This window comes from Pleurodeles waltl, chromosome 7 (assembly GCF_031143425.1).
Source record: "Pleurodeles waltl isolate 20211129_DDA chromosome 7, aPleWal1.hap1.20221129, whole genome shotgun sequence".
Lineage (NCBI taxonomy): Eukaryota > Metazoa > Chordata > Amphibia > Caudata > Salamandridae > Pleurodeles > Pleurodeles waltl.
This window is the reverse complement of record NC_090446.1, coordinates 1,514,885,545-1,514,957,633: the sequence shown is the minus strand read 5'-3', so window position 1 is coordinate 1,514,957,633 and position 72,089 is coordinate 1,514,885,545. Positions and strand designations below refer to the sequence as shown.

The window sequence follows — 72,089 nt, the reverse complement described above, 5'->3', positions numbered from 1 at the left end:
CACAGGCCTTTGCTCGGGTATGAGGGTTGATGTCCTCCCGGGGAAACCAGAAAGGCAGGCTTAGAGCTTCACATGCTGTGCTCGAAATATAACATAGAGAGAACATAATTTAGTTACAATATGATAGCCTTATTTTTATGTTTCACTATCCTCATTACTATTTCCATCTTACTGTGTTGTATGGTTCTGGTTATTGCGGCTCACGCCTTGTTATCTAAAATGCAGTTGTTTTATTAAACTAATCTTTAAAACTCAAACTGCCTTTGTCATTTATATATGAGACCTCACTTTGTATGAGAGAACTGGTTGTGACCTGAGTGACCACGACTTCCCTGGGAAGTACTAAGATGTCATGCGCTCGGCTGCCCAATTGTCTCTTCCCTTACGGAGACATGAGGCACTGCTAGTTAGCTGGAGCATAACCCGGATTTAGAGTGACCAGGGTCCTTCACTGTGGGTCAGACTTAGTCCCCCACACTGTGAACGATCTTGTTGCCCAAAAAATCCAGTAGTTTCATTAGGATAATGAGAGCCTGCGCGACAGTGCCTCTTCGAACAGTTGCCTACAGTGTGTCTTGCTGTTACGCCAGTGCCTCCTGTGGACAAAGCACTGCTGATGTCCCCCATGAGGGTTCATTCACGGTCATGCCCCTTCAGACTAAGGTTGATTCTCGAGGCCACCTATGAGCTGCCCCTGGTGAACGATCTGGCTCTTTTTGGCACTGTGGAGAGTGCCACTCCTGAAGGTGGACCTGCACAGGAGACTGCTATGCACTAGTGGTCCGTGGATCCGTCTGCCTAGCCTGTCATCGATCTAACAAATAACGATGTGGCCTCTTTCCTGAGGTCCTTTCCATTCAATGGCTTCGAAGATGCTCTTCAAGATCATGACTATTGTTAGAAAGATTTGATGATTGGCTTATTATACCAAATTCAACGTTTGCATTTATTGCCCTTACTTCGGCCTGCTGTGGTTGTCATGGTTGACATTATATCTCTTTGTATTTTTTTAGCTATTGATTTTTAACACATTTTTAAATGTGATTTTTTATCTAGTTTTTATGCTTTTAGCTTTTAGTCCAGAGAACTTTTTAGCTTGGATTCATTCACCTTTGGTGGTGTCACCTTATGGCATCATACTTGTTACGGCAATGGGGAGGATGTAGTGAATCCTATCTTGTTTTAATGGGAAACAGGAGTTAGCTTAGCCTTTGGCTTGCCGACTCATGCCCCCGTCCCCTAGTGACTTTTACCCTACTTAGCTTGCTCTGTTTTAGCGCATTTATTTAATTATATCTTTTAAGATGGCTGCCTTGTTTCTAGTTAGGCTAATGTTTTAGTTTCACGTTATCGGTGCCACCGTGCTAAGGTGCGAATATCAAGCGACAAAGATAAACAAACTGTAGGTGTTCACATTAGGTACTTTCCCTCTTCACGCCTTCGAGGGAATAGTTTAAATAAATTGCTATCCCAAGCATGTCTTGTTGTCTGTTGTTTGGGAACATACCTACGTCAGGGGTCCGAGCAGATCTGTATAAATGCAACTCACTTAGACAGATAGTCAGAGGGATTTCGACCAGATGCCATCGCTGCTATCGATGCTGCACGTTGCCTTGATGCTGACCCAGTCTTCGTGCCCCTACGAAGTCCGAGCTAGAGACCTCATTCCAAGGTAACAAGGGTTGGGGGGCTCTTCTCATGGACATGGCATTGGCAGGTTAGGTTTAACACACCTAGATCTCTTTTAGGTTAGAGATTAGGTTCATTGTGCTAGGGCATTAGGACATATTTTATATCTCATGTTATTTCATGTTATTACAAGATGGTGGGGGTCTTTGTATTAATGACTCGTGTCTTTACCATTCTGTTTCTTGCATTATTCATTATCCCAACCATTGCAGCCCATGCACCTTATCATAGATTGCAGTTTTGTTAAATAAAACCTATTGAAAACCTTACTGCATCTTCTTCATTGCCTGTGTTTGATTGAGACATGTTGTTGATGTGAGAAAGGGGTACTCTCCGTTTAACCATGACACCGCCTGAGAAGCCACACTCTTGAGTCCATGCGTAAAGGCTGCCACAAATCACCTTTTACTATCTGGGTTTTTGGTGAGGTGCTGCTTGTGAGCCGGGAGGGTTGAGACGAGGGTTGAGACGACAGTTGTGACTTGTTGTAGGACTGGCATAGTCGCCTATAGACATAAGTACTGTCATCAAACTATAACACGGCAACTTCAGAGACGACTCTGCTTTGCAACATTGTTTCTCCGCCTCCTTCCAGAAAATGCAATATTTCCCCGGCTGTGCATCCTCTGAGGTCAGCAAGACTTCAGCCTGTACCAAGAAGTAAGAACGAATCTCCCTTGGAGTGAAGGAGTCGCTCCCCTGCATCTGCAGGCACCAACTGCAATGACGACCGGCTGCGTGGATCTGCTCTCCTCCAAAACTGCGTGCATCCTGCCTCACAAGTGGTAGTCTGGAGTAGTCTCTTTAGTCCTCTCCGCCCACTGTCCAACTTGGGAGACGGTGAACTCTTGCCTTTGCTTGCAGGACAGTACCCCTGTGCACTGCGACGCTTGCAGCTACCAAGGCTTGTTTAATCCAGCTTCAAAGGATCTTCAGACTTTGTGTATCCCCATCCCCCAGCACTTCTTCCTGGCAAGCACAGTATCCTCTCTGCTGCTCCATCGACATGGGACTCCTCTTCAAGTGGGCTGACTGGGCCGCACTGTGACTTACTGTGCCTGCTGCCAGTGGGTTGTCTGTGGGGGCAGCAACCTGAACTCATGTCCTTGGGTCGAGTCCCCTGGGCCTTGCTGGTCCTCTTCAGCCCTGCAATTCTTTATTTGCACCCTTTGCATTTGTGAAGGCTTGTTGATGGTCCTCTTGCACCACTGACCATCTGCGACCTGACAACCGATGTGGGACACCATCTGCACCACTCCAAGGACTCCTCTTCAGCTCTTGGGCTCCACAGCTGGTCGTCTTCTTCCCCCTCGACCTGGTCCTGCATCCACAGAAGGGTGGGTAGTGGCTTCTGCCATGACCAGACACTCCATCACAAACTGGACTTGGTCCTCTTCCTTTGCATGTCCTCCTCTACCGGAATCCACCTTTGGGTTTTTCCTGTCTGGTCCTGATCTCGTATTGTCCTTTTTCTAAGTCCTCCTTTTAGCTCTTGGAACAACCATGTACTTATCTCTGCTCTCCTGGCCGCTGGGGGTCACTCTGGTACTCACATCTTGGGGTTCCTAGTTCCTCCAGCTCCCCTCTAATGACTCCACATCCTGGGGTGGGGGACTGCATCTTGCAGTCCACTTTCTTAGTATATGGTTAGATTCAACAAGCTATGCAGGGTCACGCAAGGCCTTGCATTACTTGATACATTTCACTTAGGTTTTGTGCTGTCATTGCACCCCCTTGTGTGGCACAAGTGTGATGCAAAAACCATGATAAATTTGCCCCATTGTTACTGTGCTAGATTATAAAATACCACTGAAATCTAGAAGAATATCCTGATCTTAAAATTCCACACTTGGTTTACCACCACACTAAAAGAGCAGATTGTTGCGCGCTAACACAGTGGCACCTCAACTATTCTGAATTAGAGGCATTGGCTATGGGCATGGGCAAGGCTGAGGTCCTGTCTCCTGCCATCAATGCTACTCAAGGTGTAAGCTACTGTTTCCTGTGGTAACACGCTTTCTTCATCCAACTGGCAGTGCTAACATTACTGCCTTACAGGACTTTGCAAGGAATTAGGAGCTTTCGTCTTCATGTAAACTCAAAAGATGGACCATAACAACTAACTAGCCCAAAAACCTGATGATAGAGGTTGCAACAGAAAGTATTACCATGTCCTGTGACAGGGCTGATCTTGATTCTGCTTTGCTAGGAGGAAGCAGTACCTGATTAATGTCAATCTGGCTCAACAGGCAATCTTTGCTGTGTGGAGTGTTCCAGCTTCTAACTTCAACACTACATCCAGTTGTTAGAGATTTGATAAACTACCCCCTGAGCACAGGTGAATACCTGCAGCGTTGAAGCATGATGTGGTGGAACCCTTATTGAACAACGAACTCCTGTTTTCTCAGTCAAAGATAATGTAAGAAAAGAACTCTTTATGCATGGTCACCCCCAAATGTTTGGATGGGTGCTGCTGGTTTTTTGACTCTGAAGTGCACTGGGCCTTTCTGACTTTACATGTGTGCTGCACTGTACAGCACACATCCAAAGTGGGAAAAGTTTGAAAGGTTGTTGAGTCACAGTAATTTGTACTTGACGACTACCCGTCCAATACAAAACCTATGCTAGACAAGACACAGACACGTTTCCACCATAGTGCGTGTGGCGCTCGGCAGCCTGATTGTGCACCAGTGCAATGGAGCGAGCAGGACAGGCCCATATCTTAATACATATGGTGGCTTCCTGCTCTCCTCCTCTCTCACAACGCAGCGCAGGACACCAGCTTTGTTTGCTGTGCTGTGTTGCATGATGGTACAGAATCTCTTGTGAAGGAGTAATCCATGCCGTGTCTGTATCGGTGTGTTGGAAGTGTAAAGACCCCACTCTGCTCTGATAGCTGTGCTGTCTCTTCTTCTTTTTTAATTTTCCCTATCTTCTCTGTTGGGTTTCCATCTGAGGATGTGCCACATTTTCTGAGGTTCCACCAGCACAGCAGAGGGCTTGCTAGCCAGGGGTACACTGGAGTACAAGCACGCCTGTATGTCACCTAGCTGAGGACCATTGCCCCATCACAAGCTCCCTGGAGGGTGATGGTTGACGACTGCTGACTTTCGGGTCAGGGACACTGGCCTTTGTACATGTAAAACTGGACGTCAATTCACCAAACACCAAAATGCCTGGGGCAGCGGAAGTGAAATCACACACCCTTTGACCTCCACTTTCATTAGCATTTTTAGGTTGAGCATAGCAGCGCACAAACGCTGCTTTTCCCAACGTGTAGTTATCTATTTGGTCTTTCAACCACACTCACCTCACGCCCATCAATTTCACTCGTTCATTGGCTTGCCCTTCAAAAATCCTTTGTTATCATTGGCAAATGCTTTACTTTTGTCCCTGCTTGGGGCGGTTTGGTTAAGCCTGTTACATGGCTAATTGCACATTTGCTGATACATTTGACTGCAAGCAAACTTCTTTTTCCTTTTGTGTATCTCCTTTACGCTCATGGTGGCCGTCGACTGTTTTACTTTTCATTTTCAATTTACGTGGCAAGAAAGTGTGGGGCACAGAAGCTCTTGTATTTTGTATAACACTTACTTACGTACATGGGTGGCATGCTATACTGCGTGTGTGGCTGGGAGGATGTTGATTCCATTAACTGCAATGGGCAGGTAACGCTGTTTCAATATCTCGTAGATGCACTGAACTATGGCTAAATAAGCCTTTTCGCAGCACTGGTTGAGTCTCGGGCCCGGCAGTGTACAGGGTTGGGCTGCATCTCTGTCCCTGAAGGCTGCTCTTGGGTGCTCACTAGGCTGCTGCCTGCAGGGTAGCGTGACCAGACATCCCGGATTTCCCCGGACAGTCACGGTTTTTAGAGGACTGTCCCGGTGTCCTGACGCTTCTCTTAATTTTAAACTAATGTCCCGGTTTTTCGGACTAAGGTCAGATCATTACATAAATGTCCCGGTTTTTGGGACAAAGGTCAGATTATCTAGGGAACCATAAGTGAAAGATATGCTCTCCTTTAACAGAGGCCTACAAAGTATGCAATAATTAAAGTAATGTATCTGTTACTATCAGGCAACACAGGCCCTTGTCTGCTCCCAGAAGAAAGATAGAGTGGGGAGCAGAGAGAGGTGGGTGGGGGTGGGTTGGGGATGTAGGGTAGGAGGTCAAGCAATAGCTAATTTTATATGTGAATTCTTGTAAATGTGTGTGTGTGTATATATATGTATATATATATATATATTTATATATATATATATATATAGATGTGTAAACACACATATGTATAGGCACAAATTCACAAAGCTACACTAAAAAACAGGACATGCCAGATATAAAAGTGAGAGTAAAGTCGTTAGTCCTTGTTTTATGTCTGACCTGTCCTGGTTTTTGCTCCTCAAAATCTGGTCACCCTACTGCAGGGGGCGCTGCTCTTGACCCTCTCCCCATACCCCTTAATGGAGGAGCGCCTGCAGTTACTGCTGGCACATGTAATGTATTGTATTGTAATAGTATTTATATAGCGCTTAGTACTTCTGACGAGGCGTCAAAGCGCTTTTTGGCGAGTAGCACGCTACTCTGGAACTCAACAAGAATTAGTGATGGATTAGTATCGGGAAATATGAGTACAGTTTTAGTATTATTATGAGTTGATTTGAGCCGCGGATATGAGAGTTTGTTAGGTAGATTGACTGGCGTAATGGAGGGGTGGAGTGAGGCCCATGGCATGCTTGCACGTAGTGTCCTTGAGTGTTCAGACCGGATTGTACCTGTACCCTTGGGGGGGCCGTGGCACCACACTGCACGCTGTTCTTACAGCACAACCCCCAGAGCCTGTGCGCAGCTCTGTACCCCCGATGAAAGGCGCCCCTAACCCGGGCCAGGCGGTGCATCGGCACCCATTACACAACGGACGAGCAGGACAAACGCGGTCACCGCCGTTTCTCAGGACTTGAAAAGGAGAAGCGCACCCCAGAGGAGTCCCTTAAGAGTATCACACACCTGATGAGAAGCACTGCCACGCGCCTCTTCAGCTGGAGACGTCTAGGCACTCGGTGCCCGCCATCGAAGCACTACATTTCTGTATGCTTTGCATACGAGTCGAAATCAAATATCTACTCTTGCTTTCGTTGTGGGGTTAGCATGGCATGAAGCAGTTTAAAAATGGCTTTCTTTTTTTTTTAACCTGAATACTAGTTATGCGTTATTTTCTTGATTCTTGGGTGGTTGTAGTTGACAGCTCTTCTCATGTTAGCTTTTGGCTTTCCTGTGATTTGAGTGACATGACTTTGGTTGTCTGTGCTAGGCCTGGAACATTCCCTGACCCTGAGTGTTGAGCTGTGTAAGTGTAATGGAGTTATTTGGCCGTGGTACTGAGCAGGTTTAATTACACACAATAAACCCCTGACAATTAAACTGCACAGCTCATTCCTCCAGTGAAATGTGCGTGGGATGCTTATGGCCAGCCTCTCTGAGGCACTCAGGCAGTCTGTGACTGTACGTTGAGAGGTCCAATAAAATGAAGAATTGTGATTGTTCTTTATGGGGCTGCTCTTTGATATTAGAGGGGTGCGAAATTCGACTGCTTGGTGCCTTAAAAAGAACTGCTTACCTCATCAGTGTGAGCCCCTGGTGCAGGCCTGTGCCACTGCTGTACGGCACGGATTCGGACATCTCGCCCGCTGAACAGCAACGCTTTCAAAGGTGGAGTGCCGTGAAATGCTCATTTTCATGGGCGAGCGCAAAGTGCTCCGTCCCCTGTTGTATTCTCCCTTTGGGCTTCCAACCAGGCCCATGCCACGACAGTCACTTTCATTGGCTCGTGCACTTGCCTTTTAAAATCCGCTTCCTTTCATTTGTGAAAGTCATGCATACGTCATGCCTTTTCCGGTGTTTAGCCCACCTACACAGCACCGGTAAACTACTGAAAACATATCAGGCTCGATGTTTTCAGGTTGGGGTCTGGACTACTTTATCTGTTTATTTTCCACTCAGCGCGATCTCACCGCATTTCACATAGCGCGATCGCGCTGCGTGTTTTTTTTTTTTGCTTTACAATGCTAATAGCTGTAACTCGAACAAATGCGAGACCCATTGCATTGAAAATGCTTGTTCTTGGTTGCTGCTAGGACTTCCAGTGTAGTTCAACTCGCCAAAAACAAACAACTCTAGGACGTTTTATGAACTCTTGAGGGTTGCGGGATATTTCCTTTGACACCTAATTTTCGTTTTAGCATTGACTGGTAGGTTGGGCATATTAATAAAACTTTCCCAAGACGGTGCTGACAATTTTCGTAACCTTCGATGGTTCCAAACCTTTTTGTCCCGAATTTGTAACGAGTGCTTTGCTCCCTCATGAAAAGTAGGTGTATTGGATCTGCTTGACGGTAGTTTCATTGTTCTGCCACACTCCGGGCCCCAGATCCTCAGTTAAAGTACTTTTTGATCCGTGTTTTACGTTAAGCACGTGAGCCGGGCACAAACCCTACCACCATTTGAGCTATAGGCGAGGCCTCTTTGAAGGAAGGCCCAGCGCTCTCCAGTCCTGGCCTTGCTGCTGTGCACGCCTACCTGCTGGGATGGGACCACTCTCTGGAAAGTCAGGGATTTGACCCGACGTGGCCGGAAACGACCCCTTCCAGTGTCCGCACGTCACATTATCAGCAACAGGCCAGCATTTTCATGCAAATGGAGACCACCAAGGTGCGTGATATGCATCTCGGCCGAAAGCTCTTCCTAACTTTTTAGATGCATTCTTTCAACACTTTTACATGCATTCTCCATATATCAAAGGACAATTTATTCTGGGTAGTTTTTCACGACTGGTTGTGCAGTTTAATTGTTCGGCATCACTGCTTTCATGCGGCGTGGGTTAGAAGAGGTCAGGCTGTGGGCAGTGCTGTTGGGCACGTGGTGCCTTACATGTCATTACGCTGCATTATCGTGTGTTCAGCTAAGAAAACTCTATTCCTGAAATCAGATACACTTTGATAAATTGTCAAAATCTCCCTAAATGGCTAAAATATAATGCAGAATATACAACTACTGTTGTTCATTTATATTGTTCAAACATAACAGAAAGATAACAGAACTTTGTACGAGGTAAAAAGCTACGACGTCCCCACTTGCTTCGAGGCGTGGCTAGGTCCTGTGAGGGGATGTCTGGGTGGATGTGCCTCACATTAAAGGTTTATCTTAAGCTGTTCCCTAAAATGGAGCAGGGATGCAACTATCCCGATGAATGGGGGCGACATAACCATGGAAGTAACCCTCTGTGTAGTAATTCACTACCTTACATGAAATATATAGGTTCCAGTGTCTTGCCGAAAGCAATATTTATCAAAGCTCCTTTATGTGGGTTTATTTGAACTTTACAAGAAAGCAAGCATTGGATAAGAAATGCCTTTTGTTAATTTGCTTCTGGGACCCCCTTAGCGCGCAATTAAATAGCACTGGTGAACTCCGCACTACAGCTACAGAAAAAGTGCTTTGTGATGTACAACTTGGAGGGGGGCTCGTTTTTCATTGCCAGTTCTTGTTCATTTTCACACTCAACCAGCAAACTTTTTGCACCAGATTTTCATTTAACCTTCACTGTTGTTTTTTTGGTAAAATTGTCCACTCATGATCCTAATTCCTGAGTGTAAATACTTCTTTGTGTGAGGCACATTCGTTTTCACCCTTAAAGATGGATCACGATTGTAGTTCAGGTATGACCAGCAGAGCAGCCTCGAGTGATCCGTTTCTAAAACTCTGCAGGTCAAACTTTGAAAATTCAGTCTAATAACTTGGGTGCAAGTGGATTGATTTCCACACAAAGTGCTACTTTAGGTCTGGGTCTTGGCAGAGCAATTGTCAAACAGACATCTTGGTACAAATACACATGGAATGAGCTTGGAGTCTGACCCCTTCAAGCAGTATCTTTCTTCGACCAGCTTCTTGCAGCCATTGGCTTGAAACGTCGTTCATGTCTTAGCTCGGCTCATTTCAGTGGAGTTATGCTCTCTCGCTATTGGCTCATTTCAGTGGAGTTATGCTCTCTCGCCTAACGCCATTGGCTGTTAACAGTGAGCATACTGCCTATGGTAAAGGAGTTTTATTTCTGTACCATGGGCTGGTGGCCCCCCATCATGTCGGGTGAGATGTCTTCATTGCGGTGAACGGGGCATTGCGACTAATGTTTTCCTGAGAGGTCACTAATCGAGACAAAGGCTCTTTAGTAGGAAATGTTTAGATACTCCTTTTTAGGTTGAGGATAGCAGTGCACAAGCGCTGCTTTTTCCGCCGTTTAGTTATCTATTTGGGCTTTTAACTACGCCCACCTTACTCCCATCACTTTCACTCACTCGTGCGCTTGCCCTTTAAAAATCCTTTATTATCCTTGGAAAATGCCTTACGTTTGCCCCTCCGTGGGTTAGTTTTGTTACCGCCTTGCAGACTGCCCCTGTTACATGGATAATTACACGATTGCCTATAAGTTTGACTGCAAGTGAACTTCTTTTTCCTTTTGTGTCTTCTTCGCGCTCATGGCGGCCATGGCGCTTTGAATCGGCTTGCTTATGTCAACTGTTTCACTTTTTATTTTCAACTTATGTGGCAAGAAAAGTCCAGTTAGGAGTTTACAACAATAATAGCTCTAAACTCAAGCAAATGTGAGACCCATTGCATTGCAAATGCTTGTTAATTATCCCAGCAGCCATGGAAGGGCAGATTCCAGCTAACTGTACTCCATTTTTATTAAACTAATAGTGAGTAATATGTTAAATATTCATTATTAGTGTACAAAAAAATTGACAGAAAACAAAGAGAGTGGAGCCCCAACAGACATACGAGCTACCACTGTGTTCCTGGCACTAAATTCGACACTTCTGAGGCCAGGGGTTGCAAAGGCAGTGCCACCGGTCGCATACGCGACCCCTGGCAACCCCTAAATGATGTCCATACATGCACATTTTAGAGAGGAGTCTGTTCATCTTCTGTTGCATCCTCGGGGTCCTTTGTTATCACTGCTTGTATATAGTGGACTGTGCGTGGTGATACTTGCTTATATGTTCGGGACACATGCAGCATGCATGCGGACCTTGTGCACTATGACTTGTGCTCTCTACTAGAACATTTTGCATGCAGCTCCTAATGGACTCCATCTTGCACCAAGTAAGGCCACTCTGGTTTTTCTGTCACTAACAGAACAACTGTTCTCTTCTGTCTGTTAAACAACTATTGGTGTTCTGCCTCAGAGATCTCTTTGCATGTTCAAGAAATCTGGCATCAGCCCAGGGCACTGCTTGACAACACAAGATAATGAGCAAAATCGGTTCTAGTGCTTGGCAGGTCGAAATGACAGGGGTAGCGGAAATTACATAAAACACGCCCTTTGACCTTTATAAGATGGCAGGAAGTGACATCATATTATATTTGACCCTGAATCTTCCTAGGAAACGATGTCACATGACTCTAACCCTGACGGCATCACAATAATTGACATCTTTAAAATTCCATATTAATTGTATGATTACTCTAGCTACACAACACAGACAACATCTATTTTATAAGCCGCCTATATAAGGGCACTGACACTAGCTTTGACAGTGGTGTGGAGCAACATTTTCTAACAAATGAATCAAGCAAAGCGAGTGACACAGACCTCTTCTCGGGAAGTCCAGGGAGGCTGTCACCCAGCTCCTGAGAATTTTTTGAAAATAATTGAGTCAAATATAGCACTTGAAATCACAATTTTCACATAAGTTTGCTAAAAAGATATAGGCTTACAAACGGCACTTGTTAAATATACAAGTCCTTTCATGGTGTGCAAAGCCAATGAACCCTGGGGTTGACCTCATTTTTTTTTCAAAATATTCTATGGGTGCCGAATATGTCAAAAACTACTTCCATTGTGCCAAGGCCATATTTTATCATGGGTGCCCCCGTACGCCATGGCTGCCTCCTTTATGTTGAACTTTGCATACAATATAGCAATGCCAGAAGGCTGCCATTAATGGCCTCCAAATACAATGGTCAATCTTTATGTCAAAATGTAACCATAGCACCAACATTTTTCTGTTAGTGATTCATTGCGAAGAATGTCCTTAAGTGTGCCAGCAACAGCATCTTTTTTTATCTCCAGGACCTCATTTGCCAAGAGTTTCCTCTAGTATTCCAGTACCAGTATTTTACCAAGGGAGCTCATTATGCTAAAAATAGCCTCCATAATGCAAGTGACACTATTTTGACGTAGGTGCTTGACATGCTAAGAATTGCCTCCAGTGTGACAGCACCAGTATTTTGCCATGGGTGTGTCTGTAAGGCAAGAATTACTTTTGTTGAGTCAGGGCAAACTACAGCCTCACAAGCAACATCACATTCTCACTTACATTAACTCACACTCACGCTCATTCATTCATTCTCACTCACTTACTAGTACACATTTAATGAATCAATCAGGATTTATAAAGTGCAGCTTATCATCCGATAGGGTATCCACGCGCTTGCAGGCCCCGGAGGCTTACTCGAACAGTCAGGTCTTGAGGGCCACTCAGAATTCCAGAAGTGAGGTGATGGTCTGGAGGTGTGTGGGGAGGCTGCTCCAGGTTTCTGCTGTGGTGTGAGAGGAGTGGCCTCCATTTCTGTTTCTGTAGATGCAGGAGTATGGGCAAGTGAAGTGAGGCAGAGCAGAGTCTACTCAATGTTTGGTAGAAATTCAGGTGGTGGTAATGTACACGGGTCCTTGGTTGTTTAGAGCCTTGTGTGCATGGATCAGCAGCTTGAATTGTCATCTCTTCTGTACGGGGAACCAGTGGAGTTGCCTGAGGTGGGGTATGAAGTGGGTTCATCGGGGAAGGCCGAGGATGTCTGGCTGCAGCGTTCTGTGTGGTCTGAAGTCTCTGTAGGAGGTGTGTGGAGATTCCTACGTAGAGAGCGTTGCCAATCCTGTTGGCTGGTGATGAGGACCTGTGTCACAGTGCATCTCGTGTGTAGGAGTAGCAACTTGAAGAACTTACGTAGGATGCACAAAGTGAGGAAGAAGGCGGAGGAGACGGTGTTGATCAGTGATTTCATGGTGAGTTTGTTGTCAATGATGATTCTGAGGTTTCTGGTGTGGTCGGAGGGAGTGGATGCATGGGCACATTCATTCTCACTTACACTCACCTGCACTCATTCTTACTCTCACTCCCTCATTCTCAATCACTCCTATTTATTCCATCTCTGATTCATTCATTCATTCACACTTAGTCTCATTTGAATTCACCCTTACCCACGCACTTTCACTCACTCTCACACACATGCTTGCAGACAGAAGCATATTTTCTACATACAGATGCACACTTTCACACACTTCCTAATCCGTAATCACACACACAAACTTAAAACCTTTTTTAGTTACCTCAACTGAAAGTAAATATCCCATTGCAGCTCCCTCCAGGTGCTAACTCCATTTCTATTACTCTAATAGTGAATAATAGACCAGCATTCACTATCAACAACACTACTACTAGTCATAAGAAATGGGTTGAAAACAAGTATGGCAGAGCACCAGCGCCTATAAGGATGATCCGCCCCTGTGTTCTTGGCACTTATTTTGCCACCTCTGAAGCCACGGGTCGCAAGGAAAAGCCTAGGGTTGCAACTCTGACCTCGACAACCCCTGAATGATGTCCCTGATAGCCCATCACTCTCCAGCCCTCCTCATTTTCCCAGCTCCTTCACCACAATAGGGTAGCAGTGGCCTCAGATAACATACACAGACACCGCACTCTGGGTGAGTCCATTTCAGCCTTTGGCCTGTGTGTCAATCACATCATGGATCAACCCAGAGGAGTATTTATTTCTCAGTGCAATGGTATTGCTTAATAGCTCTGTTAAAATCCCTCCTAAGAAGAGCTTCCATTGCAATGCATGAAGTGTATGGTTTCAACATCTGGCAAGGACTATTTGCTGAGTGCAGAAGTCATCTCAAACAAGCACTGGCAAAGCCAGTAGGTCTTGTGTAAGTGAGAGCTGCTGGCATTAGCAAAGTACTTATAGGTCGAGCGACCAAGTGCGTTGGCCTGTTGAAAGTATTGTGGGTTCTTAACCATGCCCACCTCATGCCCATCACTTTTACTCATTCATGGGCTTGCTTTTACAAATCACTTGATGTAATTGATAAATGCTTTACTTTTGTCCTGCCTTGGGCAGTTTGGTTACCGCTTGGACACCAACCTTGTTACATGTATAATTGCATGATTGCAAATATGTTTGACTGTGAGCTAACTTATTTTCCCTTTTGTGTCTCTCCTTCACACTCACGCTCATGGTGGCCATAGCGCTTTGAGTCGGCTCGCTTATGCCAACTGATACTTTTCATTTTCTGGTTGAGAAAGCCATGTGGGTGTTATTTCCATCATATGCCTCCCCAGTGCGGTACCTGGCGGAAAGCACGCTTGCTATGTCTTTTACTGATTTTTACTGAAAACAAATCCCATGCTGCTATGCTTAAGTGTGTTGCTTATTGGTAACATTCCCTCCTCTCTTAGATGTTTTTCATCTAGCTAGACACTAGTGTCAAATTTATGTGGCAAGAAAAGTCCAGTTAGGGATTTACAACACCATTAACTCTAACTCAAGCAAATGTGAGATCCAATGCATTGCAAATTCCTGTTCAGCCATGTTGTACAGTTGCACGACTGCTGTGCAGTACAGCTGAAAGGTTTAAAAAAGTTCTATGACACAGTAGCGCTGACCGCGTCATAGTGGTTTTTCTTTTCTAACTTCCTGCCATGCTGCACAACAACCGTGCTGCAGAACAACATGGTTAAAAAAAAAAAAAACACTGAAAAAGCCAATAGCCCTAGTGTAGGTGAGACCTACTAGCTTTGCCAATATACTTGTTTTATATAGCACTGGTTTACTTTGGTTAATCCAATTGAACTAGTACAGGTAAAGATAATGATGCGTAAGAAAAATCCAGGACTAGAACAATGTGTTATTTTGGGTGGAGTTGTCTGGTCACCCTCAATCAATCAGTCGAATTGTGGGGCGAGACTTCTCACCTGTGAAGGTATCCAGATGCTGGCAGAGTCCAGGGTCTCAGTTGAAGAGCCAGGTTTTCAGCGTCCTACGGAACTAATGTAGAGTAGGGGGGGTCCTGAGGTGCAGGGGGAGGCCGTTCCAGGCCCTGACTGCGAGGTAGGAGAAGGAGCGTCCTCCTGCTCTGCTGCGTTGTACGCGGGGGATGCACCAGAGCAAGGAAGCTGGGGCAGAGTTGCCTGGAGGGTTTGTGGAATCTCAGGCAGTGGTTGATGTAGGTGGGTCCGGAATCATGCAGGGCCTTGTTGTAGGAAAATGAATTAAACTCTTTTACTGAAGCAAAAGGAGGTCCTTTGGATAATAATTCTTCCTGTCAATTTAACTGAAAAAAAAAACTAATAGCCAGTTTCTTATTTTTTTAAGTAATGTGACCCTGTAAATTCATATTAATTTGCCAAAACTCAGTTTCTGTAATCAATGTCTCAACGTTCATACCAACTAGGTACACAATAAAAAACTTTAATGCTCCAAATGCAAAAAAAAAGTTTCAAGTACATTTTTAAGAGAAAAAACTTTTTATTAATCTTTTAGGAAACTATCAATCATGAATGCTGGAGGAAAAAATAAAAGTAGTAGGAAATGTCACACTGTTCCAGCCCGGAAATACCCTAACAAGAGGATTCTTTGCAAAAACAAAACCCAAAACAGGAAGATGATCATAAGGGTGGAATAAACAACGCTCAAATATCCAAGCAGACCAATTCATTCTGGAAAAAAACTAGAAGCGGATATTTGGTGTCAGGACACATGCAGAAAGTTTGCTCAGCTCTGCACTTTGAGTGATGCATCAATGGGTGAGTTATTTAGAGCATCAAATCGATTCCCGACATTCAAAATATGCATCACGTACACAGTTTCATATAGTGCTAACATGGCTGAAAAGCATAAACACGCTTTACAATAAAAATACATAATTGTCAGAAAGAAGGGTATCTGCAGAACAGCACAAATCCGAAAAACCTGTCTATGAATGCAAACAAGGGGGGGGTGGGAGACAAGAAACACACAACAGGATGGGAAGAAGAATAAAAAAAAAAACCAGTACCTCAATCACAGCCCAGCAGCAGCAGGACCCTAACCAACCAATGATACAATCTGTGCTTGGTCCATGCTCCCAAGGAAAGAAGAGGAAGTGAAGCCAGCATGTGCTACTCAATTAGGAGGCAGAAAACAGGAGTGACAAAGAAGCCAAGAAATAGTAAGCATTGGGCGGGCTCCAAGCCCCTTATTGTATACACTATCGTTTGCAAGCTTGAGCGCATGCAATGCATGTGCTGTCGCAGGCAAGACCTAAAAATGGCTTACAAGAAGCACATTTTGTTTGATAAACAAACACTTAACGTTTCATCTAAATAAGCATGTAAATGTACTATTTTACGTGTTAAGTTCTTGTTTTCCAAGAAAGCAAAAAAGACTATATTAAAAATACAAACCTCCTGAACGAGACCTGACATTTACATACTATTCTTGATGATAGTTAAACATTTGTTTGTTATTTTACTGGTGTTGCTTTTAATGTTGGAAGCCGCTTTTGTGAGAAGTCTCATGTCACCAGAGCATGCTTGCACTTGAAATATGCACGTGTATGAAGAAAAGTCCCCACCACTCCACTTCATCTCTAACTTTTGCTGCAGAGACAAGAACAGGGAAAGTATTATCCTTAAAAAGCGTCGGCCATCTTTTTTTTTGTCCTCATAAATGTCACCATTGAACTCTGTTTAGGTGCCGCTAACCTCAAGAGCACAGGAAGCCAATGACCATCTAGGTCCCAGGATGAGACAAACTTCCAACCTAGCCTGGTCACGGCGAATAACCATTGGACACTGAACATTAAGCACCTCAGATCTTTAAAAGATCCCATTTCTGATCTCCAAGCCTCCTCGATTCTCTTTTATCTACTTCTTTAAAGAAAAGAACAGACCTTCTCCATTCCATCCAATTAGGGGGGGGGGTTGAGCCAAACTTTTACACACTTCCCTTCTTGTAAGTAATGTTAGATAAAACAGAAACCCTCTTTGATATAGGTTAAGGCTAAAGGAGAGGGAGTGGAGGGAAGGGGGGGTCAGTGTCGACAGTTAACACCTCAAATATAATTAACGGAGGGGTCATTTCGACCACAAGATCCAGGGAGTCAGAGACTGTCTTGCCCACCGCCGACCAATATCCCTGTAGTTTCAGACACGAAGCAAACATATGGACATCATCTGCCTCTGAGCTACCACACCGCATACACTCTGAAGTTGCACTACTCCTCTTCATCTTTGCCGCCTCTCGGGAGTCCAACACGCCCTATGAAGGGTAAAAAGATGGTTTCTCCGTAATGCAGCTGATTTAACCACAGAGTACAGTGTGGAAAAATATACTTGCCATAACATTTCCAACTCCTCCTCCGGCACATATCTGCTTCATTTCCTATATAGTGGTTGGGATAAAGTCTGAACTATTGATAGAAGATGTTGGTACCATCGAGAGACTTCTTTCTTTGTGTCGTCAATTGCCAGTAAATCCTGCTCCACTTGAGTTGGTTCCAGGCCAAGACCTCCCTGACTTTTGAGCCACCCATTAACCTGGAAGATCTTGAATCAGGACAAAGGGCCAGATGTAGCAAAGACATTGCACCTCGCAAATAGCGAAAATCGCCATTTGCGAGGCGCAAATGCCTCTTTGCTATGCAGAAATGCATTTTGCGAGTCGGATCCGACTTGCAAAATGCATTTCCGACTCGCAAATAGGAACGGGTGTTCCCTTCCTATTTGCGACTCGCAATGCAATTCAATTTCGCGGTCGCAAATGGAATCGCAGTTACCATCCACTTGAAGTGGATGGTAACCCAGTCGCAAACGGGAAGGGGTCCCCATGGGACCACTTCCCCTTTGTGATTGGATAAAAAAATATTTTTTCAGAGCAGGCAGTGGTCCAAGGGACCACTACCTGCCCTGAAAAAATCCGAAACTAAAGGTTTCGGTTTTTTTTTCAAAGTGCAGCTCGTTTTCCTTTAAGGAAAACGGGCTGCACTTAGAAAAAGAAAACTGCTTTATGAAAAAGCAGTCACGGACATGGTGGTCTGCTGTCTCCAGCAGGCCACCATCCCTGTGAGTGCCCCTACTCGCAATGGGGTCGCAAACTGCGACCCACCTCATTAATATTAATGAGGTGGGTCTTAGCGACCCCATTGCGAGTTGCAGAAGGTGTCTGAGACATCTTTCTGCATTCCAAATTGCGACTTGCAATTTGCGAGTCGCAGGGACTCGCAAATTGCAAGTCGCAATTTGGAGTTTTGGTACATCTGGCTCAAAGTCCCTTGCGTCTTGTGATTCCAAAACTCCCAACTCAAAGCTATCCCATCTCCAATTAGCTGCCCCCATCTGGTAACCCCACTGCTTTTTAAGGGCAAAGCCAGAATGTAAGCATCGGCCATCTTGCAATGGTTCTGCTTTCCGAATTTGAAAGCATGCTGCTGCATGAAATAGAGATATCACTTTGATCAATATACTTCATTTATTTGCTTAGGTAGGAAAACACAATGTTCACCAACATTTTCATTTTGTATCTGCTTACACTTGACATAGAAAACCTGCTTGGTCTCATACGCACAATCATTTGTAAAATAGTTGCATTCCCACAATTGTTTACAGAATATATACATAGCCACAGTCCTCAGCATAGAAACAAATTCTACTTTTAGTCTGCATGAAGTGCAATGGATTTAATCTTTGAAGCACTAGTTAGTTTGCAAAAATGTATATTCCTTATTTGTATTGCATTTTGGTTGCCTTCCATAGAGTGACCTTTTATTTCTTGGAAGTAGTCTTGTACAACTACGCACGGCCGATTTAACACTTTCGTTTGATAGTCTTGGAAGCAGTTGGAAAGGGACACTTGGTGGTCTTGGTTTCCATTTTGGAAGTGGTTGGAAAGGGCCACTTGGTGGTCTCGGTTTCCGAATAGGAAGTGTTGGAAAGGGCCACTCAGTGGTCTTGGTTTCCATCTTGGAAGTGGCTGGAAGGGGCCACTTGGTGGTCTTGGTTTCCAAATAGGAAGTGGTTGGAAAGGGCCAGTCTGGGTCTCCGAGTGATAATCTAGGATGTGGCTGGAAAGGGCCACTTGGTGGTCTTGGTTTCCATCTTGGAAGTGGTTGGAAGGGGCCACTTGGTGGTCTTGGTTTCCAAATAGGAAGTGGTTGGAAAGGGCCAGTCAGGGTCTCCGATTGATTCTCTTCGAAGAGGTTGGAAAGGGCCACTTGGTGGTCGCCATTTCCGAACAGGAAGTGCTGGAAAGGGCCAACCGGTGGTCTCAGTGTCAGCCTGCGGTGCAGAGCCCAGCTGCTTCTCTGCTCTCCCTTTTCCATGGAGCCCCCTCTGCCACCAGCGCCAACCACTGCCTGCCCACCACTCCTGGAGATATCCTTGCTGCTGGGAGCCGCCTCCTGCCATCCGTGCCTGTGGCTGCCTTAAACTGAAGCTTTCCCTTACTGGTACAGTACAGTGCAGGACGATACTACTCAATGCAACAAAACATTATCACACAACGCATCACTATACAGCAATACTGTGCAATACTATAGTATACAACACAAAATACTATACAGTTCAGTTCTATACAGCGCTATACAGCTTTACAGTGCAATACTGTACATTACAAATCACTGTGGAATGCAACAATATTATGCAATGCATATGCATCAATACTAGACAATGCAACAGAACTATGCAATACTAAGTAATACATTGCAGTACAATTCAGTGCAGTACAATGTAATGCAGTATGAGGCAGACTACCTAGGTCTAAATCTTGCTTTGGCATAAGATGGATAATGATTGTAATTTTTATAAAATCAGTACTGCTGAACTAAGGATCTGTGCTATTTGTACACTTTTGTATACACTCATCCATTCATCTAGTCATCCACCAATAAACTCACTTATTCATCTGTTTCCTTACTCATCAATTCATTAGCCTTGCCATCTCTCATTCATCCTGTCCCTCATTAAACAACTGACACGTTTTCACATATGCCCACTCACCTGCCTAGTCCACACCCACACAAAAAGTTTCAAATCAGCTAAGAAAGGTTTGACTTATAAATTAGCCAGATCTATTGGCTTTGACATTTCGTCTTTCCAATAATGATTCAAGAGTATATCTTAATTCACTGTCAATTGAATGGCGTAGCCCTAGTTGGAATTATCTTCACCATGCTAACAAGTTCCTCCAATATACCTCACTTGGTTCACTCTCTAAAAAACCAAGATGGCCCTATGAAGTAAAGGTTTGTCTTTCAGGACTTCAACCTCTGAGGAGGGACTTCATCTTTGGAGGAGACTCAATAGTTAAAGACGTTCCAGATATCAGGTTGCCATGGCCCAATTCTCTCTTCCTATTTGAATGCCCTTTTCAAAGATGTTGTGGGTAATCAGGTGGGGTATAGGCCAATTATTCCCCTAATCAGAAGTCTTTAAAGCTTCAAACCTTTAATAGCCTTTTCACTTTTTGAATCTTTATCATCTATATCTTGCAGCCTTGAAAAAGCCCCAGGTAGACCCTCCATAGGGGGTGAAACATGTGTCGGCTCTCAGTCTGTCTTAAAAACACCTACGAACTTTGTTTGCAATGAACATTAATAAATAATTTCGGACCTTCACATTTTTGGATCATATGTTCAAAGAACTATATCTGAACTGAAACAACTTGAATACATTCAGTGGGTTTTCAATACTTCATAGCTCAATAGTTAAAGACAATGGCGGACTGACACCTCTCCCAGCTGACAAAATACCCTGTGACAAACATCCTGAGAATAGCTGTCACGCAGCAAGTTGGGCCAGGAGTGCCAAATGCTGCTCGACTGTCATGAGATACTCTATCATATTTTGCATCTGTGTATGCATTGTTTCTTGGCTGTGTGGATGAACCCTGCAGATCAGCCACACGAAACTTGGGGGCACAGTTGTGACAAAGTGGTGTCGTGCAGCAATTCCCCTTGCTGTGCTGCAGTGCTTCTGTTGGAAAGGGCAGGAACGCGCCCTATTTAATGCAATACATCTCATTCCTGCCTTCCCCTGCGCTGTCGCACAATGGGCTGCACAGCGCCAACGCAGGCACCCTTGCACCATGAATCCAAGGCCCTTCAGGGCCAAAATGCCTCTCAGGATGGTTTTTTGACCAAAGTTGCACCATGTGTGCTTCGCATGCAGGATTATTTTTGTGCAGGAAGGGGCACCTTCCTCATTATGTCTCTCCTGGGAAGGTGCATCTTTTTGGTACATTCCCAGGTTTACCTGTTCTTTTCAATGAGGGTATGCATAAAAAACCATGAATGTTGTGTGGAAACACCCATGCAACACCCACGAGAATGCCGCCCTGTCTCAAAGTAATGCAACATAGCGATTTACGCTGCTTTACGTTACTCTAGATTTATGAAGCCATGCAGAGCCACGCAAGGTGGCCTTGCGTGGCTTCATAAATCTCGCTTTTAATTTGCTCCTGCACCATGTTGAGTGGTGCAAGAGCAACACAAAGGGGCTCATAAATGTGCCCCTAGATTTATTAAATGTTACAGCTCCACGCAATGACTGTGTGCGTGAGCACTGTGTGCTTGGGAGCTTTCACCAGTGCAGGACTTTAAACCCCCACATCTGGGGCTCCATGAATGCTGCTACTGGTGTAAGAACCTGGTGCTCCATGATATGTATGGAAATCAGGGTTCTTCTACAGGACCTGGTGCTCCTTGGTATGTATGGCAATCAGAGTTCTTCTACAGGACCCGGTGCTCCATGGTATGTATGGATCTGTTGCTCCATGAAATGTATGGAAATCAGTGTTCTTCTACAGGACAGCTGAGGGGCAGCATTGACATGATTTTGATTTGAGGACACTCCTTTTATTTCCTCCAAAATAGGTAAACCTTGATGCTCCCGTTGCACTTCAATCCTCCACTGAGGTCTTGCCTCCTGCCCAGAGGCGAGCACCTTCATGCCAGACTACCTAGTGATCTGTGCTTTGTGTCACAAAACAACCACAAAAACCTATAGATTTTGATGCAAAAATCAATCTGCTCAATGTTCACACCTTTCACTTATCATTCTAGGGAAAAACAACTTAATTAAAATGATGAGCATGCATAAATTCACTTTTATTTTTAACGCTTTGCCCCTATATTGAAAGGCTGAGTGGCTCCAAAAACTCCAGGGGAAAATTTCTAGTTTTATTTGGGCACACACAAATCCAAGAATTGCTTGGAAAAAAATTACGTAAAATGAAATTAGACAGGGGAATAGCACTTCCAGACTTCCACTTGGATTGCTGGGCCTTCCAACTAAAAAATATTAGATTGTTACTATCCAAAACCTACACATCCTCCCGCCTGCAGGCAATAACAGAAGACTTGCGGGAGAAGGGCACCTACTTCCTTTTTAAATTTAGCCATCCAAAGTACTACAAAAAGTTAGGTTGAAAGTTCTAAATGCGGCCTGTGGGGTATGGTTTCAGGTGAGGTGAAAGTTAGGAATCCCGTACTACAGTGAGATGGCCCCGATCTGGAGCTCTCCTGGTACTCCGGAATGCCTTCAGGACGCACTGGCTATTCCATTAAAAGATGTGGGTGCCACACGATGAGGACAATTGGTCAGGGGAAGTTCCTTGATTTCATGGGACTCCTTAGCCAGATGGGCCAATGACAGATGATCCAGATTAAAATATCTACAAATAAAAAGCTGGCTACAAGGAGAATTGAAGGTAGGGCTCAGTACGGAATGGGAAAAAGATATAATAGGTAAATATGAGATAAAGAAGGAGGGATCAAGATGGTACTGGTCCCTGATAACTAGACCTTCCGAATAGTGTCTCCTTGAACCATTTTTCCAACATGCATCGCAACTCACGCCTCAAATTAATGGGATTTCACTTGTTGCCACCATTCTTCAGAGGTGTATTAGGCTGGTACCCGTGCAGGCTTCACAACCCCTTTGTGTGCCACAAACACCTTCACCCCTGCATACCTATCCTTAACTATGTTTGTTTTGCACCCACGTGTTTGAAAATATTTCCAACACATCTTTTGTAAGGACAGTATGCGAGGAACTCAAATCCACTGCGACTTCCACATTTTGCACTAACATCCTCAGAGCACACACTGACCAGACCATGTTACTTCTCCAGTCCACCTTCAAGACAACTCACATTCACCTGAGCAACTTACCTCTGATATTTTATGTTACACATGGACAACATGTCCCATCTGACCACACATCTTGCCATCTTTCTGCACAGCAGCACAGCTCCTGAAGGAAGCCTATGAAACAGGCTGCCACAAGAATAAGACATTTCTAAGACGTTCAGGTTTGCCCACTTATCCCCCACAGTACACACATGAACCTACTCCTCTCACTCTTAGCGTCACTCACGGCCTGGTCCACTGTTTTGGCAGCGCGGAGACCCCCATCCAACATCAGGTCCCTCAGATCCCACAACTTCTCTTGAATTGCATCCCAGTTGGTTTGCACTATTCGCTGGTCCTGTTGCATTTCATTTACACGGTTATAAACATTCATTAAGCGTTTCTGACTTTCCTCGTGTTCTTGTGAAAAGCTGCACCTGTCTTAGAACACACCAATGTGGGGTTTAAAGTACTGCTACAAACTGACTGTCACTTCATCAAACTCATTCCAATCTGAGCTCCTTCGGTTGAGCAACTTATGGCCAAGTTCCTCCTTCAGACAATGCAACAACATACCCTCCTGGTTTCCACCATCATTGTGTCAGCACATTTGGCTACCAGACATGTTAGAAATCCATCCTTCCTTCTTCTCATGGTAGAAAAGGTTCTCCTTTTGCCCTGTATGAATTTTGGAGGAGGATCTCATGGTTGGATGTTAAATACAGATATCCTCAAGACCAGGAAACCACATGTCAAAAAGTAAACTCAACTATGAAACAGCCAGCTGATCACTCCATAGTTGTATGTGCCTTCCACAACCTAACACTGTGTGCACATGCATTCAATGGACCCCTCAAAGTGACCATGTGACTAACACAGATCTCTAGCAGGTTCTAGTACAGAGGATTCTGTCAACAGAAGGCCATAGCACAGCACCTGTCAGACACCGTCCGGTACTGGCCACATGCTCCATGGCAAGCAGCAGGGTCAGACTGGCCTAAAGGGCTGGTCCGAGGTCAGTGGGTGGTCTGGATTTTTGGCAGTTTGTGGGCCTGTTTTATGGTCAGGTGGGCCCCATTACTGTTGATTTCCCTGATATTACCACAAACACTGCCTGCACCAAGCACATACGTATTCACCATGCATAGCTCATATAGAGCTTGTTTTTACAAGTTCAGAACTCGCCCGGTTTTCAAATGTGGGTCACTTTTTAAAGTATCTGTTTCGCTAATGTGGGCTACTTTCATTTTGGGGCCTGAGTCTATTTTCTGTCCCAGTCCGGCCCTGGCAAGATGTAACTTACATCAGCGCGAGCTGTGTTCTCTGCTACACAACATGCATGAACAAGAAGCGCTGTAAATAGTGAACACAGGAGTCGAGGCACTCTACAATAATTATCCACTCAGCTGGGAGAGTCATGGATCATCACTTAAAAAATAGTTCCTCTTTTGTGTTCAACAACAGCTGAATAGATGAGTTAAAGCATGAACCTTGGCCACAATCGGATTTTCAGGCCTTTCTTTCATGGGTGTCATTTAGGGGTCGCAGCTGAGACCCCTGGCTTGCCCCTTGTGACCCCCTGGCTCTGCCTTTGCGACCCCTGACCTCAGAGGTGGCAAAATCAGTGCCAGGTACACAGTGGCAGCTGAATCGATTGGAGCTCCACTATCTTTGTTTTCTCTCTTTTTATTACACTAATAGTGAATAATATCTCATTATTCACTATTAGTGTAATAAAAATTTGGAGTACAATTAGGTTGAATATGACCTTCTCTGGCAGCTGAGGTAAGTAAAAAATGCTCGTAAATGTATGTTGTGTGTGTGCTTGTGGTGTGTGTGTTTACATGAGAGAGTGTGTGTGTAACAGTAAATGTGTGTGTAAGTGTGTGCGTGTGTGAGTAAAACTGAAATTCAAAGGCTGTGTGATGTCACTTGAGCTACCCCAGGAAGTTTGGTGAATTGACGTTCATGTGGTTCTTTGTATGTCACTTTGTGCCACACACCCTTCCAGAATCAACAAGTGTCCTGATCATTGGGCATCAGACATCCACACTTGGAACACTTTGCCAAGGTCCACCCTTTGTCACCTGGATATGGACATTCGTAACCTTGGCCTCACCACCAGAGGCAACATTTAATGGGAGAGACATCCAGCTCAGATGCAGCAGACAATGTGGTGCTGCAATTGCAGTCGAGTGGGCCCCAAAGAACCACAGGTGGAGGACAGTAGGTGACAAAAGAGCACATGATCCAGACCTCCAAGGGGCTCCTGAGCCTCTGACCAGTAGTTGTTGAATCCCACATTCCCAGCCTCCTATTCTACATTCAATACCATGGCAACACATATATGGCAGCAAACATGAGCCACATAGGTCAAGAAGACCAGGGTGAGGACCACCACACCACCACCTATTGGCATAATCACAAACAATGTCGTTTTTATTGTTGATGGGTATCCTGGTGCCTTCAAACAGCCTCTTTGGGATCAGGTGCTGTATCTGAATAGAGGTTTTCCAAGGATTTTAGCAGTACACAAATACTGGTGATGGTGCTGCTATCTAGCACTTCAGAGGTGTGCAAGTGTTGTACCAATTGGGCGTAGAATTTCTGATGCCGAAGGGTGGTCTTTTGCCTTCACGCTACCATCTTTGTTCACATTGAATTTGTTCATTATTCACTGTTTTATTTTACTTATGTCTCAGACATTGTTTCACCTCTGTGGCCAAAGACTGGTACCTTATTTACAGAGCAGGGCCATGAGGCTGTACAAAGGTATGACCTCCCAAAACGCCACTGTCCATGCTGCCATTCCCCATCCTGCTTATCAGGAGCTTCAGCTTCCTGTCACTGTCCAGTCTTCCAGGTGGTTGTTGGTGGAGGTTTCAGCCTTGCGTCGGTTGCTCAAGCCCGACAGGGCCAGGTCATCCCACATGGACCGCTTGAATATTGCCAGGAGGGACTGGTTCAGCTTCTTCTTGAAGTTCAGGCCCATGAAGAAGTAGAGGACTGGGTTGAGACAGCTGTTGAGATAGGCCAAGGAGGAGGCGAGCGGGACCCCGATGGTCATTGCCAAACCTTTGACACCCGTGAGCTTGAGAAGAAGGAACACATGGTAGGGCATCCAGCAGATGAAGAAGGTGATGACAATGGCCAAGATGACCCGGAAGGGCTTTCTAGATCTGGCACGGATCCTCAGGTTCAGCTTCAGTGCTATGATGAGGTAGCAGGTGAGTATAATAAGGAAAGGGATCAGGAAGCCCAAAATGAAGCGGTGAAGGTAGATCGCTTGCTTGTTGGTGTCCTTGTCTTTGTAACGGTCGATGGTTAGAGTGACAGAACACTTTGTTTTGTTTTTCGAGTCAAGTACAAGCCCCCGAAAAATGTAGAACGGTAAGCTGGCCACCACAGCGGAAATCCAGGAGATCCCACTCACTATCCATGCCAACCGGGGCTGGCGGTTATTCTTGCACCACACCGGGAGGACCACAAAAGCGCAGCGGTCTAGGCTGATGGATGCCAGGAGAAACACACTGCTGAACATGTTTAGGTACTTCAAAAAGCTGTTGGCCCGGCACAGGAACTCACCAAAGGGCCAGTAGTCAAAAAATGCATTCTTCACCAGGGGCACACAGCGAGTGACTGCAAACAAGAAGTCTGCCACAGCCAGATTGAGGAACCAGATGGAGTTGACAGTTTTTGACATCTTAAAGCCAGTGATCCAGATAACTAGGCCATTGCCTAAAACACCAAGAACAAACACCACACTGTAGAAGAAAACCTGGATGGAGTCCATGATGTTCTCAACATTGACCACGGCTCGCTCTTTTGACAGTAAGGTATCATTTTTTACTCCAGCCAGCTGCATGTTGACATCCATGGAGTCTAAGGGTAGGAATAGAAAGTGGAAAAAAATCAGAATGACATTGGCCAAGAAACTACAAATAAAGACCTATAAGAATTTGAGGCAATGTGCTTCTCAACAAACAACACTATTTTCAGATGCCGAGTTTAGGTCTGTGATTCTTATATTGCCAACATGTTAGAACAGGGATGACAATTTCAGTGTGTCCTTTCAGGTTTCCATCACTTGTGATGGGTCTAGACTTCAAGTCCTTATAAAGTCACATAAAACCTGCAAAAGCTATATCATGACTTTGTTTAGCATTTGGGGTTTTGAGTCTACAAAATGCCAGCCCGCATAATTTAAAACCTAGGGCCTCAGTCAGAGTTTGGACTAAACTGAAAATTCTCCAGTTTCTTGAGGAAACTAAACACAGAGAAGAATTTCCTTCATAATTATTTATATCCCAATGGTAGAGGGAATTTAGCTAGTAGATTCTACTCCTTATTTAGAGTTTCCCCTAGAAACTGGAGAATTTTCAATTCCCTCCAAACTCTTAGTGAGGCCCAGGTACAGTGTCACTAGAGAAGATTGTGTTGTGTTGTGTGAGTGGTCAGATGAAAATGTATCCTGTGTCAGCCCAGAAGTCATTCTACTTTTACAAGTTGTGCAAAAACTGTTCTCAAATTATCTTCTTCAGTATTTGGGTATGTGTAGTCCTGTTTTTCAGATTGATGTTTCAGACCTGCAGATTCCAGAATGCAAAGAAAACCCTTGATTTGGAAAGACACTCATCTATGGAGTTAGCCAACTTGAAAGCTGTGAACTTGAGTGTGCATAAGGTATTGGGGAGACAGTGACCTGATTATATTTCACACACACTTCCCGAAAAAAAGTAAAGTTAACAGATGAGTGCCTGTCTTTGGGGAGACTAAGTTTCTGTTTTGGGCTTTCATCGATTTCCACAATGCATTCTGGGAGCTGCAGTTCTGCTCCACTCAAACAAACTGAAGTTCTAGGTCGCACTGACTTCTAAAACTAATACCTGCGCTGGAATAGGAAGCCCGAGATGAGATGGATTAATCTGCCAACCTTTCATGACCTCATAAAGGTTGATGGCAATGCCAGAAGTTCCACAACCCAGACCGTAAATATATGCAGGGAGGAAGCCAACACAGCCAAGACCTTAAGCATGTATGGAGAAGGCAATAAAGACCACCCCACACCCAAGAAACCAGTTATGTAAGGTAGGACCAGCACCAGGTATCCAAGACTCTAAACAGGTTCAGGGGAAGCTAGTACCAGGTGAAGGCCAACACTAGATGCTCCATGGTCAGGACCATAGGCACGTACAAGTTGTAGCCAGAATCAGGTGCCCGACAATCAAAACCCTAAAAATGTACTGTGAAAAGACAATGCCAGGTGCACCACCACCAAGTCCTTAAACATGTCAGGAGTCAGACCCTAAATATCTACATGGGAAGCCAGTGCCAGGTGCCCCACAGCGAAGACCCTAAAAATGAGCAGAAGTGAAAATACCAAAGCCAAGACATTAAACATGGATGTGGGAAGAAAGTAGCAAGTGCCACACATCACGGACCCTAGCATGTATGGGGGAGCCCTGGTCAATTGCATCACAGCCCAGACTCTAAACGTGTACATAGGGTACCTAGTACCAAGACGCCCAAGGCCAGAACCTTCTACGGGGGTTTGCTAACACTAGGTGCTCCAAAACCGATATCTTAAACATGTGCAGGTGGTACCTAACCCCAGGTGCTCCACTGATAAGACCCCAAGAAGTACAAAGGAAAGCCCATGCCAGCTTTACCACAGCCAAGCCTGTCAGGTGCCCCTCAGTGAAGTCCCTAAACATGCATGGGGGAAACAATAGCAAACACACCACGGTCAAGACCGCAAACAAGTATATATGGAAGCTAAGATCAGATGCCATGCATCTAATACCCTAAACATATATGGGGAAAGCCAATGCTAGGTCCACCACCCCAAGGCCTTAAATGTGTACACAGAAGTGGATTAATATTTTGGGTGGGTGGTCACCCATCTCTATGAATAAGGACACTGTCCTATAAGGGTGAACACCAAAAGTCACCCCAAGTCCCAAATGCTGACCCCAACCCCCTAGAAACTATAACATAGAGCAGGCAGGCTTAACGTAGAGTGACTTATAAAGTATTTATTCAGTACCAAAACAATAATAAAGTCAAAACATAGAATAAATTGCAACAAACAAAATGACACCAAAACTACAGAAATTCAATAAGGGAAACTGGAGATATGTGTTTTTAAACTTCTAAGTGAAAATAGTGTCATAAAGTGCAAAGCCCCAAAGATAGTCTATGGTCAGGGCAGACTGCGACCTAGGTGCACTTGAGACCAACCAATCCCAAAAGGATCCCAAGGTCAGATACTCCACGTGGGACAGCCCTTTGGACTTAGTCAGCAAAATGTAAGACAGAATCTCTCAGTGTGGCAAGCCAGCAGAATATATCTGAGAGGTCTCACTGATACCAGACAGACATTGACCAAGGTTGTGTTGAAGCCGTTGATTTTGGCGGGAGAATCCCTGAGCAGGGAAAGTCAAATTTTGTGGCCAGGGATATCGTCATGTCTATTGGATACTTTTCTTATCTTCACCCGGTCAAGATCTACCTTGGGTCTCTCAAATGGAGCTCCTAGACTTCCGGTGGGGGGGAGGTGTTCTTGGGACTTCAGGACTTGTTCAGCAAAGGCTTTGTGCTGGGTCCAGTGAGAGTCCAGTTGTGACTGGGCAACTGATCATCCAGGAAAAAGTGGCTCTTCAGCTTGTTGTGTCCCTGTAGCCACACAGAAGTCCAGGCCTCTGACCCTTGAAATCAACTTACTTGTCCTGAGTACAGGAGGGAGGAGGTCCAGTGCTTCAGAGTAAAACTCAGGTTACAGCAAACAGGGTCCAGAAGGTTTTTTGAGGAGGGAGCCTTTTTGTGCACTTATGGTTGGACGTAACTGGTGGGTGGGGGTGACTCCTGGCTCCTCTTTCCCCAAAAGGGTAAAGTTCCCCAAGGGACAACCTTTTCCACTATTTCAGCATTTCCTGTTTACCCTGCTGCAAACAATCACACAGTGCACCTTACTCCTAAAATCCATGATGGGAAAATATTTCTACCTTGTGCAGAGCCTGTACACCCGCCAGATGTGTGCCCAAGGAAATGAGTAGCCCCCGCTACACACACACTTTTTGGTCACTCAGAACTGGTTCTGGGGGTAGCTTACCTCCTACTGGCCGCAGAGAAAGCCTAACTGGTTGAACAAAGGTTACCCTTCCCCAGATCTCACTGTACATTTACTATACTCTCAGTTAATTAAGTTCCTCGGTCTAACCTAACTGGTCTACTTGAAAGGGGAAGAAAAGCATCTCCCCACAGTCAGGCCGTTGTGGGAGCAGTTTTGACACCTTATTAGGGCCAATTACGGGCAGACCGGCTGTAAGTAGGCTACTGCTATTTACCATACTAGAGATTCAGGCAAGTAAAAGGTAACTTTCTAAAAGTTACTGTTTCTAAATAGTTCTTTATCTTCATCATTAAATTGGATTTTAATAAATATTAAAATAGCATTTGACTGACTTTTGTAGCAGTTTTCCATCAACATTGTAGATTAAAGTTTATAATCTGTACTGACATTTTCTGAAAGGCAGTTACAGCCCTACTTGTAAAAAATGGCTTTTGGGGGCTAGTCACTGCCAACTTTCGCACATGATCTACTTTTAAATATCCGGCACCCTACCTTGTAGACAAGTTGTTGTATTAATATTTAAAGTAGGGTTTCCCAGCTGTCAAAAAGGGTTATTTCAACAGGTTTGACAGAGGTTTTTGGTTTCTGCGTTTCAGCAGTCAGGCTACATATGGTATGGCTAAAAACATTTTTCAAGCCCGCTCTGATGGCCGAATAGGTGATGCAGTCCTACAGGTGACATTTAACTGCCAGGCCCTGGGTGCATTTGTACGCCATATACTAAGGACCATGCAGAAAGAGCAGAAATGCTGCACTGGCGTTTAGTGCATCTACACTGATCAAGTAATGGTCGGTAATACTGTAAAGTGCTGTGGCTGTGTAAAGCTCGAAGTTTCTTCTGCTCCAAATATGAGCAGTTTTTTCAAACTTTGCATCCTTTGGGAACTTCATGAAGTTTGTGAAATTGAAAAAAGAGATCTCAGGAAAAAATGTGAGTCTGAGAGAGCAAAATTAAGTAAACCAATTAGTAAAAACATTCTCCTGCAAAAACATCTTGTAAAAAACCTCTCTCATAAGTGGAGTTTGGGTAAAGTTGGGTAGGAGATTAAAGGGCAAGGTTTGACATCATACAAAACCCTAAGGGTGAAGTTAAAACTTAGGGCCAGATTGACGAGTCCCTAGTGCCTCCTTGCACCGCACTACCGTAATTTTGTTTTACGCTAATGTGGCTCAAGGAGGCACTTTTCGCTGCACCATATTAACAGAGTCCTGCAATGCTTGCATTGTGCCACTTTGTGACCCCTTGCGCCACATTATGCCTGCGTCAGGCATACTGCACGCAAGCGGGGTGTTTAGGCATTAGGAAGCCCCCAAAAATGACACCGTGAAATCTACAACATTTCACTGCGCCATTTTTGGCATCATTTTTAATGCCTGGCGTTAAAGTGAGGCACCCATTGTAATCAATAGGCCTCCTTGCGCTTTGCTGTACTAGCGTCAAAAAATGTTATGCTAGTGCAGCAAAGCACCACTATAGCGTCAAAGATTTTGACACTATTGGCCTAACGTGCGCCATGGTGCACCGTAATATAAATATGGTGCACCAAGGGTGTCGTTAGGTGGCGGTTGGAGCACACAAGAAAAGTGGAGCATCGGGACAGATGCGTCACTTTCCTGTAAATCTGGCTGTTAAATCACCTCTAGAAAAAAAACCTGCCTCTAGCAGCTGCCTGTGGAAGTGAGGCAGAAGGCTGTCTTTGTTTCACTACAAAGAAAAATTAGTTTGTGAAACCACCTGGCAGCGAGGACAGGAGAGCTCCTGTGATGTTTAGGGAAGTAGGGGCCAGATGTAGCAAATTTAAAATTTGCGAGGTGCAAAGTGCGAGTCCATGCGACTCGCACTTTGCACCTCGCAAATTGGCATGCAGTACAGTGTCTCAGACACCGACTGCAACTCGCTATGGGGTCGCAATGACCCACCTCATGAATATTCATGAGGTGGGTCGCAAATTGCGGCCCCATAGCGAGTATAGGCACTCGCAAACATGGAGGCCTGCTGTAGTCAGCAGACCTCCGTGTTCGTGACTGCTTTAAATAAAGCAGTTTTTTTTTTTTTAAGTGTAGCCCGTTTTCCTTAAAGGAAAACGAGCTGCACTTAAAAAAAAACCGAAACCTTTAGTTTCGGTATTTTTTCAGGGCAGGGAGTGGTCCCTTGGACCACTCCCTGCCCTGAAAAAATATTTTTGGGTCCATTCACAATTGGAAGGGGTCCCATGGGGACCCCTTCCAATTTGCGAGTGGGTTACCATCCACTTGAAGTGGATGGTAACTGCGAGTCCATTTGCGACCGCGTACGCGGTCGCAAATGGAATTGCATCCCACTGCGAGTCGCAAATAGGAAGGGAACACCCCTTCCTATTTGCGAGTCGGAAATGCATTTTGCGAGTTGGAGCCGACTCGCAAAATGCATTTCTGAATAGCAAAGTGGCTTTTGCGCCTCGCAAACGGCGATTTTCGCCGTTTGCGAGGCGCAAACACTTTGCTACATCTGGCCCCAGATCCGGGAGATCAGTTTTGGGCACCCTGGTAAATTTTGCAAGAGAGCCTTTGTGAAGGAGAGGGCAGTAGTTTTGAGGATTCTCATTTGAGACCTGCTCACCACTAAGGGCCTCATTTAGATTTCAGCGGACGAGTTACTTAGGGCCAGATGTAGGAAATCCATGAATTGCGACTCGCAATTTGCGAGTCAGTGAGACTCGCAATTTGCGACTCGCAATTCAGGATGCAGAACAGTGTCTCAGACACCGTCTGCGACTCGCTATGGGGTCGCTTTTTGCGACCCCATAGCGAGTCCTTGCACTCACAGGGATGGTGGCCTGCTGGAGACAGCAGACCTCCATGTCCGTGACTGCTTTTTAAATAAAGCAGTTTTTTTTTTCATTTTGCAGCCCGTTTTCTTTAAAGGAAAACGAGTTGCAAAATGAAAAAAATACCGAAACCATTTGGTTTCGTTTTTTTCAGAGTAGGCAGTGGTCCATAGGACCACTGCCTGCTCTGAAAAAATATTTTGTCGACATTCACAAAGGGGAAGGGGTCCCATTGGGACCCCTTCCGTTCTGCGAATGTGTTACCACCAGTGTGACACTGGTGGTAACTGCGAGTTGGTTTGCGACCACATTCGCGGTCACAAAGCAACTCTGAATTGCGATGCGAGTCTCAAATAGGAAGGGAACACCCCTTCCTATTTGCGAGTCGCATTCCCAAATTCCGAGTCGGTACCGACTCGCATTTTGGGAATGAGCATTGCGGGTGGCCGTTTTTCGCAGTTTGCGCCATGCAAACGGCTTGCTACATCTGGCCCTTAGTCACAACTGTGACGGATAACACGTCCGCCGAACTATCAATACCATAGGATATAATGGGATTTATATTTTGGTGGGCACGATTTCTGTCATTGTTGTAACCCATCTGCCAAAATCTAAATCCTACCCTAACTCTTTTGGTCATTTGAAAACTTATGAGGTTTTGGTATGGTAATAAACCATTACTGCCAAATGGTTCCCAAGTCGTTTCCTGCGAGTATGTATGTTTGTGAGGTGTATGCCGTAAAACTAGATAGAAAGGGAAGAACTACTGTACATGACTAGGTATTTACAGATGGTAGAGAAGCCTAAGGTGGGAGAGGCGTGTACATAGCTTTAAGGATGGGGTTCACGCACTAGAGAGGGGACTGCTGTGGTGTGGCCTGCAAGAAGGGTTGGGCAGTGTGGAGGAGGGTGGAGCCTAAAAGGACTGGAGCAGGGCTTGGAAAGAGTTGGTTTCATTTTTTTCTTCCTGCACTTGTCCTTTTAATGGAGCATGGACCAAGTACTGATCAATTAGTTTATTAGTGTCCTTCCACTCCTCCCGCTCGGATTGAGGTACTTTTTTGGGTTGAGCGCAAAGTGCTCTGTCACTGGTGTAACCTCTCTATGGGCTTTTAACCACGCCCATCAGTTTGGTTGGTTCATGGGCTTGCCTTTTACCATTCGCTTCATTTCATTAGTGAAAGGCATGCATACGTCATGCCTATTCCGGTGTTTGCCCTTCTCGAGCGCACCGGCCAACTACTGAAAACATACGAGGCTCCATGTTTTCGTATGGTTTCTGGACTACTTTTTTTCTTTAATTCGCAGGCAGCGCGATCTCGCTGGGCAGTAATTGAGCGCTTTGTATAATATTGACCCTGTTACATGGCTGATTGCACTTTTGCCAGTTACATGGATAATTGCACTTTTGCCGGTTACATGGATAATTGCACTTTTGCCTATACCTTTCACTGCGAATGAACTTCTGTTTCCTTTTGAGTATCTCTGTCACGCTTCATAGTGGCCGTGGGCTCACTGATGTGAAACTGTTTCACTTTTCAGTTTATGTGGCAAGAAAAGTCATGTTAGGAGTTTAAAACACGAATAGCTCTAACTCGAGCAAACGCAATAACCGTTTCATTGCAAATGCGTGTTCTTTTTTTGTTGCTAAGTTGCTTGGCCTTCTCCCTTACCCCACCACAAAAAATATTTTTTTTAAAACCACTTTAAGGAGAGCTTTGTAGAAAGCTATCCCTTGTGCCCAATGCAGCCAAGAGTGGTCATTTAAAAAAATATATGCATGCGTGGCATATATTAGGCCTAGAATATGTTTCTGATTATATATACCAACACCTTTGAAGCGCCAGAGAGAGTGTGTCAAGCATGGTTTCTGATACACTGTTCTTTTCTGTTCACATTAGCCATGAAAATCAATTATGCTCTGGGAGCAAACAGTCATTTCACCAAGAAACTAAGGGCCAGATGTACAAAGCAGTTTACACTTTGCAAAACCTGGTTACCGAATTGCAAAACAGGTTTGAAGTCGCAATTAGAAAGGGGTGTTCCCTTCCTAATTGCGAGTCGCAGCGCAATGCAGGATTGCTTTGTGACCGCGAACGCGGTCGCAAACCAATCACAGTTTGCACTCTTTTGTAACGGGTGGTAACCCATTCGCAAAAGGGAAGAGGTCCCCATGGGACCCCTTCCCCATTGAGAATGGCACTGCAAACATTTTTTCAGAGCAGGCAGTGGTCCTGCTCTGAATAAATGAAAGTGACACATTTCATTTTTACGTTTTTGTAATGCATCTCGTTTTCCTTTAAGGAAAACAGGCTGCATTACAAAAAAAACCTGCTTTATTAAAAAGCCGTCACAGACATGGTGGTCTGCTGTCCGCAGCAGGCCACCATCCCTGTGAGGGCCACCACTCGCAAGGGGGTCGCAAATTGCGACCCACCTCATGATTATTCATGAGGTGGGCCTTTGCCACCCCCTTGCGAGTCGCAGATGGTGTCAGGGACACCATCCAACATTCTGAATTGGCCCTAAATTCCCTGTTTCAATGTGAATTAACGAAACGGACCTCCGGGAAATTGTTTCTCGTGTCACCGGAGATACGAAAATTGCACTATCGCAGCTCCTAAATTTCGCCTGTTGACGGGGGCGTGGCTTGGTCAGTTAGACTGGGGGGGGCTGCTTCAGATTTCCCACCCACCAGGCTGGCACAGAATGTTTTACTACATTATACGGCAAGGAGGGTGCATGGGAGGGGCCTGAGGGGCAGTAGACAGAGGTAGGAATGCGGATTGTAGGGGTATAAAGGGCTAGATGTAGCAAGCCGTTTGCATGTCGCAAACTACGAAAATCACAGTTTGCGCCATGCAAACGGCCTCCCGCGATGCACATTCACAAATTGGGAGTCGGTACCGATTCGCAATTTGTGAATGCGACTCGCAAATAGGAAGGGGTGTTCCCTTCCTATTTGCGACTCGCATCGCAATTCAGAATTGCTTTGTGTCCTATGGACCACTGCCTACTCTGAAAAAAACAAAAACAAATGGTTTCGGTATTTTTTTCATTTTGCAGCTCGTTTTCCTTTAAGGAAAACGGGCTGCAAAATGAAAAAAAAAATGCTTTATTTAAAAAGCAGTCACAGACATGGAGGTCTGCTGACTTCAGCAGGCCACCATCCCTGTGAGTGCAGGGACTCGCTATGGGGTCGCAAAATGCGACCCACCTCATGAATATTGATGAGGTGGGTCTTTGCGACACCATTCTGCATATGCTTTTGCGATTCTGAAATTGCGAGTCGCACAGACTCGCAATTTCAGAATCGCAAAAGCATATCTTGCTACATCTGGCCCTAAGAGAGAAAACACAGTAGTTTTGAGGTCTTTCAATAAGAAGGGTGTGCGTTTTTGTCTGTTTTTGTAAAAATACCTGATTAAGTCCGACTGCCGTCTCACATCACCCGACAGAAAGCCCCTGCGCCAAACTATTTATCAGAAAATACGTGTATTAGGGGGTGTAGCCCACCAAACACCCCCCCCCTGTCTGCTGAACACATTAGGACGAGCTTTGCACCAGCGGTGATAGTTATGGGTGTCATGTAGTTTTTTGTATACATGGTGAGAAGCTCTCCGAGCACCCAGGGGTGCAGTGATGTTAGAAAAACCTTTGTTACACGGCCGTCCCTTCAACTGATCTCAAGCAGAGGGGGGCTTTCCCCCACACACGTCTCTGCCCGGCCTTTGACAACCCCAGCCCAATTGACACCTGTCTAGCACGATGTGACCGACTTTGCCCCCGCCCTGCTGGCCAACCACTGCCCACGAAGCACCCGCCCTCTTAAAAACTAGAAGATAGAATTCCGGCAGATAAATTGCCTACAATAAATGTTTTATTTATAGCACAATTCACTATGGTGGAAAGGAGTGCAGGTATAAGTAAACAGACTCGAGGCAAAACTCTTCACGCGCAAGAGTATTTATTTTTGGCACAGCTGGCGGTCTAGAGGGGTCGTGACGAATTAGTCCCAAGAAAGAGTCAATCGCTGAACACTACATTTCCGCCCAGTCACCACCTCTGTCCCAAAGACAGCTGGCATGCGTGCGCCACTAGAAAAGCTCCTCTCCGTCTGCTACGTAGTGGTAACAACTCAAAGGCATTTATTGTATCGACAACTGCAGGATGAAAGGCTAAGTCAGCCCTGTCAGGCGTCAGACCGGCGATCTACAAAGCATGGGTCAGTAACATACATCGTATTCTGAACTCACACGTCTCTGAAGCAGGTGCAGAAACTTTCTTAGTGGGAATAAAACCTGAGGTTTAAAAACAGATTCCTTCCGCAGGTGTCTCTCAAACCCATCTCGCTCTTTAATACTTTAATTTTAACCTTCTCATGATGCCCCTGTTTCTTTGACCTACGTTTATCTTCATCCGTTCACTAACTTTTGTCTCTTTCTCTCTATTCCATCTCTAAATGTATTTCTTCCCTTCCTCTCTTCCTGCAGACACCAGTAACCACACCTGCTCTCTCTCTCTTTTGACTCAATCTCTCTTGGTCTTTCTCTTGTTCTGCTTCTCTCTCAGCCACTGTCTCTTTGACCTGAGTTCCTGAGGGAAACAGCACAAAGAAAGACTGAGAGACAGCTGTGAGACCGAGGGGGGCAGCCTGGGACCAGGCTTAGGTGGAGAGAGCAGTGGGGCGCGGAGTAAAGTCTAGGGGGGGGGGGGGGGGGGGGGGCGGATGGTTGAAAGAAAGTTGTAGATTTCTGAAACATCTTTTTTCTAAATGTGGATATGCTAAAAACCCGGCATGGACCCGGCTCTCCAGGACCGACTTTTCTGAACCCTGCTGTAGAGTGAAAAGAGGTGAGATAGAAAGAGATGGGTGAAGTAGAGGGGGGCGCTGACGCAGGGATAGTGCGAGAGAGGAGAGGGAGGGAGAGGCAGACTCAGGTGGGGAGTGGAGAGAGGTACACAGGGAAAGAGTCCGAGGAAGAGAGGTGAACGGAAACGCAGAAGGTGCAGAGAGCAGTGGGAGAGGGAGATGATGTGATCAGAGAGGTTGTTGTGGAAGGGGGTGGACTGGAATGGAGAAGGAAGTATAGAGAGTGATGGGAGAGAGATGAGGTAATGTCCATGAACTAACAGAGGCGGTGGAAGAGAAACAGGAGAAGCAAGGACAGAATGAGGAAGTGGGGATGCACAGAGAGGTCAGGCAGTGATAGACTGAAGGGTAAAGGCAGAGAGATGCGTGAGGTAATGGACAGATGTGACGCAAACTAGGGAATGACATATGGAGGCAGAGAGGTATGAAGAAAAGGGAGGTGAGGTACTGAGGAACAGAGGTAGGGAGGGAGCAGGAGAGAGAGAAGATTGAAAGAGATGTGGGGTAGATGGAGGATAGAAACATGAGTGAGGTGCAGAGGGGTGAGGTACAAAGCGAGCTGAGTTGGGGTGAGGGGGAGACATACAGAGGTAGGCCCAGAGAGAGTAACTTTACAACTGAAAGTATTAGAGATGGCTGGGAGGGACAACCATTGCCGGGCTCCAGAGGAAGCTAAACTCGCCTTCTGGCCAGTGGAGCAACAAGCACTCAGAAGGTGGAGGGGGGTAAAAGAGCAAGGCATGGGGGGCTCGGAGGGAGCAGGGACACAGCTGGAGCTGCAGTTGCCAGGTAAATGTTGCCCAGTGCAGTGGTACCCACTTGTATTAACACAGAGTGCTTTTGATGTCTGAATTGCCCCTTGTAATAAGATGGTTGTCCCAAAATCAATTTCTTGATTACCACACATTAGTATCAGAACAGAACATATATACAAGCAGCCTGTGAGCCGGTGCGTCACTTTCAGTGACGCACCGGCAGCCCAGGCTGCTGACCCATATCTACGAAGCCATTTTGTGTGGCTTTTCATGGCCTTAGGGATATGGAGTAAGGCAACGCAGCCCTTGCACTTGCTGCACCACCCTGCGCCACGAGGCCTTGTAAATATGGCCCTCAGGGGCTTATTCACAAGCCCCTTGCGCCCCCGGTGCGTCACGTTTTCCCATATAAAAAGTGATGCACCAGCGGCGCAAGGGGTTTGTAATAAGTCCCTCAGCACACTCAATCAATCAATGCTTATAAAGCGTGACTACTCATCTGTGAGGGTCTCAAGGTGCTGGAACTGAAAGCCACCAGGGTTCCTGGCGCTGGGCGTGGTCAAGGCATGGACGGGCGCAGACGGGCTTGCATTTGGCACCCCAGCGGCAATGTAGCCGCCATTAAAAAGGGGAGGGGGCGGGAGGAGCAGTCAGCTGGAAGGCAGGAGGGCGGGAAAGGTGCTTTCAAGGGGGGGAGAGGGCAGTGGAAAAGGGGAGAAAGGAAAAAGCACTAGGGAAAAATGAAGGATGATAGAACAAAAATGCAGAAAATGCAAAAGTGTAAGAGCAACAGAGAAAAGAAAAGAAAAAGCAAATGATAGAAGAGAAAGGCAGAAAATGCAAGAGTGAAAGAGCAACAGAGAGAAGAAAAGAAAAGGAAAATACTTACTTACGATGGCCAGTAGACCACCAGTAATAAGGCGCAGGGACGAGCCTGCGGGTGGAGGAGTGCCTCGAACTGAGAGCAACACGTGTGTCCTGCGCAATGTTGTGTTACACATGGCCTCATGGCACATTTGGGTGCAGGACAGGCATTCCCATGGAGTCAAACTGCTGATATCCAGGAGTTGGCACATTTGCACTGGGTCAATATCAGGAAATAAATTACCTCAAGAAACTCTTAAACTCTTTGCACAGGAGGGAACTTAGTCACAGGAACCAATAACGTGTTATCCAAGTTCACACAATTTGGTCAAGTGAAGAAGTTTGGCTGAATCTTGTGTCTCAGGTTTCTGATGAATGTAACTTTGCCAATCATTTTTATCTCCATCAAAGTGATCCTAAGTCAGTCTCCCAAATAATGACTAACGCCAACTCAGAGCCTTTAAAAGTAACCCTTAGTTTCCGAAATCAAAGTCAGTTTCATTTTTGATTATTTATTTTTCTTGGTTCTATTTGCCATCTCGTTACCCACAGTGCAGTCACAACCAAAGTAATATTTTCGGTGACTACTGGTGAATACATTTTCTAAACACCATATCCATAATGTGGTTAAATGAATTCCAAAGTCATGCATGTGCCACACACTTTTTTTGGGGGGGGCAGAGGGCAAGCAAGAGCTAGTGGGCCACAACAGTGATGGTTGGGGTTTGTGGCCTTGGTGTCCTGGATTCTACCGCGACTCTGCAAACAGGACCAAGTGACCCCTTCTGCACTGGACTCTTAGGGGGGCTTTGCTGAGCAATCAAAGGGATCTCGGGGTGGCTTTGTGTGTGGGCGAGAGACCCTGAACTCAAACAGACAGAATAATTCACTGTCCAGCCCAGTGCTTGTCTTATTTAAAGAGGTGGTCTTTAATCTCACAGCAAAGTGAAATGCTACACACATTACTAGGGGGTGGTGGTTCTGTTAGGAGGGTTCACAAAATACAACTATTGGTTGTAGCAAAGTTCTGCAGAAACTGCACACAAGGCTATGACGTTCTAGTAGCAATGAAAAATATCACCGGCAGGAACCAGGCACAGGTGTGTCTTCACTACTGGGCTTCTCGAGCTACTACTATGTTCAAGAACGTGTAGGTCAGTTTATATCTCATCTTGAACAAAAAAAGTTCTCGACTGTAATCGATAATCTCTCTAAGTTGTAGAATGATATTTCTGAGTCCAAGACTCAGTCTTTGATTCTCTGGATTGGAGCTTCATGTTACCTCTTCGCTTCGATGCCGTGCAGCGCAAGGGTTGTGGTGGACCCTTTGTGGTTGCACAGTCCGTGGCAGCTGGCTCGGCCTTGCAGGCAGTGGTCCCCACCCCGGATCCAGACATTGAGATGCAGAGCATCTACCAGGCCTCTGCTGGGGTCCTTCATCTTTGGAACTCACAGCCTCCTGCCCAGTGATGTTCCTCTGCTGCACCAGTATTGTTGCACCCCCCAGGAGTTGCACCAGAACAGGTCCCTCATGTCACATTGTGGTGGACCCTTTGTGGTTGCACAGTCCGTGGCAGCTGGCTCGGCCTTGCAGGCAGTGGTCCCCACCCCGGATCCAGACATTGAGATGCAGAGCATCTACCAGGCCTCTGCTGGGGTCCTTCATCTTTGGAACTCACAGCCTCCTGCCCAGTGATGTTCCTCTGCTGCACCAGTGTTGTTGCACCCCCCAGGAGTTGCACCAGAACAGGTCCCTCATGTCACATTGTGGTGGACCCTTTGTGGTTGCACAGTCCGTGGCAGCTGGCTCGGCCTTGCAGGCAGTGGTCCCCATCCCGGATCCAGACATTGAGATGAAGAACATCTAACAGGCCTCTGCTGGGCTCCTTCATCTTTGGAACTCACAGCCTCCTGCCCAGCGGTGCTCCTCTGCTGCAGCAGTGTTGTTCACAACCCCCAGGACTTGCACCAGAACAGGTCCCTCATGTCACATTGTGGTGGGGCAGGAAGGGCAGATTTTCACTTATGATTAATGATGGCTCACATCGTCTACCACATACACCATGCAGGAAGGCCAGGGGACCCCTCATAGCTCAAGCTGGGGCCAGTTACTTTATCTTCTGCAAGTCTTTCCTTCTATGTACTCACACTCCAGAAACATGGCTCGGCTTCCCCTGGACTCCTCCTGCAGCTTCACACACTCCCTCCCTGTCTGAGCAGGCTTCTAGGTAAGTTGTGCAGAGTCCAAGCGACGTCCCCACACCTCTGGGAGGCAAGCTGCTGGACAGACAGTAACCTGGGACTACAGTAGGTCTTTGAGTATTCTACGGAGCACTCCATTCCTTCATCAAGCATAACTTAGAACTGGAACAAAGGGCCAGATGTAGCAAACGGTTTGCGCCTCGCAAACGGCGAAAAACGCCGTTTGCGAGGCGCAAAAGCCTCTCTGCTATGCAGAAATGCATTTTGCGAGTCGGATCCGACTCGCAAAATGCATTTCCGACTTGCAAATAGGAAGGGGTGTTCCCTTCCTATTTGCGACTCGCAATGCTATGCAATTTCATTTGCGCCCTCGAAAGCGGTCGCAAATGAAATCGCTGTTACCATCCACTTGAAGTGGATGGTAACCCATTCGCAAACGGGAAGGGGTCCCCATGGGACCCCTTCCCCTTTGTGAATGATCACAAAAACAATTTTTCAGAGCAGGTAGTGGTCCTATGGACCACTGCCTGCTCTGAAAAATACCGAAACAAAAGGTTTCGGTTTTTTTTCTAAGTGCAACTCGTTTTCCTTTAAGGAAAACGGGCTGCAGATAGAAAAAAAAAAAACTGCTTTATTAAAAAGCAGTCACGGACATGGTGGTCTGCTGTCTCCAGCAGGCCACCATCCCCGTGAGTGCCCATACTCGCAATGGGGTCGCAAACTGCGACCCACCTCATAAATATTTATGAGGTGGGTCTTTGCGACCCCATTGCGAGTTGCAGAAGGTATCTGAGACACCTTTCTGCATAGCAAATTGCGACTTGCAATTTGCGAGTCGCACGGACTCGCAAATTGCAATTCGCAATTTGCTTTCTTCCTACATCTGGCCCAAAATGACGTAACTTGTGTGTGTATGTGTTTTTAACATACAATGTGTATTTGTAAAGTGCAGGTATCACCCAAAGGTATCAAGGCATTTAATAACAGATATTTATTGTTACCTAACTCAATGGTACTCATTTTATCAATCTCAGAAGGATGAAATGCTGAATGGACCCACCAGGATTTGTACCTGTGACCAGGATTGAACACAAGCCCCTACAGTAAATTAATTACTGCCCTAAGGGCTAGATGTATCAAGCTCCCGGTTTGCATTTCTTAAGTAGCGAATTTTAAAAAATCGCTATTTAAGAAATGCAAAATGGGATGTATGAAAATTGCGATTCGGTAATAGCAATTTCTTTAAAATCGTTATTAGCGAATTGCAATTAGGGAATGGGACTCCATTCATCCCTATGGGCGTGCAGGTCCATAGGTGCGAATGGTTTTGCATTTCCAAATTTGCGAATTCCTCTTAGGAATTCGCAAATTAGGCAGTGCAAACCCTAGGGTGCTGGGGGCCTAAGGCCCCCTTTGATGCACCCCCAAAAAATATTTTGTGGACATGTAAAGCGCACACATGCCCTAGGGGCATGTGTGCACTACATGTCATTTTCAAAAATGCATTTGTAATGCATTTTTAAAAACTGCACATGCTTAACACCAAACTTCAATGTCAAATTAGCATTTAGGAAAACATGATACATGTGCACTGGTAATCGCAAATAGGTATTCCCTATTTGTGATTACCTATTTAAAGAATCACAAATTGTGATTCCCTAAATGGAGTCGCAATTTCAAGGAATCGCTATTTTAGCGATTTCTTGAAATTGCACTGCAATGCCTTTCATACATTCTGAAAGGCATTTTTGCATTCGCAAACGGTGGAATTTTGCAATTTTTACAGTTTGCGAATGCCAAAATCTTTGCTACATCTGTCCCTAAGTCACCAGACCAAGCGTAATTACCCGGCATGAGATGATATGGGTCCCCACTTTATACACATTTTCTAGACAGTGGAAATGGTCCAATTACAGGATTGGGGTGAAGATGTCAGCTTCAAGCAGGAGCATCTATAACATGAACACAATAGCAGGCGATGTGTGGTGGGAATGATTGATGGTATTACAGCTAATGATCTTAAAAGGGTTTCTGTTGACTGGGACTTGGATTGTACTCCATTGACTTTGACTAAGTCTATGGGAACACCTCTCCCTGTCTGTAAGACTGAAGCGGGACCTCCTGCTGCTCTTCACCTCCCCCGCCCCATCACTAAGACTGCAGTGGTACCTCCTGCTCCTCTCTACCCTCCCCCTGTCTGTAAGACTGTAGTGGTACCGCCCGCTGCTCTTCACACTCTCCCTGTCCGCAAGCTTTGGGCTGTGTTAAAGCTCCTCTCTTTAGGGACCCCACCAGTGCTTAATTTGTGCTTGTTGTTTCCGGTGCAGAGCACCAGCACTTATTTCTAAGGGCCGGTACTTGTTCTTCTGCCTCAAGCATTTACTGTGACTAAAAGTCACATATGGGAAAGACGGAGGAAGAGAAAAATGAAAAAGCGTCACAAAAGGGAAAAGTAGAAAGCTGCAAGAGTGAGCTGAAGGGGCAGGGAGTGGCTATAAATGGACTGAAGAGGCCGGAGATGGTTTAGGATTACGCTGCCTCGGTATTCAATCATTAAATTGCAGCAGCGAGTGTTTGAGAGAAGGGCTTTGGGCACCAGCACATTTTTATTTACAAATTAAGCACTGGCCCCCAAAGCACCCCAGTGACCTCCCTGGGACAAGGGAACATTTCATCCCATGCAGTCAGCACAGGGTTGAGTCTCTGCGGTGACAGACGCTGCGCACCAACGGGGAAGGGAAGGGAGAGCAAAGGGGGGGGGACAATTTGGGAAGTGGAGGATGAAGTTCACATTCCATGAACTGCATGGAGTAACCACTACCTAGAATCCACTACATCAAAGTGACCAGAGGAAGTTCATCCATAGGGAGGTGGGGACGTTAGCCCTCTGACCTCCTTACTCCATCACACCCGCGACTGTGGTACCTGAACTGCACACTCCACTGTGGCCAGCCTGGCACGCTCAGTTCAGGCTCCTGCAGTCAACAGCTGAAAGGCAGCTGAGAAGCGAAGGTACAGCCCCGTAGGTGTCAGATGGAACGCTGTGTTTGCCTGCTCCAGCCAATCTGAGCACAGCTCTTAAGCCGTTAGCATTGTAAGCAGCAAGAGAGCAGTGCTTGGACTGGCTCGGATGATATTGTCCAGCAGGCGGCTCAAGGCAGAGGGTACTTTGGGTGTACGTATGCTGCAGAACGTCGTCAAGAAAGGTGGGCTTATTTTCATGTTTAATGTCATTTTTATGTGTCCCACCACTTGTAAAATGTAGCATCCACCACTATTTACCACTACTGCAAAAACCATTACTGAGACTGCTAGAACATCAGATAAGGTAAGTGCAGATATAAGCGTTGTAACCCTAATTAGAACATTGGAAGGTTGAGGTAATGGAGTGCTCTGGGCTTCTAGTGGCTGACAGAAGCCTGGGGTACCAAAGTTCCAATGCTCAATGTGAGGCCTTTGTTTTACTAATTAGAACATTCTGTCTTATTGGGGTGAATGTTCTGGTAGCCTTATAGCCTGCAGTAGGTAGGCTATGCTGGCCATTAAAGGCCCCCTCCCTTGTTAAAGGCCCTCGCCTTCAGCTCAGGCCTTTAACACTGGAGCAGGCCTTTACTGGCCGGGATAGGCCGCTACAGCAGGCTATAAGGCTATATAACAATCCTGGCTCTAAACATTACCCTGCCACTTACCTTAACTCTGAAGTTAGGGGTAAGCTGATTCCCTACTATACCAGTAAACTTTACTCTACCACTAACCTTAACTCTACTTTACTAAACTTTACTCTACCATTAACCTTAACTCTAAACATGAGGGTAGGCCTATGCCCTACCACTAACCTTCTCTTAACAGTAGGTTGATCTGATGCCCTATCGGGCCCTTGAACTTCACTCTACCACTAAGCTTCTCTTAATAGAAGGTTAATCTGATGCCCAGCCGTACCCCTGGCCTTAACCCTACAACTAATATCTCTAAACATGAGGTTAAGCTGATGCCCTACCATACCCTGAACTTTACCCTACGACTAGACATGAGGTTAAGCCAATGCCCTAACATACCACTGAACTTTACCCTACCACTAAACGTCTCTAAACAGGAGGGTAATCTGATGCTCTACTGTGCCCCTGAACTTAACCCTACCACTAAGCTTCTCTAAACAGAAGGTACAGAAGGTTAATCTGATGCCCTACTCTGCCCCTGAACTTAACCCTACCACTAAATTTAGCTCTAAACTTCAGGTTAAGCCAATGCCCTACCATACCAGTATATTTTACCCTACCACTAAGCTTAACTCTAAACATGAGGTTAATCTAATGCCCTACCGTATTCCTAAACTTTAACCTACCACTAAGTTTAACTCTGAACATGAGGTAATCCGATGGCCTACCGTACCACTGAACTTAACCCTACCACTAAGCGTCTCCAAACATGAGGTTGATCTGATGCCCGCTAAACTCTACCCTACCACTAACCTCCTCTAAACATGAGGTTAAGCTGATGCCCTATCATACCCCTGAACTTAACCCTACTGTTGCAAATGGCTCTTTTTGCAGGACCATCCCTAAACATTTTGCCTCCTTCCTCCTATTGTTTTCTGACCAGCTTTTGTTGGCTTGAGGACTCTGGGCACTTTACCACGGCTAACCAGTGCTAAAGTGCATGTGCTCTCTGGGTAAACTGAATTGGTGATTGGTTTATCTATGAATGGCATATTAGATTTACTGGTAAGTCCCTAATAAAGTGCACCAGGTGTGCCAGGGGCCTGTAAATCAAATGCTACTAGTGGGCCTGCAGCACTGGTTGTGCCACCCACATGAGTAGCCCTGTGAACATGGCTCAGACCTGCCACTGTAGTGTCTGTGTGTGCAGTTTTACACTGCCAATTCGACCTGCCAAGTGTACCCACTTGCTAGGCCCAAACCTTCCCTTTTTATACATGTAATGCACCCCTACAGTAGGCCCTAGGTAGCCCCATGGGCAGGGTGTAGTGTATGTTAAAGGTGGGACATGTACTGATATGTTTTACATGTCCTAACAGTGAAATACTTCCACATTCGGTTTTCACTGTTTTCGCTGTTTTCACTGTCTCTCTCATAGGTTAACCCTGAAATAACCCTGGTTTGTGGAATCGGCCTGTTTGCAAATGCAACAGGCATTTATAAAGATACTAAGCCCAAATAGTCATTTGATTTGTTACCGAATCGCAATTTGGGATTGCAATTTGGTATTATGAAGGGGTGTGTTGAGGGAGTCCCTTCCTAATACCAAATTGCAGTGGTATGTATAAATGTTTTGCAACTGAAATGTGGTCGCAAAACATTTGCACTTTACCACCAACTCAAAGTTTGCAAATGGAAAGGGGTCTGCAAGGAACCCTCTCTCCTTTTCTAAAACATGTTTTTTAACAAACAGACCACTGCCTAATCTTAAAAAATGAAAAGAAAACTTTTTATTTATTTCTATAAATGCATCCTCCTTTTCCTTTAAGGAAAATGGGCAGCATATAAAAATAAAAGATTCCTTTATTGTAAAGCAATCACGAACATGGGGGTCTGCTGACCCCTGCAGGCCACCCTCACTGTGATTCTAATGATTCTCAATGGGTTGCAAAGCGAGACCTACCTCATTAATATTCATGAAGTAGGTCTATTTGTGACCCACTGGGAATCGCAAAATGTGTCGAAGACACATTGGTGTTGGCGATTACCTTCGTACATGTGCCCCTAAGAGATTAACTGAGGTGTGAAGTGATTCCGAGTCTGGATTAGAGGTTGACGCAGCGGCCACTTCTGTCGCAACTGTCAGTCCGCCGGGATCATTTACAGGTGGGCGGACCTTAAATGTGTCAGTGACGGAGGCTTTTATGGCCAGCCCTTATATTTGACAAAGTCATCTATCAAAGTTTTGACACATTGACAGGGACTGCCATGACAGCAGGGCCCGTGGACATCTCTAAATGTGGCGGATGTATACTCCGTCAAGGCAATGGAGAAATTTACTCCGTCGCCCGGATGGAGTAAAGCCCTTCCTCTGTATTCTAAATCGGGCCCTTCGTCCTTCTCAAGCTGTAGGTCAGTGAGGCTATGGACATGTACATATGCCACTGATGAACGTCAGGTATGTCTGACGCTCCGTCTATTTATTCCATGAATAACTATTTGTATAGCACAGGATAAAAAACTGAATTTCTGGTTCTTAGTAATACCTGTTTATTTCTACCACTTTAGCAACAATTTCAAAATGAAAACTGAGTTAAAATAAAGTTTTAAACCTATGACTGGCAGGTTAGGTGGCGCAGTTTGATTCGGATGAATAACTCACTGAGCTATTTCACCAGCACTGAAACTTGCCACCTTCCAGCTAGACGCAGGGCCTCGATCTGAAGAGGTATCCTGCATAAAACACACATCAGTGAACTATTTGAGAATCATTTAAATGTACATTCAGGTGTCCCACACAGGCCACCAGTCATCTTACAGTACTGCATAGTGAAATATTCAGGATACACCTAGACAACTGCAGCAGGTGCTTAGCCCTGCAGGCTAGCTTTGCGTGCAGTCCTTGTGTAATTCATACAGCAAGCATAGCATTTCTACCACCTCTTTCAATCTTGCCAACGTCTATGAGGGCTGAGTTTGTAAAAAAATAATGCACAGGTGACTCCGATAATTGTGACTCCACCCACCTGCCGCACTCATTTTACCCAAAATGGATGAGTTCCTCGAATACACTTTTTTTCACCATTGCCAGCACTGAGATCAGGCGGTACCCGGTGCTTTAAATGGGAATACAGAAGTACAGGTACTCACTATTTAGAGTACCTGTCTGCTGCTGAGGAGTGCAGGTACTCTCCCATTAAATGTATTGCTGCAGTGTTGAGAAGTCTACATAGTTTCCCATTAAATGTACTGCAGAAGTGTTGAGGAGTGCCGGTACTCTCCCATTAAATGTACTGCAGCCATGCTGAGAAGTGCAGGTACGCTCCCATTAAATGTATTGCATCAGAGCTGAGAAGTGCTGGCACTCTCCCATTTAATGTATTGCAGCAGTGCTGAGAAGTGCATGTACTCTCCCATTAAATGGATTGCAGCAGTGATGAGAAGTGCAGGTACCCTCCCATTAAATGTATTGCAGCAGTGCTAAGAAGTGCTGGCACCCTCCCATTAAATGTATTGCATCAGTGCTGAGAAGTGCAGGTACCCTCCTGTTAAATGTACTGCAGAAGTGTGGAGCAGTGCAAACACTCTCCATTTAGATATATTGCAGAAGTGTGAGAAGCGCAGATACTCACCCATTAAAGGTATTGCAGCAGTTCTGAGAAGTGCAGGTGCTCTCCCATTAAAGGTATAGCAGCAGTTCTGAGAAGTGCTGGTACCCTCCCATTAAATGTATTGCAGCAGTGCTGAGGGGTGCAGCTATGCTTCCAATACATGTATTGCAGCAGTGCTGAGAAGTGCAGGTACCCTTCCATTAAAGGTATTGTAGCAGTTCTGAGAAGTGCAGGTACTCTCCCATTAAAGGTATTGCAGCAGTGCTGAGAAGTGCAGGTACTCTCACAGCAAATGTATTGTAGTAGTGCTGAAAAGTGTGGATACTCTACCATTTGATATTTTGCAGTAGTACTGAGATCTGCAGATACTCGCCTATTCAAGGTATTGCAGCAATACTGAGAACTGCAGATTCATTCTCAAGAAATGTATTGCAGCAGTGCTGAGAAGTGCTGATACTGTCCCAATAAATGTATTTCTGCTGTGCTCAGAAGTGTGGGCACGCTCCCATTACATGTAGTGCAGTAGGGCTGAGACGTGCCAATACCCTCCAATTAAATGCAGTAGTGCTGAGAAGCACCAACACTCTCCCAGTGCAGATATTCTGCCATTACGCGTATTGCAGCAGTGCTGAGAAGTGCAGATAGTCTCCCATTAAATGCATTGCAGCAAGGATGAGACGTTCACATACTCTCTCATTAAATGTACTGCATCAGTGTGAGAAGTACAGATAACCTCCCAATAAATGCAGTAATGCTGAGAAGCACTGGTACTCTCCCATAAAATGTATTGCAGCAGTGCTGAAGAGTGTTGATACTCTCCCATTAAATGTATTGCAACAGTTCTGGGAAGTGAAGATACTCTTCCATTCAATGTATTGCAGCGGTACTGAGAAGTGCAGATTCCTTCTCAAGAAATGTGCTGCAGAAGTGCTGAGAAGTGCAGGTACCCTCCCATTGAATGTATTGCAGCAGTGCTGAGAAGTGCTGGTACTCTCCCATTAAATATATTGCAGCAGTGCTGAGAAGTGCAGGTACTCTCCTATTAAATGTGTTGCAGCAGTGCTGAGAAGTGCAGATACTCTCCCGTTAACTGTAGTGGAGCAGAGCTGAGAAGTGCAGATACTCTCCCATTAAGTGTAGTGCAGCAGAGCTGAGAAGTGCAGATACTCTCCTGTTAAATGCCGCAGTGCAGAGAAGTGCCAGTACTCTCCCTTCCAAATAAAAGTAGTGCAGGTACCCGGTACAGTACCCGGTACAGTGCCGTCCATTTAAAGCACTGCCTGTACCCGGACCTAAACGAACCTCTAACCTTACTTCCCCCAGTATAAAACATAACCTCTAACCTTGTCCTGTACGTACCTTCTTCAGTGCGGTGGTATTCGCTTCCGTGGTAATGCTGATGTAGTGTCGTCTGTGTAATTCTTCTAATGCTGTAATTGTAGAGTGAAATCCCAGTGACAAGGGTGCAGACTGATAACTGACAACTCCCAGGGTGCTCTGGTCCTTGCATCTTAATACCACTTCTCCCGAGTCGCCATCACTTTGGGATTGGTTTAGCGCCCACTTCGCCTCAAGGAGCCGTGCAGCGCTTTACAGAGAGCGCCGCAGTAGAATCAAGACAAACACGAGGGGTTCTGTATAGAAGAGTAGACCGACCCGGCTTGTCTTGTGTCAGGAGGGGCGGGGCGCACATTTCTGGGGTATTTACAAGTGTGTTTCCACCGAAAGCTATTTTCACTTCGAGTCTCGAGGAGACCATGTGATGTGCCGAGAAGCACACGGTTTTCCATCCAAGCGCTGCAGCCGGGATTAAGGCTCATGACCGCAGACAGATGTCTCATCCCTCCGTCCCAGGAGCTCCATGGGAAGCCCTCCCTGAAGAGAGGCCATGTGGAGGCGGCGCTGACTGTACAGAGGCCTAGGGGACGGGTGGGGGCGCTGCTGGGAACCTCTGACACACCCTCTGTGACCCACCCCGAGATGTGTAAGAGTGGCGAGCCCAGGGATCGTCCTCTGTCTGACCCGATCCCTTCTCCAGAACCGCAGGCGTGGGAAACTGCCCCACTGAGCAGCCCCCGCCTTTAACACGGGACCACCCCGGGCCCCCACATGCAGACACACCTCCCCAGCTGCCCCTTACACCCCCGTGTTTCCCAAATCCGACCTACTCAGATGCTTCTCCAAAGCTGGGCGCGCTTACAGTGCACAGGATAGCAGAACCGAAGGCAAAATGACATTTTGCCGACGTGGTGCTCCCCACTCCCGGAGTCACGTACTAATTTCTGAGGGCTTTTTACACGGCCTAGAGCCCCCTTGTGGTTGTGCCCGAATGTGTCTGCCTTAGTGTCCCACTGTCCCAGGCAGAACACCCTCAGAGGTGAAAGCGCCTGCCCTCCGCCTTCCCAGAGCCCTCTTTCCCACCGCTTGGAAAGGTGAGGCCTCAGGGGCTGTGATGCAGCAGCCAAGGCTTACCTTGAGAAGGATGGTCTCAGGAATAGGAAGGTTGCTGAGATACTGTGACAACCGAGAACCACACTGTGCAGCCGGACGGAGTGAATAATGATCCCTGACTGCTGCTGTCGGCCTGGACTCACTTTCCCACAATCCACTGTCGCTTCACAGCCAGCGAGGGAGGGAGAAGGCGGGGAGTGTAGCGCTTATAGCGCTCTTTGGCGCGCACAGCGTTAAACATTTAGTAAAGCTAGGAGAGTCTCTTAAGGGTTTTTGGACTGAAATTTTAGACAAAAAACACCTGCAAGGCAGTGAACTGAAAGCAATTAAGGAAAGTACTAGAAAGTGGCTCCGCGCTCAGAGAACTGCGCAGCTCCTGCGCGAAATGTCCAGGAACCTGAAGGAAATGCAGAGAACTTCAGCAGACAGGGGAGAGTAAGGAGGGACCTAACGAGTAACAAGACCAGTCACAAATACTCACCACAGAAGAGCTGTTTGTCCAACACGTAGGGAGTATCTCCAGCTCCTTCCCGAGTGTCCCCTCTGTGCTACTGCACCGGAGGACCTGTCCCCTTTGTGTTGCTGCACCGGAGGACATGTCCCCTCTGTGTTGCTGCACCGGAGGACATGTCCCCTCTGTGTTACTGTACCGGAGGACATGTCCCCTCTGTGTTACTGTACCGGAGGATGTGTCCCCTCTGTGTTACTGTACTGGAGGACATGTCCCCTCTGTGTTACTGTACCGGAGGACCTGTCCCCTCTGTGTTACTGTACCGGAGGACCTGTCCCCTCTGTGTTACTGTACCGGAGGACCTGTCCCCTTTGTGTTGCTGCACCGGAGGACCTGTCCCCTTTGTGTTACTGTACCGGAGGACCTGTCCCCTTTGTGTTGCTGCACCGGAGGACATGTCCCCTCTGTGTTACTGTATCGGAGGACATGTCGCCTCTGTGTTACTGTACCGGAGGACATGTCGCCTCTGTGTTACTGTACCGGAGGATGTGTCCCCTCTGTGTTACTGTACTGGAGGACGTGTCCCCTCTGTGTTACTGTACCGGAGGACCTGTCCCCTCTGTGTTACTGTACCGGAGGACCTGTCCCCTTTGTGTTACTGTACCGGAGCACGTGTCCCCTCTGTGTTACTGTACCGGAGGACATGTCGCCTCTGTGTTACTGTACCGGAGGATGTGTCCCCTCTGTGTTACTGTACTGGAGGACGTGTCCCCTCTGTGTTACTGTACCGGAGGACCTGTCCCCTCTGTGTTACTGTACCGGAGGACCTGTCCCCTTTGTGTTACTGTACCGGAGCACGTGTCCCCTCTGTGTTACTGTACCGGAGGACATGTCGCCTCTGTGTTACTGTACCGGAGGATGTGTCCCCTCTGTGTTACTGTACTGGAGGACGTGTCCCCTCTGTGTTACTGTACCGGAGGACCTGTCCCCTTTGTGTTACTGTACCGGAGCACGTGTCCCCTCTGTGTTACTGTACCGGAGGACATGTCGCCTCTGTGTTACTGTACCGGAGGATGTGTCCCCTCTGTGTTACTGTACTGGAGGACGTGTCCCCTCTGTGTTACTGTACCGGAGGACCTGTCCCCTCTGTGTTACTGTACCGGAGGACCTGTCCCCTTTGTGTTACTGTACCGGAGCACGTGTCCCCTCTGTGTTACTGTACCGGAGGACATGTCCCCTCTGTGTTACTGTACCGGAGGATGTGTCCCCTCTGTGTTACTGTACTGGAGGACGTGTCCCCTCTGTGTTACTGTACCGGAGGACCTGTCCCCTCTGTGTTACTGTACCGGAGGACCTGTCCCCATTGTGTTACTGTACCGGAGCACGTGTCCCCTCTGTGTTACTGTACCGGAGGACATGTCCCCTCTGTGTTACTGTACCGGAGGACATGTCCCCTCTGTGTTACTGCACCGGAGGATGTGTCCCCTCTGTGTTACTGCACCGGAGGATGTGTCCCTGCACCTTACCCTGTGTGTTGCTGCACCGGAGGAAGTGTCCCTCTGCGTTATTGTACCGGAGGATGTATCCCCTCTGTGTTACTGCACCGGAGGACATGTCTCCTCTGTGTTACTGCACCAGAGGACGTGTCCCCTCTGTGTCACTGTAGGAGAGGACGTGTCCCCTCTGTGTTATTGCACCGGAGGACGTGCCCCCTCTATGTTATTGTACCGGAGGAAGTGTCCCTCTGTGTTAATGTACCAGAGGACGTGTCCCCTCTGTGTTACTTCACCGTCCCCTCTGTGTTACTGCACCGGAGGACATGTCCCCTCTGTGTTATTGTACTGGAGGACGTGTCCCCTCTGTGTTATTGTTCTGGAGGACGTGTCCCCTCTGTGTTACTGCACTGGAGGACGTGTCCCCTCTGTGTTACTGTACCGGAGGACGTGTCAACTCTGTGTTACTGTACCGGAGGACGTGTCCCCTCTGTGTTACTGTACCGGAGGACGTGTCAACTCTGTGTTACTGTACCGGAGGACGTGTCCCCTCTGTGTTACTGTACCGGAGGACGTGTCCCCTCAGTGTTACTGCACCAGAGGACGTGTCACCTCTGTGTTACTGTACCAGAGGACGTGTCCCCTCTGTGTTATTGTACTGGAGGACGTGTCCCCTCTGTGTTATTGTACTGGAGGACGTGTCCCATCTGTGTTATTGTACGGGAGGACGTGTCCCCTCTGTGTTATTGTACCGGGGGACGTGATCCCTCTGTTATTGTACTAGAGGACGTGTCCCCTCTGTGTTACTGCACCGAAGGACGTGTCCCCTCTGCGTTACTGTACCAGAGGACGTGCCCCCTCTGTGTTACTGCACCGGAGGATGTGTTCCCTCTGCGTTGTAATGGAGGACATGTTATCTCAATGTTATTGCATGGGAGGACGTGTCCCCTCTGTATTATTGTACTGGGGGACGTGATCCCTCTGTTATTGTACTGGAGGACATGTCCTCTCTATGTTATTGCATGGGAGGACGTGTCCCCTCTGTTTTATTGTACTGGGGGACGAGTCCCCTCTGTGTTATTGTAACGGAGGACGTGTCCTCTCTGTGTTATTGCACTGGAGGACGTGTACCCTCTATTTTATTGTACTGGGGGGCGTGTCCCCTCTGCGTTATTGTTCTGGAGGACGTGTCCCCTCTGTGTTACTGTATGGGAGGACGTGTCCCATCTGTGTTACTGTCCTGGAAGATGTGTCCCCTCTGTGTCACTGTACTGGAGGACGTGTCCCCTCTGTGTTATTGTAATGGAGGACGTGTCCCCTCTGTGTCACTGTACTGGAGGACGTGTCCCCTCTATGTTATTGTAATGGAGGGTGTGTCCCCTCTGTGTCACTGTACTGGAGGACGTGTCCCCTCTGTGTTATTGTAATGGAGGACGTGTCCCCCATGTGTCACTGTACTGGAGGACGTGTCCCCTCTGTGTTATTGTCCTGGAGGACGTGTCCCCTCTGTGTTATTGTAATGGAGGACGTGTCCCCTCTGTGTCACTGTACTGGAGGACGTGTCCCCTCTGTGTTATTGCATGGGAGGGCGTGTCCCCTCTGTGTTATTGTAATGGAGGACGTGTCCGCTCTGTGTTATTGTAATGGAGGACGTGTAGCCTCTATTTTATTGTACTGGGAGGCGTGTCCCCTCTGCGTTATTGTTCTGGAGGACGTGTCCCCTCTGTGTTACTGTATGGGAGGACGTGTCCCCTCTGTGTTACTGTCCTGGAAGATGTGTCCCCTCTGTGTCACTGTACTGGAGGACGTGTCCCCTCTGCGTTATTGTTCTGGAGGACGTCTCCCCTCTGTGTCACTGTACTGGAGGACGTGTCCCCTCTGTGTCACTGTACTGGAGGACGTGTCCCCTCTGTGTCACTGTACTGGAGGACGTGTCCCCTCTGTGTTACTGTCCTGGAAGATGTGTCCCCTCTGTGTCACTGTACTGGAGGACGTGTCCCCTCTGTGTTATTGTAATGGAGGACGTGTCCCCTCTATGTTATTGTAATGGAGGACATGTCCCCTCTATGTTATTGTAATGGAGGGCGTGTCCCCTCTGTGTTATTGCACTGGAGGACATGTCCCCTCTGTGTTATTGTACTGGAGGACATGTCCCCTCTGTGTCACTGCACTGGAGGACGTGTCCCCTCTGTGTTATTGCACTGGAGGACATGTCCCCTCTGTGTTATTGTAATGGAGGACATGTCCCCTCTATGTTATTGCACTGGAGGGCGTGTCCCCTCTGTGTCACTGTACTGGAGGACGTGTCCCCTCTGTGTCACTGTACTGGAGGACGTGTCCCATCTGTGTTATTGTACGGGAGGACGTGTCCCCTCTGTGTTATTGTAATGGAGGACGTGTCCCCTCTGTGTTATTGTAATGGAGGACGTGTCCCCTCTGTGTTATTGCACTGGAGGACGTGTCCCTCTGTGTTATTGCACTGGAGGACGTGCCCCTCTGTGTTATTGCACTGGAGGACGTGTCCCTCTGTGTTATTGCACTGGAGGACGTGTCCCCTCTGTGTTTTTGTAATGGAGGACGTGTCCTCTCTGTGTTATTGCACTGGAGGACATGTCCCCTCTGTGTTATTGTAATGGAGGATGTGTATCTTCTATATTATTGCACTGGAGGACATGTCCTCCCTAAGTTATTGTAATGGAAAATGTGTCCCCTCTATGTTATTGTACCAGAGGACGTTCCCATCTTAGCTTCAGAACAGCAAGAGGACCGGTGTGCTTTAAGAAAATAAGAGATGTATTGGAGGGACAGATATCGGAGGGTCATGTATCGGAGGGCCCCATCCTATTGCGTGTTATGGTTTGCACAGGACCTCAAGTGAGTGGATCAAATGTATGAAAGTGGACTGTTCATGCATGTCATTTCTACTCTGCTGACAGAGTTCATACTTTGGCTCGTGGACCAGTGACGTTGTCACCTGGCCCATTGCCTGTGGATGTCCACTTCTCGCCTATTCTTCCATACCTCAGTTTTCTGGACCGCTATTCGGGAGTATTCCCCAGACTGTATGGCGTACTCATTCAATCCTTACGCTCTAACCACTCCGGCAAGAGAACTAGAATAGCTTGGCAATTATTACTGGGCAAGGCATACTCACCAGGAAGAGTGGATGGACCTGCTGACAGATCAGGACAGGGTTCTCAGGGATGCCAGACTGAAATTTCTCTACTTTAAAGTACTCTATGACTGATATTTGTCACCATGGAAAGTCAAGCAGGCCAAACTTACTACCCACAACCAATGTTGGAATTGCAGTGTGGATTTTTGCAACCTATATCATATTCACTGGTGCTGCTCGATGGCTGATGGGTGGTAGTCTGATCTCTTCTTTGTCCTCATGCACCCTTCTTTGTGACCCACACCCCTCAACTAGACCTCGTACATGACATCTATGGTTTACCAGGTTTAACAATACGTGAGCATAGATGGTTGGCGACCTCCGTTAAAGTGGCCAAATTAGGCATTCTCAGATAGTGAAGACAGCCCACCACACCCACATATAATGATACTGTACATGTGGTGGGCAGAACTTCAGAGTGGCCAGCCTTGAGTACAACACATACAAAATGAGTGTCAAATTGATTCCTTAAATGGGGTGGGAGGGACCCTTTCTTGGTCGAAACCTATCAGACAGCGCAGGTGTCTGATTTGATTATGACTTATTGTGGGTGTTCTGAAAGCTTCCATGGGGATGCATCCCACCCATTGCTTACTATTGACTTTGTAGTTTGTAACTCATATTTCCTTGGTTCCTATTTGGTGGCTTTATGTGTTTTAGGCTGTTCAGCTTGAGTTTGTCCCTTCCTTTGCCCAAACCTTGTTTATTTTATCCTGCCGAGTGTTTGTTTTCTGTAAACAGGCCTTTACATTATGTTCCTATCTTGTCACATTTGCTCTGCGTTCAAAGCCGGGAGCCAAACGTTAGGTTCTGCCTTCTGAGGGAGCATTGTGTTTACTTTTCTTTCTCTGAATTTAAATTGAGAGAATTTACGCTGCATGGGTACCCATGTGCAGGAGAGGCAGTAGGATGGTGTTTGTTGTAGCACACAACACAAATGAACTGTGCTGATGTTTCAGAATACATTCGGATTACAAAAGTACAAATGAAGCACATTTTGTTTAGCAATTATGAAGTGTGGTGGAAACAAATATTTCAATACGATCACAATATTGGGTGATGACATGTCTGCACATTATCATTTGCATGCAGTAAAACTATATGTCAGTAGAAAAGTAATGGTCATTTCGATTGAAAACATGTTGTCTGTAATGGCAGTGCGCTAACACAACATATATACTCCACACAAGGCCACTCTTCTCTACAATATTCCACTTTAGAACACTTCACTTCATGCCACACCACTCCATTCTACAACACAGTACTTCTACAACATGCCAATCCACTCTACGCCCTTTCACTGTAGGACACTCTACGACTCTCCACTCGACTCCCTGCTGTTCCACTCTACGCCACTCACTCCATGACACAACACAGGACTCTACACCATTCAATTCTACTCTCCTCCACACCACTTACCCCACTCTAATCCACCAGTCTACCCCACTCCACTCCACTACAATCTACCCAAATCTACAACACTCCATTCCTGTATACCCCACTCCATTCCACCCAATCTACCCTACTCCCTTCCACTCTACGCCACTCACTCCACGACACAACACGCGACTCTACACCATTCAATTCTACTCTCCTCCACACCACTTACCCCACTCTAATCTACCCCAGTCTACCCCACTCCACTTCACTACAATCTACCCAAATCTACAACACTCCATTCCTGTATACCCCACTCCATTCCACCCAATCTACCCTACTCCCTTCCACTCTACGCCACTCACTCCACGACACAACACAGGACTCTACACCATTCAATTCTACTCTCCTCCACACCACTTACCCCACTCTAATCCACCAGTCTACCCCACTCCACTCCACTACAATCTACCCAAATCTACAACACTCCATTCCTGTATACCCCACTTCATTCCACCCAATCTACCCTACGCCAATCTACTCTACTCCCCTCCACGCCACTCACTCCACTACACAACACGCGACTCTACACCATTCAGTTCTACTCTCCTCCACACCACTTACCTCGCTCTTATCTACTCCAGTCTACCCCCCTACAATCTACCCAAATCTACAACACTCCATACCTATATACCCCACTCCATTCCACCCAAGCTACACTAATCCAATCTACCCCACTCCAATCCAATCTAACCTAATCTACCCCACTCCTGCATCCCAATCCCCTCCACTTCAGTCTACCGCACCCCACCCCAGTCTACACTCCTCAAATCTACCCAAACCACTCTAATCTACACCACTTCAATCTGCCCCACTCCAGTCTACCCCACTCTACTCCACTACAATTCACTGTACCCCAATCTAACCGACTTCACTCCACTCTACGCCACTCACTCCAAGACACAACACACAACTCTACACCATTCAACTCTACTCTCCTCCACACCACTTACCTTGCAGTGTCCTGCTTCCCCCACTCTTGGCAGCCCCGACGGACGTCTGTCGGGCCCACAGTCGGAACTTACCTTCTTCCTGGTACTGATGCTGTTTTCTGACGCACTTTGACAGCGGAGCCTGGAGATGGTGTTTGTTCCTGGGCTCAGCCAGGCTTATCACAAATCGCTTATGTTGTATTCAGCAAGTACCCACTTGTTCAATTCATAAATAAATGTTACAAAAACAGTAAGACAGCCTATTGGCTAAGATGGGGGAACTATTTGTCAGTGGAAACTTTAAAAGTGCGCAAGAGTCCGTGGGGGTTGTGTGCTAATACTTTTGAAAAAGCCTTTGTGGTATGAAACATACTTAAATGCCTACACCCTAGAGAGGCTAGACTATAATTTTTAAGACTATCTGACATGCACCACGTTACATCGTTTTCAGTGCTTAATTTGAGCTGGTGGTTTCCAGTGCGGGCACCGCCACTTATTTTTGTGAGCACAAGCTTTTACTGCGAGCAAAACACACATATGGGAAAGATGGAGGTAGAGAAAAACGAAAAAGCATCACAAAGAGAGAAAGCTGCAGAGTGAGCTGAAGGGGCAGGGAATGGCTGTAAATGGATTAAAGAGGCCAGAGATGGCTTCAGGATTACGCTGCCTCAGTATTCGGTGCTCGCATATTTAATTGTAGCAGTGTTTCAGAGCAGAGCTTCAAGCACCGGCACGTTTTTATTTACAAATTAAGCACTGAGATTTTTAAATGTGCAAAATGTGCTAAGGTTTTCGTTTTCTTGAGGCCATTTACCCTTTATCCTGTGGGTGATTATTATTTTTCCTCTTGGGACTCAGTCCATTTTGTCCTTAGACTTGCTGTCAGTACTCCTTATGAGTCTGCAACTTTGGCCCATATTTATACTTTTTTAGCGCCGCATTTGCGTCAGTTTTTGACGCAAAATTGGCACAAACTTACAAAATACAATTGTATTTTGTCAGTTTGCGCCAATTTTGCGTATTTTGTCAGTTTGCGCCAATTTTGCGTCAAAAACCGACGCAAATGCGGCGCTAAAAAAGTATAAATACGGGCCAAAGAATTTTGCTCAGAATCCGCAAGATTAGAGATTTTTGAGTTTTATGTTTTTGCACTTTCCTGTATTTGGGAATTAATGATGTTTCATGCAATTCTTTTCCTTGCCACATTTTTTAACTAATCTGTAATGAACCCGTTTTTGCATGTTTATGGATCTAGGACTCAGTTCTTTATGCTTCGAGCATTTATTTCTATTTACTCTGCTAAAATGTGATCTCCCTATTGAGGAGTGCAGTCTCTAACTGCTGGATCATCTGGAGTCTCTGGAGTCCAATTACTTTGATAAAAGCCAGAGTGATCAAGTATTGAGGTTCAGGTAACTATTGGGGCTCGGCTCCCATGCACCAATATGGAAGATAACCCTCTAATTTCATTGAGACAAAAGCACTTATGAAGGTCTGGATTCACTGGAAGAGATAGACTGACGAGTAAAGACCCTCACTCTGGTCTCTGTTCACCCAATGGAAGATCAATGTGCAATACCTACTGCAGCAAACGCACCAGTATCCCACGGCTATTTGGCAGCATCCCCATCTGACTAGGGTGCTTCAACATACCAAGCATCTGGCTGCTCTCCTGGAACATTGCAGGAATTTGTTCGATATAATCTAACCCAGATTGATTCTCATTGCTAAATGAATATGACATAATATGTTCCCAAGAGACTTGGCATATAGACAGTTTTTGCCTGCCACACATTCTGTTACCCTGCAATTCCATCAATTGCAAGCAGAGCCAAAGAAGGGCCACAATGACGTAAGTGAGGCTCTTTAATTTCATTACTGACCAAATCAAATGTACTCCCTTTTATCAGTTGTTTTTTAGGTTACCTGAAGTTTACGACATAGTGCTGATGACATCTACTGATCAAATCAAAAGTACTTTCTTTTATCAATTGTTAATAAGGTTATCCAAAGTTTAAAACACAGTGCTGATTAACTTCTGCTAATAACAGTTTTTGACAATAGATGTGCACTGGTGAGTGATGAATTTGATGCCTCACTAGTTAATTTCCAAGAAAAGCATAAAAAAGAGGTTCTGTTTTTATGGGTAGGAGATTTCAATACCCGTGTATGTTGTTTAGGCGATAAACTGCCTGGGGAATATTAACGCCAAGGGGAGGTTTAGATGACTCACTGTAGATGTTCCGTAGGGTGACACGCTTAAAAGAATCCTAATACCTAAGAATCGGAAGCCGCATGTACAGCTTTTAGGGACAGTGATTTCCTAATTGTAATTCCTGCAAATCGCAATTGGGAAATCGCTACCCTAATGTATGAAACTCTTTGCATAAAAAAATAAAATGTTACAGTTTCACTTTTAGGTCTTCTTTGAGACATGTTGTTTACTATCAGTGGGCTACAGCCCTCCCATAGGCTTACCATTTGTTTGTTTCGACGTCACTCTTGTAGCCTTCTTCCCCATTTGTCTATGGCATGTATTTGTCATGCCTCTTATTGTGTTAGACCCTCCCCTAGAGCATGGACCAAGTACTTGTGTCCATACACTGCTCCTGTTTTTGGAGCTACTGTTATATTGGTCTTTAAGCACTCCATACAACTGCTCGTGTTTTCACTCGATACGCCCCCTCCCACCCGCCCGCCATTCATGGTTGCAAATATGTTTCCCACAATGTTTTTAATAATATTGACATCCTTTCATCCCTATCAAATGCTGGAAGAGCTTCCCGGGCACCCGGCTGCGTCTTTTGATAAAATCATGTTAGACACTCAATGGACATTGTGCTAATACGGTACTCTAACCACGTGTTAAAACGTGGAACAGGTAAAGCAGTAGACACAGCATACCGGTGCCCTGGCTGTAAACTCACCACCAGTGTAAGCGCACTCGGTAAAACCAGCCTATCCATTTTATGGCGGAGTGGGCCATTGCAAAAAATGCCATAGAGACATGGTCATGCAGATTTACTGACAATTAAATCTACACACACTCTGCCCTCTCTTCAAAGTGAGTGGCCCTGGAACTCAGCCCAGAAAATTACACATGGACTATCTCAAACATGGGAGGTATCCAGCCTTCAAGCGGGACAACAATTGCCTTGCGACAAGTAGGGAAATGACTGCTGTTTGCTGTTTGGCTTCTTGTTATGTGGCCATCTGAAGTGTTAGAGCGAGGCTATTTATAGGTCTCAGCTAGACAACGCATGCCCTGTATTTTCGAGACATGTTGTTTGCAACCGGTGGGGTACAGGCCACGTCTCGGTTACACATCGCATGCGTTGTCTCTTCTTCCCCCGTGTTCAGTATGTTGCCCCGCCCCCTCATGGCACACAAAAAATGGCTGTGACGTGGTGGGTGCTGGCAATGTCAAAACGTTTTTTCCGTGACTTTCAGCCGTGCTGAACATCAGATGTGCTACTATACAACATGGCTAAAGACATTCACATTGACCACACCAATAGCTTGATCATTTTTCGCGACCTATTGGGTTTGCCAGTGCTTGCTTAGGATCAGGCAGTTGACATTTAGACCAATGCCTGCTCTTAAAAAACATTTGAATCAATATCCACAAAGGGGAAGGGGCCCTCATGAAAAGGATGCCACCTCTACTGGGGTGTCAGTAAAAAATAAATGTTTTGCAACCGGAATTCATACATACAACTGTGATTCAGTATTAGGAAAGGATGCCCTAAATACATACCTTCTAAATGCCAAATCGCTATTGCATTTTAAAAACTTTTATTGCGGTTTCTGCGAATCATGCCTTTTGTGACCACAAAATGACCATTTTGTACATATGCCCCCTGGTTTCTGCTCATGAGTGTGAACTATCATACAACAAATGAGCTTCTATATATTATGCTAACAGAAAGTGCAGCGTGATTGACTGTATTCAGTTGTCTTCAGATATTGCACTATTACTGCCCAAGTTCAATATAATGATGAACCGCATTAGTGATCGCAATCCGCTCACCACTCTAACAAACAAATCCGAGAGGTGATGGTAGCCAGATTGAGGGTCAAGAAATTGAATACTCACCAAACAAAAGGATCCGAGTTAAGTGGGATGAAGGAAACAATTCATGTGCGATTTCATAACAGTCAACATCGATAACAGTAAGTACAAACCACAATGAAGATCCATCTTAGAATCCTTTAACTCATGGTCCTCCTCGACTTCATCTATGTTGGAGGTACAGAAACTACCTAGGAGCAAACAGCCATGCCAAAGATGTATTTATGCATGCGGATTGCTGCATATAAACCTTAATCTAACTCCTAGTAAATGTCCGCACGCTAAGGATGACAACTGATGCTAGATGGTCCTCAAAATCAGATCCAAGGCTGAGGGGGACTTGAAAGTAGCGAGGAAATTAAAGGGCAGCACAGCTTTTTGGAAAGTGGTACATCATCCTTATTTCTCTGACAATGAGAGGCCAGAGCTTCAGTCCTTAATTCCAGTAAATTTCTGGGTCAAACATTTTACTAAAATCTTTGACCCAGCTTACACGCTGGTAGATTTAGAGCAGGGTGATGCCAGATATGACCACGATGCTGGCCCTGGGCCTTTCAATTGATATAAAAGATGTTATTCTAGTAATTAAAAAGAGCCCCCATGGGAAGGCCCCAGACCCGGACGCAGCCCCTATGGACTTATATAAAGAGAATATCATCTTCTGGGCCTCCCATTTACTAATGATGCTATAGTCTGTCAAGCGGTAGCATTGAACGTTCCAATTTTAAAAAAGAGAACAGGAACCTTCCAGGCTACTTCCAACCACTAGACTGTATCTCTAAGATCTTAGGTAGAGTAATTCTTTCAAAACTGGAGATATGGGCAGAGGAAAACAACATTCTGTCTGAAGTGCAGTTTGGTTTCCAGAAGTGAGTGGGAGCTGTAGAGCAATGCCTTAACGTATACCTCATAATACGGGAATACTTCAAAGCCAGGAGTAGGCCATACATGTGGCCTTCATGGACCGCTCCTGCGCCTTTTACACAGTACACTGCTAGGCCTGACAGCCGTAAGGTGGTGGTCCCCACCCAACTTTTTGCCTATCTCCTCCACTTTTCAGACCTTGTTCTTGCTGGCTTTTGGACTCTGCACTTCACCACTGCTAACCAGTGCTAAAGTGCTTGTGTTCTCTCCCTTAAATCATGATAACATTGGCTAACCCCAACAGGCGTATTTCATTCAATTATACGTCCCTAGTAAAGTGCACTACATGTACCCAGGTCCTATAAATTAAATGCTACTAGTGGTCCTGCAGCACAAATTGTGCCACCCACTTTAAGTAGTCCTCTACCTATGTATTAGGCCTGCCACTGCAGAGCCTGTTTGCAGTTTCACACTGCCATGTCGATCTAGCAAATTAACCCTTTTGCCAGGCCTAAATCTTCCTTTTTTTATGCATAGGTCACCCCTAGGGCAGGCCCTAGACAACACAGAGGATAGGGGACAATATATTTAAAAGGCAGGATATGTACTTTTAAGTTTTACATGTCCTGGTAGTGAAAATCTCCCAAAGTAGTTTTTCACTACAGCGAGGCCCATCTCTCCCATAGCATAACAGTGGGATTACCTTATTATATTTTAGAAGTGGAATTCAAAATCTGGAAGAACTACGTTTGTCAAGTTTGGTGTTTCTGGACACACAATTTAAAATCACAATTGATGGTGAAGTAGGATTTTAAACTGCAGTCCTGGAAATGCTACTTTTAGAAAGTTGCCAGTTTCTTACTTTAGTCATTTGGTGCCTGATGCGTATGGAAAAGACACTGATCCACTTGCACGGGGCACTTTGGTTAGGATACGCTATGGGCCTAAGGCTGAACTCTCCCCTAAAATTAAATCTACATGTTATGGCTCCCTTTTTATTCTTGATCTATATTAATGGACTGTGGATTCGCTTGTGCACTGCTGGAAGAGACATTCCTCAGCTAGGGAATTCCATCCATCACTTTTGTATACTTTAATGTGCCGCCTTAATTGGGACGGGTAGGCCCGGAAGTGGATCCCTTGCACACTGTGTCACTGGAACTAAGCTATTACCGGCTAAAGAGCCCATAACATGGGCGAAACTGGTCCTGTGTTGGTTGTGTTCCAGTTCAGGAATTGCCTGGCCTGGCAGTTTGGGCTGGACTGTTGCCATTGGAGCAGGGTCAAGACTGATTTGCACAGAGCTGGGTCCAAACCGAGGTGGCATGGTGAGCAAAATATGGATGAACTGGAACGTGGCCTGCATAATTTCCAGTGGCTGAGATGAATTCAAGCACTCCATCCATCACATTTTGTACACTTCAGCTAGGGAATTGCCCAGTTCCAGTTCTTCTATATGTGGATGACGCAGTCCTTATGGCTAGGACCGCAAACGGGCCATGAACAGTTTTAGGAGCTTTTACTACCTTCTTGAACGATTTAGGACTTAAAACTAATTTATTGAAATCATTCATCATGAAAAGTAGACCTAAAAACATTAAATACAAGACACGTCTCATAGTGGGATTTAAAATAGCTAAAGTTTAATTTTTTTGCGTATTTGGGCATACTGTTTGATTCCACTCTAAATTGGATTTTTTTTACTCAGTCTATGAGCACTTAATCTACAACAGTCCACTGAGACTGTCACTTTGTATCAAAGCTGGACCACAAGCCGGTGAAGGAGATTCCACACCTTCATAGGAGTAAATGCTTCTCCGTAGGTCGATATGGTGCTGGCGCAGGAGTGTACACCAGAAATTAAGAAATGTTGCATGGGAAAGGCGGAGGAAGGCGGAGGAAGAAAAAGACGGAGAAGTGCCTCAAAGGGAGAAAGCTACAAGAGTGAGCTGAAGGGGCAGGGAGTGGCTGTAAATGGATTGAAGAGGCCGGAGATGGCTTCATATTACTCTGCCTCAGTATTCCGTGCTCGCACGTTTAAATGCAGCAGCCCAATGTTTCAGAGGAGAGCTTTGGGCACCGGCACATTTTTATTTACAAATTAAACACCGTGAGCAGGCTTTTAGCACTATGGTGGTTCCCGAGCTTTTTACTAATCCTGAGAATGCTGTAACTAAATCAAAAGACAGTGTAAAAATTGTTGTTCAATCGTTGTGGCAAGGCTGGTACTTTGAAAACCCAAAGGCCGCAGTCTGTAGTTCTTTACTCATCTTTCACATTTGTCATTAGGGCCCGAGCCCTATCGATTGCAGCTCTTAACTCCCAATATAGAGCTTATCTGACTCGAGTACGGTTTATTTCTATTCATCTTCTCGTCGCGTCTTCAGGGCATCTGGTTTTCCGTCCTCCCTAAAGGTCCCTGTGACAGTGTATCGGAAAAAAGCAACGAAGGCATGGATTCCTGAAATCTAAAGTTTAAATATTTATGGATTATTCTGTACAGAATGTATATTGTTTATGTCTGGAACTCGTTTTCAAGCAAGTCTCTAATATTGTGTATTTACAATTTATAAATGTGTACTTTTATGACTTTTTTGGCCAAATAAAGTTTATGGAAGTTGGGCAGGTATGCGGCCGATAATGTACCGCAATGTGCAATTAATGGCAAAATGTGTGCCATAGTCTTGGTATCACCATCGTCCACTTCGAAAATTAAACGCACACTCTTGTTGATACTAAAACAGAGTCTTACCCTATTTAAAGTACAGAGATTTCTTAAGGAACAAAATACACAGTGAAAAGATTGTTTATGTTGGCATTCTCCAACAATGATTGAACTTGTCTTGAAAGGCAGCAAATACCCCTGTATATCTAATATTCTTTCCACCTAGCGGAGTAAAATTAAATTGCTATGGCCCTTATTTACGAAAGGTCGCATGGGTGCTTTCGCGACCCAGTGTCACTTAGCCTTCGGCTCGGGCCTTTAACGCTGGAGTGGGCCTTTAATGGCCATTATAGCCCATTACGGTGGGCTCTAAGGCAATATTAAATGTTATGTGCTCAACAGAACACACATATACGTGTGCAGACATGCATACACACACACCACACATGCGCGCGCACACACCCACACACACACAGCCCACCCACTGTCCCATGGAAGTTCTGCAATGTCTCATTTCTGGACCTGCACATATACCATTTCAGCACTCTGGACAGCTCCAAAATGCCCATATTCTAGACTCCCCTGGGATTCATTTCAGCAGTCTGGGTAGCTCCAGGACTGTATATAGCGCCCAACCCCGTAGAACAACATTGGCCCATTATAGCCTTCAAAAGATGCTCTGCGGACGGGAGTGCAGGGCCGGCCCCGAAACAGTGACCATTGGAAAGATGTGTTTCTGAATGTCTCTTCAAGGGTTAAGGTCCGGCATCTGAGCTACATCTTCACTATACTGCTAATCTGTCTGCAAAGGTTTATGTCTTTGTAAACTCATCTTGCTGATTGGACATCCATAACCATTGCATTTGTGGTAACCAGATGTGCTAAAATGGATTTTAGAGATGGGAGCCCTAAAGGGTTTCACACTGCAAAGTGTGATATAAAGCAGATGGGGGCTACTAATGGGGGCTACATACTGTTCTGTCAATCCCTGGGCAGGATTTGTAGTCACTCAGAGGGCACCTGGTTCACAATCTGTCTGACTTTGAGTCTCCATGATATCGCTACTTCTGGTTACAAACGTGCAGTTTCTTAGCTGGATATACTCTGGTGGCAGAATATATCAAAAGCAGCCACAAAAAACCAGGACATGAGTCCTTTGGCGTTTCAATCAATCAGAGTATTTGTAGAGCACACTACTCACCCGCGAGGGTCTCAAGGCGCTGAGGGGAGTGGGCTGCTACTGCTTGAACAGCCATGTCTCGAGATGTCGTCTGAAGGTCAGCAGGTCCTGTGTCTGTCGTAGGTGGGTGGGAAGAGTGTTCCACGTTTGGCGGCGAGGTGGGAGAACGATCTGCCGCTGGCGGTCGTTCTGTGGATGCGTGAGACGTGGTGAGGGCAAGGTCGGCGGAGTGAAGCTGTCGGGTCTGGGTGTAGAAGGAGAGCCGTCTGTTGAGGTATTCTGGTCCGGTGTTGTGCAGTGCCTTGTGAGCGTGGGTGAGGAGCTTGAACATGATTCTCTTGTTGACAGGGAGCCAGTGTAGGTCTCTCAGGTGGGCTGTGATGTTGCAATGGTGGGGGATGTCCAGGATGAGGCGTGTGGAGGCGTTCTGTATGCGTTGTACTCTTTTCTGGAGTTTGGCCGTGGTTCCTGCGTAGAGGCGTGTCGGTGACTACCGGGGCAGTTCAGAGGTTTTGCTGCTGCTGTAGTTCAGATTCATAGGTAAGGTCTCTAGAAGGTTAGAAGCCTACTCTGGCGAGCAGAAGGTCTCCTAACTGGATCCAGCTGGAGGGAAGTGCAGCACATGCACACTGTATTTTGTACACCATTGAGGCACTTTGCTGCACTAGCGTAGACAATTTGGATGCTAGTGCAGCAAAGCACTGAGAGGCCCATGGATTATAAAGGGTGCTTCATTTTAACACCTGCCTTGAGCAGGTGTTAAAAATGACGGAAACAATGGCACAGTGAAATCTAGTAAATTTCACTGCGCCATTTCTTCTGGGCCTCCCTGTGTCGGAACGCCCCGCTTGCATACATTATGCCTGGAGTGGACATGATGTGGCACAAGGGGTTGCAAAGTGGCACAATGCATGTATTACACTCATTTGTAATTCTGGTTCACAGGAAAGGCCACCTTAGCACAACCTTAGTGTAAAAACAATTACGCTATAGGAGCACTAAGGCGATGCAAGGGGCGTGTAAATATGCCTCTGTAATGCTTTCACATTTGTGCCCCCTGTTCCATGTCGATTATGAAAATCATGATGGACATGAAACATTTAAAGTATCCACCACAAATCATGGTGTGAGTGACAATTCCAAACCACCGGCCAGAGGTACAGTCCTGGCTTAAATCCAGAGGGAGGACCATATTTACTAATCTTTCATGCAACGCAGGACAGTAAGCAAAGTTGTGTATTGCATTGCGTGAAAACGACAGAGCAGAAATGCTCAATATTTCCAAATATATGGAGCTTTTCTGCTCTCTCTTTGAGCTGCCACACCTGTGGTCACCTATTGCCAAATGCAGGCACCCCTGCACCACAAACAAGAGTGCCTGCGTTATAGGCAGGATTGTCTTTCTGCAGGAAGGGACATTTTCCTGCACAAAAACAATCCTTAAAGGCATTTCCCTCTTTCTGTGTGTGCTTCATCAGAGTGCAGCACATGTGGAAACAGGAAATAACAAGGAGAAACACAGATATTTCTCCCAATTACGCCTCACTGTGGAAGACAGAGCATTTTGACGCATTCACCAGTTTACTTTCTTTAGTAAATCTCAGAATGCCCAAAAATCCATGGGTGAATGCATGGGAATGCCCACGCTCCACCAATGGAATGCCTCCAAATTTGAAATGTAACATAACACAATTATACAGCCATCCAAGCCGGGGCGGCTCTTGTGCAATGGCAAAAGAGCGTCTCCCCACTGGATAAGAGGCAGCAGCTGAAAAATAAAACAATATTTTACTATTGTTTTATGTTTCAGCTGCTGGCTCAGCCAGCATGTGTAGGGCGGGGCGGGGTTGGGCCATGGGAGGAGGAAGAGGAGTGGAGTGAGTGCATCAGATGCGTATGTCAGTTATTCCAGCCATCTTAGGCTGGCAAAACTGACATGCACACTTAGGTTTCTCCATTCAGCTGTGTTGCACAGCCGGGTTGGAGAAACTGCACAGACTCCAATCCACTCTGCCGCTCAGACCAATCCTGGGGCTCCTCTCATGCTAGGTATAGCATGAGAGCAGCACCAGGATTGCATGGGGAGATTGTGCTGGTGTCCCAGGGAATGCTGGGACACCAACACTATTGGAAGAGGAGCGAGGCGGCCGGCAACAGTAGACAGGTACGTTTTTTTTAAAATTATTATTATTTCTTTCTTTAGTATTATTTTATTGTCCGGGGACATACTTCTTTTGTCCACTACAGCATACAGCAGGGGTAATGGGCCAGCCCACTTCAGCCATTGCCCTGCTAGCCGTATCAGCCAGTTTCTAGATCCGGCACCTGATGGCCTCCTAGTGCTGAAAATGTCGGTGATGACAGTTCGTCTGTTTAGACCTGTCAGTACTCAGAAGGGATCTGCTGCTGCGAGGCAAAGTAGCCCCCTTTTACACAGCATCTTTGTTGAGCACATATTGATGGGCCTGTAAATATGTTCGTGCAGCACAGAGAAAGTTGCAAACATTGCCCTCTACATGACGTAGATCAGGTGTCATGTATTTATTTATTTTACTTCGAACCCAAAATTCTATGTCAGGACCGAAGGCTTCGGATTATGCTTCTCTCTCTTTACTGCACCAAAAAACAGCAGCCAATGAAAAGACTTTAAACAGAAAACTACGTTTCCCAACATTCCCAGTAGTCTATATGACTGTCTAATTATATGTTATCCCCATATATAAATGTCACCAACAACTGAGTCCTTCCTCTTTCTTTGCTGCTCACAGCCCAAAATAAGTGTCTTTCAACTTAATAGTATTATATATTGCTATAGTTATACTGTTATTCTTTGTGTTTTATTAGCAACGTGGAGCGGGAGCGGGACTTGATCCCAGCGTTTTCGCTGCCCCTCTGGATCGGTGGTCGCTCGCGATCTGATTCCTCCTTTCTGAGTCGGATCGCGCGCAGCCACTTGACCGTTCTTTTTACAGGCAGAGCGGAGTGTCGCTCATATTATAGCGGCATTGGCGCTTCATCCGTGGGGCACAGTGCGCATCTGCACACCTGTACGAGACCGCCGGAAGCAGAGGAACATGTCCTCTTTTTACTTCCGATGCCGTGCATGCGCTCGGACATTCTGCTCTGCTTTTGAGTGTTTTCTCTGAGCGCACCGCAAGCATAGTGTGCATCGTGTGCTGCTTCATCCTCAGTCCCAAGAATGCCTGACGGGGTGAAAAAGCGGTGTAGGGCTTTGCCCTAGGCATTTTTGCAGGTGCTCCCTCCACATTAAAAGCTTTGTTGCCTCATTTAAGCTTGATTGCTTACTGAACCTGCTGGGTTGCCCGCCCTTTGAAATCCTCCAGCCCTCCTAGTCTAAGTAATGGCGTACTACGCCGAGGAGGAAGATTATTATCAAGACTTCCAGGAAGGGAGTGAAGAGCATCAGATGGAGATTAGTTGAGGCCTTGGGCTACCATGTTTAAGACTCGGTTAACCAAGCTCTAATTAAGAGGTATGGTCACCGTGAGCTCAGGGGAGCGTCCCCTGTTCCAAATATGTCTAGGAATGACTGGACCTCTGAATTGGGCCTTGCCCAACAATCCACTGTGGGTCCTGCATCATCGGCGGAGGTTCTTGCGCAGATGGCTGTGTCGGTGCTAAAGGACCACAAATATGATCAATTATCTTTGTTGGGATCCTCAGGCCCTGCTCCGGGACTCTCCACCGCCACACTTGATGCGTCACAGTCAGCCTAATCCCATCCTTCCGATTCAGATCAAGATGATCCCAAGACATCAGGTAAATGCAAATGCAAACCCAGAAATATTGAAGAGGACAGCCAGACACAGCGAAATTTGTCCTTTGATCTGGAATCCATTTCTCATCCCCGATCCACAGAATGGGTTCCTTGTGCCGAGGTAGCACACTACGTACAGGACAGAATTCGGAAAAAGCTTTGATGTCCGCAGTACCTTACGGTCTGAATGCCCAAGCCCCTCATTACTAGGTAAAGTGTCGGAAACGCCCAAGTTGGACCCCAATTTAGCGACCTTTATAAAAAGGTTCACAAAGGACCTCAAGAAAGGGTTGGACTGAGCAATGAAGCGCAGTCAAGACAAATTGCTCAACATTTCTGTGCCTATCACGAAGATCTTAGAACTAGCTGTACAAGCGAAAGAATCAAATTCTCCATTAGACGTTGAGGCGATCTTGGGGTGGGCTTAGAGGACCATATGCCTGTTGGGCAATGCCAACTGCACAATGTCTACTGAGCATAGATGTTCGTTTCTGATGAAGATTGATCCTAAGTTGGTGGAGTTGGCACCTCCTGAGCCCGGAACCATGGCAAACGGCATGTTGTTGGGTGAGAAATTTGTGAAGACTTGGGAAGGTATGTGGCCACCTTCTCGGCCTTAGGCAGGGCCCAAACATCAATGAAGAAAATGTTGAGTCGGGGCCTTTTTGTCTGGGCCCGGCGCTTCAGGGGTCGGGCGCCAGACAGTGGATATTATCAGACCTCAGAAGGTTATTCCCAAAGAGGCCGTAGGTTCCTATACCCCACCTGGAATCTAT

General features: G+C 46.1%; 1 protein-coding gene across 2 annotated transcripts; it reads right to left on the bottom strand.

Annotated features, from left to right (window-relative positions):
- Positions 1-18,239: 18,239 nt before the first annotated feature.
- Positions 18,240-51,363, bottom strand: LOC138246613 (C3a anaphylatoxin chemotactic receptor-like). Of its 2 annotated transcripts, none has more exons than XM_069201315.1 (2): positions 51,288-51,363; positions 18,240-26,797 (listed from the first exon to the last, which is right to left on the bottom strand). In XM_069201315.1, exon 2 carries the CDS (start codon positions 26,790-26,792, stop codon positions 25,749-25,751), a length of 1,044 nt encoding a protein of 347 aa, XP_069057416.1. In that variant the 5' UTR covers positions 26,793-26,797; positions 51,288-51,363; the 3' UTR covers positions 18,240-25,748. The 2 variants fall into 2 exon arrangements, with proteins under 2 accessions (XP_069057416.1, XP_069057415.1); XM_069201314.1 differs by lacking the exon at positions 51,288-51,363 and adding an exon at positions 50,175-50,411.
- Between the last annotated feature and the right edge of the window lie 20,726 nt (positions 51,364-72,089).

What these genes read in the sequence shown, in the direction of transcription:
- LOC138246613 (XM_069201314.1), bottom strand. Translation starts at nt 50,325, where the DNA reads ATGCAAGGACCAGAGCACCCTGGGAGTTGTCAGTTATCAGTCTGCACC. An exon ending in ATACCACCGCACTGAAGAAG is followed by an intron (nt 26,798 to 50,174) that starts GTACGTACAGGA and finishes TCCTACCCTTAG; the next exon opens with ACTCCATGGATGTCAACATG.